The 72,089-nt window shown below is 46.7% G+C and overlaps 1 protein-coding gene across 2 annotated transcripts; it reads right to left on the bottom strand.

Annotated features, from left to right (window-relative positions):
* Positions 1 to 23,759: 23,759 nt before the first annotated feature.
* On the bottom strand, positions 23,760 to 66,159 carry LOC144121695 (uncharacterized). Of its 2 annotated transcripts, XM_077655044.1 has the most exons (8): positions 65,988 to 66,159; positions 60,012 to 60,061; positions 50,247 to 50,342; positions 44,336 to 47,383; positions 35,788 to 35,858; positions 33,023 to 33,124; positions 29,893 to 30,025; positions 26,124 to 27,598 (listed from the first exon to the last, which is right to left on the bottom strand). In XM_077655044.1, the coding sequence occupies exons 1-4, from the start codon at positions 66,052 to 66,054 to the stop codon at positions 46,982 to 46,984; spliced, it is 615 nt and encodes a 204-aa protein (XP_077511170.1). In that variant the 5' UTR covers positions 66,055 to 66,159; the 3' UTR covers positions 26,124 to 27,598; positions 29,893 to 30,025; positions 33,023 to 33,124; positions 35,788 to 35,858; positions 44,336 to 46,981. The 2 variants fall into 2 exon arrangements, with proteins under 2 accessions (XP_077511169.1, XP_077511170.1); XM_077655043.1 differs by lacking the exons at positions 50,247 to 50,342; positions 60,012 to 60,061; positions 65,988 to 66,159 and having other exon boundaries at positions 23,760 to 27,598; positions 44,336 to 44,593.
* Between the last annotated feature and the right edge of the window lie 5,930 nt (positions 66,160 to 72,089).

The raw sequence follows: 72,089 nt of genomic DNA, 5'->3' as shown, positions 1-72,089 counted from the left end.
AACCTCTGGTAGAAGGAATGGCAGCTTAATGCTGTGCAGAAAAAAAAAGCTTTTTTTTTCCTCAGAGGCAGAAATAAATATGCCTGTCGCGAAGTCTCACCCTCGCCAAGGAAGTGCTATGTGGTGCTGTCAAATCCTTTTTCTCTGACACTGTAGAACCTCGTGTTAAAAGACAATGCACCCCCTGTTTTCATTGTGGAAAGAATATTGCTGCCATTGTGGAGCATGAAAGTGTGCGGCGTCAGCGAATTTAAAATTTTTTGGCCATTCACGGTGTATTAAGGGGTTTAAAAATACAAGGACCAATTGTCAGATTTTTCTTGCTATTAGGACAGTGTTTTAAAGGAACTAAAACAACCATCATTTAAGAGCTACCCCTGAAGAAATATTTCAGTTGGCGAAAGGCGTGTCTAGCAGTAGCGTGCCAAAATGTTTAGGCACCGCAAAACGAGCTTGGATACCATGAAGCTTAGTGGATATGGCTCAGTGGGCATATATTTCCTGAGAAGAGTCAGTTTTTCTGACATTAGTAGAATGCCAATTTCATTTCCTCCCAGACAAATCTGGTTTTGTGATACTAGCCCTAAAACGTCCGGGATCCAAAGCTGAAGCCAAACAAAAAACCATTCTTCTGGGGCCAAGAGCAACAACAGGCCTTCGAAGATTTCGGAACTCGTCTCCAAAGTACGCCCATCCTTGGACACTTCGACGAGTCAGCCGACACTGAACTGCATACAGACACCAGCAACTTCGGCCTCGGTGCCGTCCTTGTACAGTGGAAAGGATGCTCTCGAACGCGTAATCGCATACGCAAGCCGCACGTTATCACGGTCCGAGGCGAACTATTTCATCAATAAAAAAGTGCGTGGCAATTTCCTGGGCAGTGACCAAATTTCGCCCCGTCCTTTTAGAGTCGTAAGTGATCACCGTTAGCTTTGTTGGCTGGCAAAACTTCAAAGATCCCTCGGGATGGCTTGCGCGCTGGAGCCTTCGTCTTCAAGTATTCGATGTCACCGGTAGGAAGCACAGTGATGCAGACTGTCTGTCTCAAGCTCCTATCGAGGACAACCGAGCTAATCACGAAGACGATTCTGTTTTTCTTGGCGCCATCTTCACGTCGATGCTCATTCAACACCAAAGAGCCGACCGTGAACTATGGTTCCTCATTAAGTATTTAGAAGGACGCGCTCAGTCCTCTCTCCAAATCTTCACGCGTGGGCTGTCGTCGTTCTGTTTACGCGATGGCATTCCGTACAAGAAAAACTACAGCCCGACGGAAGCAGTCTATCTACTCGTCATACCTACGGCCTTTCGCGACGAAGTCCTGCAGGCGTGCCATGATGACCCATTTTGTGGTCACCACGATTTTGCAGAACTTTGGCACGAATACGCCAAAACTGCTACTTGCCCAAGGTTGCTGCATATGTGAAGCGTCACTTCAGAACTTGCCGTGAGTGCCAATGTCGCAAGGCGCCGCCGACTAAACAAAACGGACTACTGCAGCCTAATGATCCGCCACAAGTCTTCTTCCGCTAAGTCTTCCTGGACTTACTCGGATAATTTCCAGAGTCCTTTGTGGGTAACCGCTACAATGTGGTGGCCACCGACTACCTCAGCCAGTATTGTGAGACTAAAGCGGTTCCCCGTGGTACCCCTGAAGAAATTGCGAACTTTTTCATTCAAAACATTGTGCTTCGTCACGGTGCACCCAGACGCGTTCTAACTCACAGGCTAACGGCGTTCCCCTCGGCCCTTACGTCGCAGGTTATACGCGTTAGCGGCCCAAACCAACCGCTTACTACTCTCAAACGAACGGGCTCACCGAACGGCTCAATAAAACGATCGCCGACATGATTTCCACTTATGTCGGAGCGGACCATCGAAACTTGGACGCCATACTTCCTTGCGTCCCATTTGCATATAATACTGCGATACACGAAACCACGCTCTTCAATCCATTTCGCTTATTGCACGGTCGCGAAGCCACAGCCATGCTGGACGCAATGCTCCTTCCAACTAATGCTACATCTTCTGTTATGGGGGCTGTTCAAATCGTTAGTCACGCCGAGGCCGCCCGCCAACTCGCTCGACGGTGCACCCGGCACCAGCGAGCCCACAACGCTCGCCGCTATAGTCTACGTCAGGGAGATGTGCGTTAGCGTCCTGGCTTCGCCGTCCTGCGTTTGGAGACCAATACGCACGCGGGGATGGTCCGAAAAGCTACGCCGATATTTTGGCCCCGACGAGGTGCTACACCAACTCTGTGAGGTGAACTACAGAAGTTCTGTCCCAAGAAACAGTTCGCTCCTTTAGACCACCGACCTCTCAGGTCGTCCACTCCGCCCGGATGATGCCGTACCACTCCCGCTGGCGCCTCAGGCGTGTCTACACGAGACGCCAGACACATGCGACCTCCCTTCTCTTCCTGCATCCCATTGCTGCAGCAAAAAGTCGGTGCCCTTAAAAGAGGGGGAGTAATGCCACAGTACGAACCCCTCCACGGGAGCCGTACCGCGGCCGAACTCTATTACCTGGCACTCGACAAGCCTTGGGCATTCTAGGGGCTAGAGGTTTTTTCGTCTTTCTTTCTCGAGCTTCCTGATGTCCTGCACGTCCCAGAACGTCTAAGTAAACCAGTTCTGTGTACTTCAACCATATGTCGCTGACAGTGCAGGCAAATATTCACTATCGAAAAATGACGTGTACGCTTATGCCTCAGGAACAAAAGAACGAGACAGCTGTCTTGGGTCTAGGCCAAAACATAGCTGCCAATCGCGGCTTCGCATGGCACTAGTCTATTTTCTGATGTCGCGGTACCAGGACAACTAAAGTGGCACACCCACACAGAAATGAAGGCGCGGGAAACAGTGCCAGCGGTGCTGTCAAAAATGGGAACAGCCTCCAGCCAGCGTGTGAAATGATCGACCATGGTGATTATGCAACGATAACCTTAGGACACAGGTACAGGACCCACGGTGCCGATTTGAACACGATGGAAACGACGGCCGTCTGGAAGGAAGGCCTGGGGAGGCGTCTTGGTATGACGGGAGGGCGACACGTGCACGTCCGTGCGTGCACATCATCATTAATACCGGGCCAGACATAGCTCTGGGTGAGAAGGCGCTGAGTAGCCCGAATGAATGAGTGACAGATCAGTAGCGACGGGAAAATGGTGCGACGTAATGAAGAAGGAACAAAAGGCTCATGCTGGTACGCATCGGGCGCAAGCTGCATTCGGAGAGAACGGGGGTTCTCCTGAAAAGCATTGAGCTGGTTGTAATCCAGCTGCGCGGACGAGAATGCGGGCCAGTAGACGGTTGAAGGTGGAGAGCCAACCGCGGCTATACGAGAAAAAGATTCAGTGGCGCTTTTAGCTGCACTCTTCACGTGGCCGATGTCGGTAGTAAATTCCGAAATGTGAGCGAGATGGCGCAGTTCGCCGGACACGTACTTCGATGAGCTGGTCTGGAAAACGGACGCCAGTCTTGTGATCGGTAAGCACGTCGGACTGGCATCCTTCCAGAAAATGTTGAAAGTGGTGGATCGCACTGCAGATGGCTGGTAGCTCGCGTCCGAAGAAATTGTAGCCGGTTTCAGCAAGACGTATCTTCCTAGAGTAAAAAGACGAATGCCGCCACTCGGAATTAATTCACTACTGTTGGAGGCATCCACCATCAGCTTAGAAGGGGCGTTGCTGCGCGGATGGGTAAGAAGTACGGCCTTCGCGACAACTTGCTTGGCAGCAGTAAAGGCGCTTGTGTTTCTCATGACCAGGAAATGGCAGAGGACGTGCCAGCGGTTGACGGAGGGAGGTCGGTGAGCGGGCGGAGCAGCTCAGCGCAGTGAGGTACAAAGTGTCGGGAAAAATTAACCAGCCCCAGGAATTAGCGTAACTGGCGCATTGTAGTAGGATCGAGATAATCCTGGAAGATCTTGACTCTTGACATGGGACCAGAAAAGGCTGATAACAGGCGATATGTGATGGCCCAAAAACTTGAGCTCAGATGCGTCGAAGACACACTTGGTGGCGATCACGTCCGGGTAGGCACTTGTAGGCTTATGCCTCAGGTGCGAAGAAACGAAACAGCTGAGTCAGATCTATACCAGAACAGAACTGCCAGCGGTGTCCTCACGTGCAAGAGCCAGGCAGCGTCGTTAGTGTCTTCCTCATGCGGACACGTGTTGGCCGTACTATAGGCGCACCCAATGGAAGGCATTACAGGTCGTTTGAAGTTTGCTCGCAAAATAAGAACCCAAGAATGCACTTTGTGCGTAGACAGCATCGCTTCATTATGCTGTCTTCTGAAGCCTTACACATTCAATCAATCGACGCGGCGGCCTCGAGCAGGCGGGCACACTGGGCAAGAACTCGTCACGTCCCACGCGCCTTACGACACATTCACTCGTGCACAACTACAAAGTTTAAACGCTCTCCTCTGATCGGCAGTCAGTACGGCGGCGGCAGTTCTCCAACAATCCTCAACGCAAAACCTGCTGCATCTAGGCATCCACAATTCGATCCAATAACTGACCGAAACACAGTGTGCCAGCAAGCATGTCCAGCAAACGCAAAGGCAAAGCCCTCTTCGACCGCCTCGGGTGCCCGGCACCAAACTTCTCCCCTCTGTCCAATCCAATGCCCCAGGTGCCCACGCTCTGTGCAAAGATGCAGGTGGCACCAATTCTACGAAGCCCGCATCCTGATTATCACAGAGGCAGAAGATGGGTCAGAGTGCAGGCGTTGATGCACTCCATTGGAAGACAAGCCACACCGTATACTTAAGACACCAGCAACTGCGACGGAGTGACTACGTGCATGGTGGTCGTGAACCAGGACAGACACGCGCAAATGCTGCGTGGATTGCCTGGAGTTAGAGCCAGTCGATGGTAGAGGGTGCCATCATCGTCGCCGTGCTACAAATAGCATCCTGCCCACATAATGCCGCTAGCACAGAGCACGTCTTCAGCGAATCCGGCGGCGCCTGCTGGGCGTGTTAACCAGGACGGCTCACTTGCTACGGGCAATGGATCCTGAAGAATTTGACTGGTGCCAGCGCACTCCCCATGGTACGCATGGTCTGGGCTCCAGGCCACACGCCCGTTGCTGGAAATGAAACGCTCAGTCTCACATCTCTAACTTAAGGCCGGACACCAGTCGATGGTTGGTCACTCCTCATCGACGCACTACCGACAGTCGTTTACGGACTCGCACATCATCGAATGGTACAGACTCCAAAGAACACTTCCACCATCCCACCCAACTTTGCCCAGAGCGGACGCCAGGGCGTCGCGGAAGCTCCAAAACGAACTGCTTCCCGAACCTCCTCAACGAGCACACCTTCTTCTCTTCACTATAACTCTTGCACTGGCCTTCATGAAACAGTTCTCAACACACTATATCCCACTCCATGTGGGAGTGCCCAACATCCCCTGGCATACCCGCATACCTCATCTCAGTACCTCGTCATTGTGAGCTTCCCTCTAGAGGTGTAGTTGTAGTGATCAGCAACCGCGAATGGAGCGGGTCCGCACAATGACACAAGATACTGGGGTCCTGAACTAAGGATATCGCCAATGAGGACCTCGCTCCTAGACACTTTTCTTAGAGCTGAAAGTACTTCACCACCATCACAATCTACATGCCACATTTCGTCACTTCCTTCTCTGATTCCTTTTGACAGAGCCGCAGAGGTCTATCCTTCTTATAAAGGTGTTCTATGAGTGGTTTAGCACCACGTAACAAAATTCACCGGGCATGACATTTACTTGATCAAAATGTGGGCTTTTCTCTCTGATTGGCAGCGAAACGAGAAGTCACTCTCATCGCAAAATATTCGGAGAGCAGAAAGCAGCTGCTAGCATCTCAGAGAGAGAGAGAGAGAAGTGGTAGAGGATAGGCAGAGAGGCTAACCAGTGAAATGTTCCGGTTGGCTACCCTGCACTGGGGGAGAGGGATGAGGGGGTGTAAAAGAATAAGTAGAGAAATGCGGTCCATAAAAAGCACGACATGCAATGACACAAGCAATGTAAGTCACACGCCGCCGCATATGTAGCCTGCACACCTTTAGGGCTGCCAACTGCTGCGACGTGAGTAGAACAGATCGTAGGCCCTCCATCACAAGGCAGCGCAGACGTTTCAGTGTCAAGAAAGGCTGCTTGCCGTTACGGCTGATAATGTTGATGACAACGTAAGCATCGGACTTCTCGGAAGGATGAGGCCGGTGGATGCGTTGTGCCAGCTGTTGGACAGCTGCAAGCACTGTATTCAACAAATCCGGCATCTGCAGTGCATTATGTGCAGCTGGAATGTGCATACTGGAAAGCAGCAGACGCATGGCATTCACAATTGGCTTCAGCATTGCAATCACTTGCTAGAATGCGACCTGGTCGGTTTCTGACTTACTACCCGACCAGCAGTAGGCTCAACACCCTGTGTGCACGATGACTGTTCTATCATTGAGGGTGTGCAGTGCTTCGGGAGCTAATGGCCAAGTCACTTGCCGGCCCCGGTCTTGGACCGGAGTTGTGACTTGTTCCTAATTAGCAATGGATTCGGTACTCTGAGTACGCAATACCTGCTTGGACACTGCGGGTGTGTGTAGCTCAGACAGGGATGGGCAAGGCCGTCTGCGACAACCGTCTGTGCCTCGACAGTCATATTGCTACCAATACTTACAGTAGAATGCGGAGGGCGAGGACAAGTTGCGGAAATTCTTGTACGATCCTTTCTAATGCTCGCTACACTTTTAGAAGGTGCGTGACAAGGGCGACGACGTCGTCGCACCTTAGCGGCAGCTTCTCTATGCGTGGAATTGTCTCTTGTCATTTGTTAATTTGAGTATCGCCTTTTCTTTTTTCACGCGAGGACAATCTTTTGAGGCAGCGTCATGAGGTCCGCGGCAATTGGCACACGTAAGGACTGTTGCCCGGCAAGAATCGCCGCTGTGTGGCTGAGTACATCGTGGGCACGATGGGGAAATTTCACACACTACTCACGTGTCCTATCTTCATGCATTTCCGGCACTGGAGAGGCTTCGGGAGGAAAGGCCTAACTGCATGCTCAAAGCGCCCATACTTCACGTACGTTGGAATGCAGTCCCCTTGGAAGGTCAACTTGATGCACTTTGTCCTCCGAAGACGCTGCGCTTGCAGTATGGCTACACCGTCGGCAGCTGGTTGAATCAAAATTGGAAGATCAGAGTCACGGATGGCTACGTCGACATCGTAAATGACGCCTGCTGTAGTGCCACTGCCTAGAAGGACATGGGAACGAACACTGAGGCAGCCGAGCGTTCTGATCTTGTTCAAACCCTCAAGCGCGTTCCGGTCCATGACATTAATGGCGACGACATTCCTAAAATGATTCACCCTAACATCTTTAATTGCTCCCGGGACGCGAGGCTCCAGGAACGCGGACGTGGCTTGCCTATTGATGTGGTTGATATTGTCGGTGGGAGTCTCTGGCACAAATAGGACTGTATGTGCCGATGATCCTCGCTCCGTAGTGATCGTGGACGTACTCGACGACGGCGAGTCCTCACCTCTGCGAGTCTCCGCTTGGCCTTCTTGCTTACGACTCTGATGAAGCCGTCGTCAGCCGAAGAGTCATCACAGGTGGACGAGTACACCACGGTGGCGCTGCTTGCGTCATTCTGGAGGCCAAGAAGTTTCATCTGGGCGGCAACGGTGAAGTTCAACAGCTTCCACTTCCATCACCGTCAACATAAAAGAAACAGTCGTTTCATTATAATGTCGAAAATCAGGAAAAAACTGAAGAGGCGAAGGTACGGCGTTCCGGTCTAGAGCCACTTCACCGACTTCTCCCACAGCAGACGCCAGCTTCTGTGAGCTCCAAAAAGCAAGGCGCACAAGCAGCAAAAGAACTAATTGCAGTTCACCACTGAAAACAGCGCCAGTGCAGCAATTAATGAAGTGCTTAAAAGCAGAAAATTTTTTCCCGGTATTTTATCTTTAGTTCATAAAAATAGGGCGTGTCTTAGGAGCTTTTTTTACAACGAAAACATAGCTGCGCTAACACATCGTGCCTGAAGTCGCGCCTCCATTAGAGGGCGAAACGGTGTTGTTAACACCATCTTAAAATAATGTTAGGAACCCTGTTATTTATTAAGCGCAGCACCAAAAAATCACTGTTTAGGTGTTTCACATGCTTCACGGCCAAATATTCAGTGCGGAATGACTTCATTGCTGTAAAAGCAGTTATGGGATTCTGTTACAATGTGAAAATTTTTAAAGAAGACTTCGCAACCGCGTATCGTCAACAAAGAGCAAGGATAAAAAGCAGTATATCCGGTAAGTTTGTTTTTTAGTGTTATTTAACATTACATGGGCCGGTGATGCTTCACTGACTCCAGATGGTTGACTTCACGGGCTTATGTTTCCGCTCTCTATCAGCGTCCTAAGTGATATAGCGTTGCCGGTCAGTGGTTTACCCGCCTGCATCACCGCCACGCCGCCCGCATGGGCGGGCCTCTTTGCAGCCAGCCAGGCGCTCTGAGGCCGCCTTTATTTACATTTTGTTGAAGACGCATCGTCTGGGCTTACCGCATACTTCCTGTGCGGCTCAGTACTCATGGCGGGTATCGTGCATGACTACAATTGCGCTGAAAATATTTTATTCAGCCCAAAAGGAAAGGCGGGGGGACTCTTCATTTAGGGCGTCCATTGGAATGAACTGGAGGCTTCACCTGCACCTGAAATTCCGGACTGGACAGCAACTCTTCCAACCGCTCTGTCGTTGGATTATCAATTAAACGGCTCTAATTAGAAGCTTCGGGCTTATCTCAGGAAAGAAAAGAAGGTGACAGTGCACAGCTTCGGAGGACGAGCAAGTAGAAGAATAAAATCAAGTGCGAATCGAGACGCTGCACATGCTGAAGCATCATGATTCTAGCTCCTTAATGCTCATTATGGAAGACATGTTTCAGCAGATGAACTTGGTTTGGGACGAACTCATGCAAGTTCACGGCGCTGTTCTCAAGTGTAAATCGACGGGTGGAGACCGTTAACGCGCAAGGTACTGTCTCAAGTAAGGGTTATGAATTGGCACCCGTCTTGTTACAGCATTTTTCATTCTTATTATTTCCTGTCTAGCGTTTCTAATGAAATGAAATTTTTTTTATCGTAATTTAGACGGAATACGATGAATAGTGTTTGGCCGTACTCAGTAAAAAAATTGACACAAAAATTAGTACGCTTTTTTTGTTTTTCTTCAATTTTTAATATCAGTTCAAGGCAACTTGACATCGTTGCGAATGAAAGCACTATGCGATCGTTGCAGACAGAGGCTCGGCTGTGGTGATAATAACGCGAGTTCCTTTTTCAGGTCACTGCTGCGCCCTTTACATATTCTTATATTAACCTAGTCCGTACAGATCTGATCTTATTTTAAGGGCAAAAATAAACATTTTTGTAGCACTGCACTAAATGTGTGCCATATATAATTGGAAAAGCTGTATTGCGAGGGACAACTTAGAGACGTGTCCAACCAAAACATTTCGTATTAGGACAATGTTGCTTTTCAAATTTATTCAGCACACTGTAGCATACATCCGCATGAAACAAAACTAATGTATCCTATGGGGAGAAAGTCCAAATCGGAGCGCACTATTTATGCCTAACTAATGATTTGCTCTCGCGGCCCAGAATGGCATGTACCTTTTGCTTTCAGTGTGTTGCACCACACTTAGAAATTATAGGCCCTTATCTCTGCAATTGTAAATAATGCCTCGCAATAAAAACAGCGAGTTATTGCAGCGCGCGCTAATTCTATGCATTTATGATACTGAAAGGCGGCACATGGTTTAATGCAAATTTGCAAGGTCAAATCATAGGATAACTACAATTCAAATTTAGGTATACTGCTCACGTAGATCATGAAGCGAATCCTAACCCTTAAATCAGACTGCGCACTATCACACCCAGGTCTAAAATGCATCTAAATGTATGCATCGCAAAGTTTTTCATATACAAGAATTTTAAATTAATTTAACAGAGCATGCAATTGCCTAAATGCGATAAGAGTACCCATATTTTGGTTTCCATTATCAGTGCGTGCAATTTCTGGTCGATTTTTCAAATGCAGCCCCCCCCCCCCCCCCAATAGAAAATTTAATGCTGGCCACCTTTGCCATCTCAGTTGGTTGTATGAAGTTAATCTCTCTTTTTCACGCAGTGGCCACAGTTTCTGGTGCAATCCCTACGGCCAAAAACGGTAAGGAGTTTTCTTTTGGATTTCGGACCATACCGAAGGAGTTCTTGGATAGTTTCCTGCATTGTTAAATTCTCGGCACACCTGTCCTGTATAAATACGGGTCCATGGGCACACATGAAAGACCAAGATCTTGCCTTTACGTTTTGGAGTCGTAAGGTAGACTCGTCGCGGAACAAGAGTTTGCCGATAATAAATGTAAAAGTGTTTAATCTCTTTATTGGACTCTGCCTTTGCCAATGGGACCGCAGCCGTTGGCTGTTGGCTATAGGCGGGGAAAGAAACAGAGGGTTTTGGTTGTACGTTATTATTCTGGCTGTAACAGGTGGCGAACTAAATAATCTTCTGAAACCATTTCTTTTTAGGAAGCTAGGATTTGGTTCAGGGGTACGTCCGCCTGAGCGAGATGTTTGTAATGCATTTACGGAAGGCAGCGTTAAGAAAACATTCCGGCGCGAATAAATTCCATTGCACAAAAGGTGCTCAGATGTCAGCGGATACCATACAGGTAGTTTTCGCAGCATTGCAAGCATTTTCGATCGAAGTAAGAACTTTGAAAAAGGAGTCATTGTCAACCATGGACTTCTCCCTTCCCCTCTGCCTCTATTCTTAGGTCTCGAAAATAGTCTGTCATATTTGTTAGCGAACATACTGGGCTGATTCGGAACCGGCGCAGCGATGGGTTGCAGAAACTGTTGAAAAATAGGCGGCCACCATTTCCAAGGCAAAGTTCCAGAGAGCCTTGTTGGCGGTCTGAAAGATGATGAACCTCTGAATCCTGGCTGCGCATATCCTGGCCACATTATTTCTTTTTTTTGTTCTTCGGATCCTCCCATTCCTGGATGTCCGATTCCTATTCGTGAGGGAATGTTTTCTGTCCTTATATGAGAGGCCGCGTTCTTTGCGGGTGTTTTTTTAAACGTGAACGAAGCTAGTTTTCTGACATCAAGCTTTGATAACTCGGGAGTGATGACTGGACGTGCGAGAGGTGCGTTCCTTACAGATTCTGGTTTTGCAGTAGCTGAGGAAGCATTACTTCTCACACCGGCACCCGGGGAAGATTCTGGAAGTGGTTTTTCAGTAATCGTTGGCTTTGTCAAAGGAGTGTGTGCGCTTTCTTGTTTATTAGTTGGGAATGCTTCTGGAACAGCGGGAGGTGCTGTTTTAGGTTCCGGCCTTTCTGCAATCTCTGGCAGCGGCACAGGAATTGGTTCGCTTTGTGGTTTTCTAGGTGGGACTGCTGGAAATGCGATTTTTGCTTCTGGAACAGCGGTAGGTGTTATTTGAGCCGCTGGCTTTTCAGGAATATTTTGCAGTGTCACAGCAGTAGGCGCACTTTCTGGCTTACTAGGTGGAAGTGCTGATAATCCGATTTTCGTTTCTGTAGCAGCGAGATGTGTTATTTCGGCCACTGGCTTTTCAGTAATATTTGGTTTTGTGACATTAGTGGATGCACTACGTGGCTTACTAGATGGGAGTACTGGTAATTCGGTTTCCGCTCCTGGACCAGCGGGAGGTGTTAATTCGCCCAGTGGCTTTACAGTAATATTTGGTATATTGACATTAGTGGATGCACCACGTGGTTTGTTATGTGGGAACGTTGTTAATTGGGTTTTTGCATCTGGAACAGCGGGACCTGCTACTCGGGTAGCTTCACTTGTTTTCATAGGAGCTCTGGCCTGAGGAACCGATCCTAACGCTGGTGTCTTCTTCACGACAAGCACGCTTTCGCTTTGTTTTTTCCTCTTCCTATTCGAGATGCCTTCGAGAGGCTTTCTGATTGTTTTATTGGTAATGTTTTCTGTTTCAGGAATGACGCTGGCGTTGAATTTGCGCTCAGTTTTACTCACAACAGCTGGCTCAGTACCAGGCTTCTTACTCTCAGCGGCTTCTCGTAATTTTTCCCGTTCTGACGTAATGACAGAGGGTTTCACGGTCACTCGAGCAGGATTTGTGTCTTTTGAATCGCGTCCCGTGGAAACACCAGTTTCCCTGACTCCGAAGGCGTTCCCCGAAGCTCCATGTGTGCCATTACCTGTTTTTGCTTCAAATGTCGTTCCTACTTCTATTTCTGAGTATCCGCGCACAGGGTGCCTATATACTTTCGTCGAAGCTCGCCTTGGTGTTTCGCTATGTGGCGAACGGAAGAAAATTTTATCGACTTTCGGCTTCCTGTAGATTCCTGGTGTTCGTCCACTTGTAGCTCCATGGAAAGAGCCGAACGTGCCTTCCCTTTCAGGCTTCTCTAATACCCCTGTCACACGGACACAGTAAAGGTACTTTGAACTAATGCTCCATTACTCTAAGGACGAACGCGCGCTGCCACACGGACGCGCCAAAGGACACCTAGCTCAAAGGAGCTTCGAAACAAGGCAGCTCGAGTTCGTCCTTTGAGGCTTCAAGGGACTACTCTCTCTCCCAGCGAGTTAACAGCATAAATAAATTGAGAAAAGAAACGTTCAATTTTAATTTTATAAATTCACTTCATAAGATTTGTGGTGTTTTAAAATATAAGATCATTTGTTTTGCGGCAGTCTCACCACGCCATACTCTCGTTCCAGATATACGAGCGTCACGGTAGCCACGGCTCAGTGTGGCCAGCACTGTGATGTTATGCTCTGTACTTGGAAAATCATGTCATTATTGCAGTTAAAATTGCGTTGCTTTAACATAATACGGTTATAAAACTAATTTACTAAAAAAAATGTGACATTTCTGTATTTACATGTGCAGTGAGGTTTGCAATTTTAAAAACGCTTTTCGCCGATGAGGGCGCTAAAAACTTCTTGCGAAGGTCGTTCCGCGACCGTGTAGCACGGACGAACTCCCTTGAAGTAGTGCTCCTTTGGGAGCGTAAAGGAGCATTAGTTCAAAGTGCCTTTAGGGTGCCCGTGTGACCGGGGTATAACTCTTCTTTCTCTTCTTTGTGTTCGTCAAGCCGTAGCGTGTCTTTCACGCGATCTGTGGCGTTCTGAAGCCGTTCTTTCAAAGAGGAGGCTACCGTCGCGGCCGCGGTTGTTACTTTTTCCGCCAGCTCCTCTCGCCTTCGGGGGCGCTCCTCTCTCTTTTCCGCCAAGTACTCTCGTAGACGCTCCCGCCTACGTTCGAGCCTTTCCCTCGAACCAAGAATTCGTCCTCGAAGGTCCCTATGCTTATTTCTCCTTTTGTGGCTTGGTCTTGAACCACGATTTTTTATTTTCGTTTTGTTTCTGTGACTCGAGGAGGAGCTTTCTTCCCACGATGAGTCTTCGAAACTTTCGAGTAGTCTCTCTTTTTCGTTTTTGATTTTGGAACGTAGGCTTTCAGATACCTGCCTCTTGAATTTACGGAACGTTCCTGCGGAAGGGAAAGAGAAACAGAATGGAACAACAATTTCTGTCACGTGTGCCTCTGAAATTCAATAAGTACTGCTAATGATGGTGCAATACACTGTGGAAAAATGGTTCTAAGCGCTTGCCTAAATCATGTTCTAGACATGGGCCCAGCAGCATGAACAACTCTACCTATTATCATTGCGATCACAAAGCCACCAGCGGAGCTTTGTTAAACGGCATGGTACTTAATGCGACTTGATGCTATCCGTCTCTTTGGGCACCATTAGAAATCGGCAACGTTCAAAACATGAATTCCACGAATGCTCGCTTTTACAATATTTGAACATGTAGTGTCGCTTGGCGCCGTTATTAGCATTTTTATGCGGATACACAAAAAGAGAAAAAATAGCTTTTCAAGTATTAAATAAAAAATGCACTCTCAGAAAAGGATAATGGTATTCTGCATGAGTGGTACGCTTTCTTCCTGGCTCTTGTGAGCATAGGTGTGAGCATAGCATCAAATAGAAAATGCTGTCTCTCTTTGAAAAAGATAATGATAGTCTGTGCGAGAGGTGTGCCTTTCTTCGTAACTGTTGTGAGCATAGGGGGTGCAAAGTTGGCTAATAGAGTGTAAGCACTTACACAAAGTTTCACTTGTTTTTAAAGGTTTCTTGCGTAGTTATAAACCATTCTTTTGCACGTGAACGCTAGACAGCAAGAACCGAACACCTACTCACCACCAGTAAATGTGGTTTGATGCTTAATACTTTCGTGCAGCTATGCCACCAGCCAGAACTGAAAAATCGCGGCCAAGTTCTAGGGTTACTCAGCATTCTAATTCTAAGAGCTCCCCAACCACGTCTCTAAGAAGGCCAGGCAACACACTCAACGGTTACTAACAGTTGCCGTAAACACATCTCCGCAAATTACATCGTCCTTTCTAAAGGCATTCAGACAAGATGACTGTCAGAAAAATGAGCGTTCCTTTCCTAGAGCTTGCTTTTTCATCCGCCTCGCGCATTCATAAAGCATCTTGAGAATATGTCTGCCCACAGGTCAGATGCCGGCCCACAAATTACGTTAAACAGTTTTAGAAGTTCCGAGCTTCCGTTCTATCTTATTAGTGGAAACTGTGCCATCTAACGCACGCACAGTCTAGTATCGGCAGAATAATGCTTTAGTATGCTAGCAGACGGCCAGAAGGGGTAGGAAGTCTCAAAGCTCTCCCCATTAAGAACAACTTGCGCTTATCATTAGCCATTGTGTAGTCAATGCGCTTAGTCCAAATGAAGTCATAAGTGATCAAGAGTCGGAGATACTTATAATGTATCTCGAAAAACGCTCGAGAAAAGTTTCGATGGGATGAATGTTGAGGTTTCTTTTCTAAAGCGGCGTCTGCAGTAGTGAGCAGTACAGCTTTGTGGTTCGATATTCTATCTACTCTCTGGCTATTTGTTTTGGCAGTAATCGATCCGCTAACAAAAAAGAGGTCGAGCATTGATTGAGAATTGCCCTTAATTATAGTATTTTCGTCTACAATCTCGATTAACTCGAAGTCAAAAGCAATGCCCAACATAGCTTTACCTCGGGGTAGTGCTTTTTAACTGAAAATTTTGACCAGTATACTTCAGACAAATTAAAATATCCTGACAGTATAATACGGTTATCGGGTCTAACATTCGTGCACACATATTGTTTCAGTTCCTATAATAGGCAACGGTAGATTTGGGTGATTTGGGGTGAGGCCTGTACCTTGCTCTAATAATACATCTGACGTTTCCATAGCACGTTGCGCAAAAAATTCACTTTACATTGGTTACATCTGGCATTGGTAAAATTCACAGGGATGATTTAAACCAGATGCTGACATCTGCACTTCTATCATCACGATCCTTTCGGTACGAACTGTAGCTAAGGGTAACGAACTCACTGTCAAGCACTGTATTGTTGAGCCAAGTTTCTGTCAAAACCGCTATTTCAGGGTCGTGCAAAAGCGGAAGAGTCTTCAACTCACTTGACTTGTTTATGACACTTCTGCAATTAACATTAGGTATTTTCAGGGTCTGAAGTCTCTTAGTCCGGAGTCAGTTTGATTTCTTCCTAAGCCTAATTAAAGCGAGGAGCTTTTGCGTCCTCCCAGCCATACAGTAAGCTATTAACGCTTAGGTTATCATAGATTAGCTATAAAGCTTGGCGCCCTTTTTCCCCTCTTTTTTACAGTATTTCCACTGCTGTTTCAGTATTTTCCTAACTCGTTTAGAAAACTCCTCACCTCTTGATTTGGAGCTCATTTTGGTGTTTTTGAGTTAATGGCATCGTCGTGGTGTTTCAAAACGACTGGTTGCGCCTATTCTATTTCTTTTTTGCCCGTCCTGTTGCATCTTTGGACACCATTCACTGTTAAACCTTGTTATCGAAAAAAACACCTTCAATTATTTCCTTTCCCAGTTCCTGGCTAGTCTCCTCGCTAAGCTCGTTTATTCCGCAAATGATCAGGTTATTTCTCCTGCCTCTGTTTTCTAAATCGTCTATGTACGCCAAGAGTAGTTAGAAAACAATTTAGTAGCGTTTACCAGAATAATTACAATAAGCGCAAACCACAGAATACACTCAGAACGAGTAAATTTTGTAGGTCGCTTAATTACCATTACCCGATGACATTGCGATTGCACAGGGTCTTTGCAATTTCACTGCTTCTAATCATCCGCCATTTCGTGCGGTTTGCTACATGCTTGTCTGATGACGCTCCCATGCGCTCGGATGGAAGATAACGAAGACCACGCTTTCAAAATACAGCGTGACAGACTGGCACTTTAAACAACAACTCTCGTGAACGTGGCTGCGTGACAAAGACGAAGACATTGCAAGCACAGCACGAGATTGGCAGTTCGTACCAGCAGGATGTTAGGATTTCTCCCAACTGATTGTTCAAGTTAGGAAAATGTATAAACCGACAAACTTAAAACCGGAGTGGCAGTCTTTCTTGGTGATGCGTTCAGCCTATACCTGGCGTCTACTGCTCCCTTGCTGTTTCTGCGATGTGTTACGTGGCGTATCCTAAAAGCTTTGTAAATAGTTTAGTTAATGTAAGTAGAATATGTTTTCAATCTTATAATTGTCATAATTAAAGAAAGCTTGTGGCGACGGCGTAGTGGTCTGAAGTAGCAGCCAGCGGAACTGATTTTTTATTGCCGCTGCGAGTTCGGATCCCGCTCCCCAGCTTTTATTTTATTTTTTATTACTTTAGTGTCTTCCTCCGGTGCAGTGCCGGATTTCCGCTGCAGTGAGGGGCTTATGCGGTCGCTTAAAATAAAACATTACTGAGGCCACTTTAAAATCAAACGGCTCGCTGAAATCCAGCATTTGGGCTCAATAATAGTATCACTAACTCCCCGAGTATGGAGTGAACGATTCCTGTGGTTGGCATTTTAGTGCTCTATTGCTTCCAATTCGCCGAAAAGTGGTTGTCTGTCTGTCCGAAGCCTGCTTCTATTACGCGGGTCACCTTGGTCACTTGACGCTGTGACGTCATCAAAAGCTGCCCATCGGATTGTGAGCAAACTGCCCACCGTGGCAGTTCATTTTAATGGTTAGTGAACAACATATGTCTGACAAGCCCCACCGATTGCAGCACTTGCCATCGCGGGGCAGTGTCGCGTAGTCCAACCGCTGCACCTCTGCGCCTGCAGCGGAATCAGGACTCCCAGGTATCTGTGAATGTAAAGGATGACCAATAATACCGCAGTACAAGTCTAAAATGATGCAATAACGCGCTGAATTACATCATATGACATATCAACCGAAGTAAGCATGTTCAGGTCAAGCGACAGCAGAGAAAGTCAAAATAAACCATGCGAAACGCTGAGTGTCGATTACTTACCATGTCAGCTAGAAATTTGGTTCATAAAACCAGGCGCGCGATTACGCGGTCACAGGTCTTACCAGGGACGGAAATAAACCAAGAGATGTTGATGTTATTTGGTGAGCAGTACCACTTTTTTCTTTTTTAGCACATCGTACAATGCAAGGTGGAGTGGGCGATGATTCAGACCAAGGTGGTTAAGATGCTGCTTTATGTTCATGGTAAGACTACAGTGGTTTCCTTTGCCAACCACATTGCGGCACCGCTTTCCTATACCACAGTTCTAGAGAAAATAGAATAGAGAAAGAAGATATGACTGTAGTGAACTGCTCCCAGCGTCAATAAAAAAATTCCACACCAACACCGCCAACAGGCTTTGATTTTACAGTGGAATGTTGCAAAAGCAGTTTTTTGCGCTGCAGCCAGTTCTGCGAAATCTCACTGAGCGTAAATCGGAATTCATCCCGGCAAAGAGAGCATAGAATATGGGAATTCAACAGCCTTACTAGGTATAATTCTTGCGTGTTTTACTCTACACTCAGATCATCCAACAGACTTGGGGCTAATAATCAAAATGTTGGCTATGGTACCGTGGTTCCCGTTGGAATGGCAACCACCCGCACTGCCCGGCCAGTGGCCCCTTGTTATCGCATATACAGGGTGGTTCACCGAATACTTGACACAATTTTAAAAAATATATTTTTTCGAGCTAGGAAAGCTCTTTTTTCAGCGGTGTAGTACATCACGACGACGGAGAAGGTGATCTGCATTCGCGTTTTGTGTTCACCTCGTGTACCTCCACAGCGCAGAAACTACGTCTTCCCCGGCATCTTCTTCCTAAGAAGTAGCGATTTAAAATGGGAATTTATAACGGTCGGCGCAGGCAAAAGCGTTAGCCCGGAGTACGGTTTGGGCCACCATCCTCGTCGTCGAACAGTGATTTCTGCCCTGTCTCACCCTCACCTCACCTCACCTCATCATGTCTTTCCTCCCTCGTCCTCACCTCATCATTTCTTCCCTACCTCGCCCTCACCTCACCACGTCTTTCCTCCCTCACCCTCGTCCTCACGTATTTTCATCCGCCTACCCTTCCTCACCCTCACCTCACCGAGTGAAACCCTCATGAGGTGAGGGTGAGGACATCCTCAGGAGGGTTTGCCCTCGTAAGGATGCCCATCTCAGCCCTGTAATGAAGTCAGTATATTTGGTGGATTACGAAGAAACAAAATTCTCAGTTCTCTCAGAAGAGCCTGTTAGCAAAGACGCTTTTTGAGAATGCAATCAGGTAGAAACGGAAGAAATGTTTAGGGGAAAATAATCCTCCAAGGTAGGGCAGAACTTGTAATAAGGTAGTAATTACTCACTGGAATCAACCCAAGCGCCACCATACGGCCACAAAGGAAAGCCATTCAGCTTTCTTACAGAAGCCCATAGGTGTCGCGAAAGTCCGTGAACTGACGCAATGAAGGATACGCGCTGCTGCGCGCAAGCATTGATCATCGCGACATTGCCTGTTCCGTATACCAGTCTGTTATCGTGACTATCGAATTAGGCTTAATGGCCTGGGTGAAAAGGGAATCGTTCAAGCAGAGACTACACTATACAAGCACCTCTCCGAGCAGGAAATTCCACAACTCGACGCAATCCATACAGCTTATCTCCAGGCCTATAGATGAGAGAAATGAGAGAAGTTTGGTCCACAGTCCGATGTCGTGCATACGTTTACTAGTAGCAACACGTTGAACTTTTGCACTGTTCCTGTGCTTTCAAAATATCTTTTGTGGCGATGTGCTCTGCTTCTAACATTTACTTTCGCCTGTATCTAGGATTTCTCTTCAGCGTATTTTTTTTTTATTTTATGGGACGAAGCTGTATATCTGTGTATTCATGCCATATCTCTTTTATTACTTTTATTCAACAGTTTTGTTTTTTACTGCGGAATTAATAACTAAACACGTCCTTATTCCTTTTTTTCCTGCTCAAATTTATTTATCTGATCCCCCTGTCAGTTCTTTCTCAATGTTTCTTTTTGTTTCTTTGACATTTTTCTTCCTTATTTCCTTCCTGTTCTTTCTGAATTATCTTGTTGTCCTTTTATTTTTTGGATGGTGCAATCTTACTATCCCTTGCCATTTCTTATTCCTCTTTCTGCAAGCATGTAAACATACAGCTTATTTTTACATCAATACTTTTGTTTCTTGTCACATTTATATTTTATGAATGTTCATTGCTGTGCAATCATTCATGTCTCTTTTGCGTTTTGTTTTCTAGTTCGCCTTACTTTTTCTCTTTTTGTTTGAAACGTCATCGGTGTCATCACCGGTGAATAACGGTTTTAGCGTTTGTCTGTTATGATTTTTGTATTAGAACATGGTTATTATTATAGATAAGAGCGCAGTGTTAGTATTTACATAGTCTCCTGTAAGTATTCAACTATCAACTAGCCAAGAAACATGTGATCCCCAGGTGGTAACAGATATACACGGCAGACAGCTCAACACGATCGCGCAGGAGTTCTATTACGCGATACTACCGCATGCAGTAATTGGTAAGCGTTCACAGTGTCACATTACTGGTTCAATGATCCCAGTCAGGTGATGGCTTTCTTGGAGAAAATGTTAACACTATTACGATAAAAATCCTTTTCGCAGTTTTGCATTGAGGCATGCAACCCCGTATAAAGAATGTTTGTGGTAAAGAATGAATAATTTTATTTGCATGGACTTTTTCTAGAATCTCCTGCAGAAGCGGAGCTACAGTGAAGCAGATATGTTGAAGCGCCAAAAGCTTATGCCAACGTATACGGCGCAGGAATGCTTGGACCTTCACCGCTAAAGTAAATTTTGCAGCAACTTCAGCAGCAATTGCGTGCACCACTGTTTTTTGTGCTGCAAAGTTATGCTTGTTTTTTTTTCGTGCGAAACTACACAGTATATCCTAGAATTATCTCATCTGTCCGTAGCATAGGCTGAAGGAGGAAAATAAAAGAAGTAGTAATGCAATTTTTTAAACTCTTACCGCAGAGGCAGACAGATGTGGGCCACACGCTTTCACCTTTACGTCGTTAGGTGGATGGGTCCATGAGTGCATCGCAAATAAATGCGACTCAAATTCGGCTGCCAGATTATATACCTTCAAAATATGTCGTATAAAATCTCGTCAAGTCAAATGTCGACAAACCATGCATTCGGCGAAACATTACTGCCCAGGACACCACATGAGTGCGAGCAGCCAAAGCAAAGATAAATTTATTCGGATTTACATAAATGCTGCTTTTACGCGACTGCCACATTACAAATCAGTGTACATGAATGGTTATAGCCTCCCCAAGCAGCTAAATAACGACAACTTGTGAAATTTTTTTTCGTTTCTTATTCAGCATCTGCGAAAACAGTTACATTTAGAAACAGCAGCGGTGGCTGAGTGCTTCGACTTTCGGCTGCTAATAGCGAATTCGAGAGCTCTATGCCGACGGTGGCGACCTTGATTTGAATGAAGGTGAAATTGAAAACCACCCAAGTGCTATGCGCTGTGAGCGCATATTACAAACATCACAAGGCCGAAAACAATCTGGAGCCCTCCAATACAGCATCAGAAGAACCGAAACTGAGCTAGTTGGTGCATCTTTAAGCCGTGGAAGACGGACAGCGCTTGTCCGTCTTCTTCTGTCTCCTCTGTGTCTGTCGTCGCTGCGCTGTTTTTACCACGGCCCAATACAGCATCCATCATAGCCTGCCTGTCCCATTGGGACCTTAGACCCCACAATTAAAACTTTAATTTAGTGTTATTTTTAAAATTACAGTGTCTTTCTAGGTATCGGATTGTCTTTTAGGAGGTAATTTTATGAACACACGTTGACTGCACAAAAACCTTTTGATTCATGTTTCGTTCACATCTGCATGCTCTTTTTTTTCCTTGTATGTGTTCCTGTTCAAACGCCTCCTCCCCAGTGTTAAGATTTGGGCCTAAATAAACTGCGGCGACCCAGACATGCTGTTCTGCATGTGTTTTGCATGCTCACGCGATTTTCAGCGCTGAGCTGCCAGCTCCGTATGCCTGCGAATAACAGCGATGGGCCACCAACCATTAGGAATATTTCGTCACAGTCGCCTCTAGTAACATTCCACGCGTGTAAATATTTTCACATTGGGTGAGGGTCAATAACAAGGGAATGGACAGTGCGGCATTCAACAACATAACATCAGAGTACGGAACGTCACAGTGCATAACATAACAATGGAGACCGTCAGGATGCACAACAACAGACTACAGGCTACAGGACAACGCAGCGAGGTGTGGAAAGAAAAATGATATCTGTATTCTTACGAGGCCGGAAGCGGGCAGATTGGGGGAGATATTAAACGCGCGCTAATGCCATCGTAGTCGAAATCAGGACGAAGAAATGGGCTTGGGCAGGGCACGTAAGGTGAAGTCAAGATAACGACAGAATACAGAACGCCAGACTACAGGCCAAATTTACGGCAAAAGAACAGGATATCAGAAATTTTTTGTTGCATTTTTTTGCTGGAAATGTTCTTCGAAACGAAGCAGACAAGTCACATGTGCTTGTTCAAGCTTTCTAACACGACAATAATATGCTGAGATAAGCATACGCAATGTACTAACCACTATCCAGCAACTGTAGCAAGGTGCTGGAATTGGTAAAGGAACGTCTACTTAGGGCTGTTAGTGGCCGCCGATCCAGATCATGAGAGAGAAATAACTGGAAGAATAAGAATGGGGTGGAACGCTTATGGCAAATTCTCTCAGATTATAAATGACAGTTTACCAATATCCCTCCAGACAAAATTGTACAACAGCCGCATATTACCGGTACTCACTTACGGGGCAAAACGTGGAGGCTAACGAAAGGGATTCAGCTTAGTTAAGGACAACACAGCGAGCCATGGAAAGAAAAATGATAGGTGTAACGTTAAGAGACCAGAAGCGAGCAGAGTGGGTGAGAAAACAAATGCGTGTTAACGACATCCTAGTCAAAATCAAGAGGTGGAAATGGGTTTGGGCAGGGCATGTAATGTGAAGTAAATATACCCGCTGGTCCGTAAGGGTAATGGAGTGAATTGTAAGATAAGGCAAGCGTAGCAGGGGAAAGCAGAAAGTTAGGTGAGCGGATGAGGCCAAGAAGTTTGTGGGGATACGGTGGCCGCCGCTGGCAAAGGACCAAGGGAAGCAATTGTTTTTTGTAAGACAATCTTTCATTCTCCTTAAAAGGTGGAGTTGAAGGATACAACGATGAAAGAGCGAAATAACCTCATGCGCTTCATTTGGTCGGTTACCAAACATAAACTGCGGCAGAGCACTTTATCCGAGCTCGTTTAGCCAAACTAACTTCATTGATTTCGATTGAACAATTCTTTTTGCGGTGTTTGAGAACATTTGCTTGACACATTTTCTTCCTTGTGAATCTGTAGACGAGAGGAGGAGTGTGTGGACATCCCATTCAGGAGGAGGTACTACAGCCACAGAGATGGGGGTAAGGTGTGCTGGCTCACATGCATTGTCAGCCGGCGCAGCGCGCGGTAACAATGCTTTCGAGAGCCGCTAAGTGCCTCGCCTCAGCTCTCGCCCCTGAGGTACGGTAGACGTGCAGAGGCAATGTTGGTGATAAAGGAGTAGATATTTGATCACTTTTGTTTTACCAGAAGAGAAATAGTAAGGAAAAATATGCTCACAGAAACAAAAATTTTAGTAGTGATGTAACAATTTCAAGCATGATGTGGAAATAACTAGGAGAATAAGAATGCGGTGGGGCGCATTTGGCAGGTTCATTCAGATCATGAATGGCAGCTTACGAATATCCCTGAAGAGAAAAGTACAAGGCACCTGTATTTTGCCGGTGCTGACATTTAAAGTTTCAGTTTTCCAAAGCCAGTCTTTATGTTGAAAGAAACGCGTGTCAGAAATTTAAGAAAGTATCATGAACTTGGAATCGAACGAAAGCACTACTGCAACATGCAGACAGGAAATTCGCCTGACTGGTGCAGAAGAGGTTTGTGTGTAGTCCTACTGTATATGACAGTTGTATCTTACCAGTGCTCACTTATCGGGCAGTGCTCACCTATGGGACAGCAAGGGAAGACAAGCGTAGAGTTGGGCAGCAGAAAGGTGGGCGAATGACATTTTAAGCAGTTAGGGGGGGGGGGGGGGGGGTAAGCCGGCACAGCTTACACAGGACATAGTTAATTGGAGAGTTATCCGTCAGGCCTTTGTCCTGCAGTGGGCGAAGTGAGCATGATGACGGTGTTGATAAAATTTTCCTATCGTTGTTTAGACGGCATACGATGGTTAATGCGTGGCCGCTCTGCAAAAATTGACACAAAAATGAGCACACAAGTTTTTTTATCTTTATTCAAATTTAACAGAGTTCAATGTAACTTAATATCGCTAGCAAAAAAAAAACCTTATGCGATCATCGCAGACAGGGGCTTGGCTGTGGAGCTAATAAAATAAGAGTTCCGGCCTCAGGCCAGAGCTTTGTCCTTAAGATATTCTCAGAAAAACCTAGTTCCTACAGATCTTACTTCTCGAATAAAACTGAACTTTTTTTATGCTATTGCGCTAAGTGTGTGCCATTGATAATAGGAAATTTCTATTGCGAGAGATATACTATTTTTCAGATGCGTCCAAACAAAGCATTTGGTTATTTGGGCAATGTCGCTTTGACATTATTGTGGTAAATTTCCTTGGCCACAGTACGGCATGGGTCCGCATGTAGCACCAATATGACATACTATACGGGTGAATATCCACATCGGAGAGCACTAGTAATGCCCACCTAAAATTTGCTTTCACACCGACCGGGGCAAGTAGCTTTTCCTTTTAGTATGTTGCATCATGCTTAGGAATTATGGGTCATTTTTGCAATCGCATCGCCTCAAACAAAAAGAGTGGGTAATTCAGTTTGCGGTCGATTTTTCGAAAGCGGCCTCGCTAATATAAAATGTAATACTGGCCACCTTATTCGTCTCTGCTGGTTATATAAAATAATGTTTTTATGAAGTAGTGGTCATAGTTTCCGGTGCAATCACGCCAACAAAGAAGGGTACGCGATTTTGTTTCGGATGGTAGACAATACCGAAGGAGCTCTTGGATAGCTCTCCGCTTTGGTAAATTTGTTTAGCACCTGTCGTGCATAAATACGATGCCATGGCCACACACGAAAGACTGAGGTCTCGCCTTTAGGTTTTGCAGCCCTAAGGTACGCTCCTCGCGGAACAACAGCTTTCCCATGATAAATGTGGAGGTGTTGTCCATTTACCGGATGCTGCCTTTGCCAATGTGACCATAGCCCTTGGCCCTTGCTCACAGGCGGATGGACAAAGGGAGGCTTTTGGTTCCGCGAAATTAGTCTGGCAGTAAGCATTGCTGAACTAAATAATCTCCTGAAATCATTTCTCTTCAGAAGGCTTGGATTCATTGCGGGGGTACGGCCACTTGATTGAGATGTTTGTAATGCATTTTTGAATGGCAGCGTTAGGAAATAATTCGGCTGCCAATGAATTCCTTTGCACAAGAGATACTCTGATGTTAGAGGATACCATACAGGAACTTTCTGCAGCACCTCAAACTTTTTCAATCGAAGTAGGAATGTTGAAAATGGAATCATTGCCAACCAAGTACTTCTCCCCTCACCTCTACCGAGGTTCCTAGATGTCGAAAATATTCTATTATATTTGTTGGTGATTTTTCTAGGTTGATTAGAAGCCCGGGCACCGATGGCTTGCGGGAATTCTTGAGAAATGGACGGCCACCCTTGCCAAGGCAGAGTCCCAGAAAGCCTTGTTGCAGGTCTGAAAGACGAGGAACCTCTGAATCCAGGCTGCACGTATCCTCGCCACATTCGTTGTTCTTCGGATCGCCCCAATCCTGGATGTCCGATTCGGATTCGTGAAGGAATGTTTTCTCTCCTGATATTAGAGGGCGCGTTCTTTGTGGGAGTTTTTTCAAACGAGAACGAAGCTGGTTTTCTGACATCAGGCTTTGAGAACGTTGGAGTGGTGCCTGGACGTGCGAGAGGGGCGTTCCTTACAGACTCCGGTTTTGCAGTAGGTGTTGGAGTAGCATTACTTCTCAAACCGGCGCCCAAAGAAGATTCTGGGAGCGGCTTTTCAGTAATCATTGGCATTGTTAAAGGAGTGCGCGCGCTTTGTTTTTTATTAGATGCGAATGCTTCTGGAACAGCGGGAGATGCTGTTTCCGCCTCCGGCTTTCCCAGAATCCTTGGCGGTGTCATAGGAGTGGGTACACTTGGTGGTATACTCGGTGCGAGTGCTGGTAATTCGGCTTTGTCTTCTGTAACAGCGGGAGGTGGTATTTCTGGTGCCGGCTTTTCAGCAATCTTTGGAGGTGTCATAGGAGTGAGTGAACTTGGTGGTATACTGGGTGCGAGTGCTGGTAATACGGTTTTGTCTTCTGGAACAGCGGGAGGTGCTATTTCGGGCACCGTGTTTTCAGCAATCTTTGGCGGTGTCATAGGAGTGGGTGCACTTGGTGGCATGCTGGGTGCGAGTGCTGGCAATACGGTTTTGTCTTCTGGAACAGCGGGAGGTGCTATTTCGGGCACCGGCTTTTCAGCAATCTTTGGCGGTGTGATAGCAGTGGGCGCACTTGGTGGTCTACTAGGTGCGAGCGCTGGTAATTCGGTTTTGGCTTCTGGAACGGAGGGAGGTGCTTTTTCGGGCACCGGCTCTTCTGGAATATTTGGTAGTGACACAGCAGTGGGTGCACTTGCGCGTCTACTGGGTGCGAGTGCTGGTAATTCAGTTTTGTCTTCTGGAACAGCGGGAGGTGCTATTTCGGGCACCGGTTTTTCAGAAATCTTTGGCCGTGTCATAGGAGTGGGTGCACCTTGTGGTTTACTAGGTGGGAGGGCTGGTAATTCGGTTTTCGCTTCTCGAACAACGGGAGGCGTTATTTCGACAACTGGCTTTTCAGGAATAATTGGTGTCAAAGGAGTGAGTACACTTTGCGGTCTATTAGGTGGGTGTGCTGGTAATCCGGTTTCCGCTTGTGGAACAGCGGGAGGTGCTATTTTGGGCACGGGCTTTTCAGTAATCTTTGGTATGGTGAGATTAGTGGATCCTCCGCGTGGTTTATTAGGTGGAAGCGTTGTTAATTCGGATTTTGCATCTGGAACAGCGGGACGTGGTGTTCGGATAGTTTCATTTGTTTTCTTAGGAGCTCTGGCCCGAGTAACTGGCCCTAACGCTGGTGTCTTCGGAACAACAAGCACGTTTTCGCTTTCTTCTTTTCGCTTCATCTCCGAGATGCCTTCCAGAGGCTTTCTGATTGTTTTCTTGGGAATGTTTTCTGTTTCAGGAATTGAGCTGGCGTTGAATTTATGGTCGGTTTTACTAATAACAGCTGGCTTAGCACCAGGCCTATTAATCTCAGCCGCTTCTCGTAATTTTCCACGTTCTGAAGTAACGACAGGGGGTTTCACGACAAGGGGGTTTCCCCTGGAAACACCAGCTTCCCTGACTCCGAAGGCGTTCCCCGCGGCTCCATGTGTGCCATTACCAGTTTTTGCTTCAAATGTCCTTCTTCCTACTTCCCTTTCTCGGTATCCGCGAACAGGGTGCCTATCCACTTTTGTCGAAGCTCGCCTTGGTGTTTCGCCATTAGGCGAAAGGAAGGAAGATCCTGATATTTTATCGACTTTCGGCTTGCTGTAGATTCCTGGTGTTGGTCCTCTAGTACCTCCGTTGAAAGAGCCTAACGTGCCTACCTTTCCCGACTTCTCTAGCTCTCTTTTGTCTTCTTTGTGTTCGTCAAGCCGTAGCGTGTCTTTCACGCGATCTGTGGCGTTCTGAAGCCGTTCTTTCAAAAAGGTGGCAACCGTGGCGGCCGCTGTTGTTACTTTTTCCGCCAGCTCCTCTCGCCTTCGGTGGCGTTCCTCTCTTTTTTCCGCCAAGTACTCCCGTAGACGCTCCCGCCTACGTTCGAGCCTTTCCCTGGAATCAATAATTCGTCTTCGAAGATCCCCATGCTTATTTCTTTTTTTGTGGCTTGCTCTTGAACTGTGCTTTTCTCTTTTCTTTTTGTTTCGGCTACTGGAGGAGGAGCTTTCTTCCGACGACGAGTCTTCGAAACTTCCCAATAATCTCTCTTTTTCGTGTTCGATTTTGGAACGTAGGCTTTCAAATATCTGCCTCTTGAATTTGCGGAGCGTTCCTGCGGAAGGGAAAGAGAAACAGAATGGAACAACAATTTCTGTCACGTGTGCCTCTGAAATTCAGTAAGTACTGCTAATGATGGTGCAATACACTGTGGAAAAAAGGTTCTAAGCGCTTGCCTAAATCATGTTCTAGACATAGGCCCAGCAGCATGAACAACACTACCTATTCTCATTGCGATCACAAAGCCACCAGCGGAGCTTTGTTAAACGGCATGGTACTTAATGCGACTTGATGCTATCATCTCTTTGCGCGCCATAAGAAATCTACAACATACAAAGCATGAATTCGAGAAATGCCCCCTCTTACAATATCAGAAGATGTAGTGTCGAATGGCGCCGTTATTACCATTGTTATGAGGAATCACAAAAAAAGAGAAAAAAATACGTTTTCAAGCAATAATCAAATAAAAAATGCTGTCTCTCTTTGAAAAAGATAATGATAGTCTGTGCGAGAGGTGTGCCTTTCTTCGTAACTGTTGTGAGCATAGGGGGTGCAAAGTTGGCTAATAGAATGTAAGCACATAGATGAAGTTTCACTTGTTTTGAAAGGTTTCTTGCATAGTTCTTGCATCACTCTTTCGCACATGAACGGTAGACAGCAACAACCACACACCTTCTCATCACCAGTAAATGTGGTTTGAAACTTAATACTTTCGTGCAGCTATGCCATCAGCCAGAACTGAAAAATCGCTGCCAAGTTCTAACGTTACTCCGAATTCTTACTATAAGAGGTCCCCAACCACGACTGTAAGGAGGCCAGTCAACACGCTCAACTGTTAGTACCACTCGCCGTAAATATATCGCAGGAAATTGCATTGTCCTTTCTAAAGGCCTTCAGACAAGATGACAGCAAGAAAAATGTGCGTTCCTGTAATAGAGCTTGCTTTTTCGTTCGCCTTGCGCAATCATAAAGTAGCTTGAGAACGTGTCTGCCCACGGGACAGATAGCGGCTCACGAATTACGCTAAACAGTTTTAAAAGTTTCACAAATCTTCGCCTGTTTGAGGAATAATGCACGGTGTGCAATGAAGTCAGTATAATTTTGTGGATTACGAAGAAAGAAGATTCTCAGTTCTCTCAGAAGAGACTGTTAGCAAAGACGCTTTTTGAGAATGCAAGCAGGTAGAAGCGGGTGAAACGTTCAGGAGAATCCTCCTAGGTGGAGTAGAGCTTGTAATAAGGTAGTAATTACTCACTGGCATCCACCCAAGCGCAGCCATACGGCCACAGAGGAAAGCCATACAGGTTTCTTACAGAAACCCATAGGCGTCGCGAGAGTCCGTGAACTGACGCATTGAAGGATACGCGTTTCTGCGCGCAAGCATTGATCATCGCGACATTGCCTGTTCCGTATACCAGTCTGTTATCGTGGCTATCGAATTAGGTTTAATAGCGTAGGCGCAAAGGGAATCGTTCAGGCAGAGACTGCACTATACGAGTACCTCTCAGCACAAAATTCCGCAACTCTACGCAATCCATACAGCCTATCCCTAGGCCTCAACATGAGAAAAGTTTGGTTCACGGTCAAATGTCGCGCATACGTTTACTAGTAGCAACACTGAACTTTTGCACTGTTTCTGTGCTTTCAAAGTATCTTTTGTGATGAAGTGGCTCACAAGCCGCTTTTATAATTCTAAAAATTTTAATACGACACAATAATTTCTGTTTTAAAGCCCATTTTAAACTTCGAAGATATATTGAGTGCTGCAACCAAATTTACCCGCACCAGATAACACACACTGTCAATAACATTTCACGCGGTGGCTCAGTGGTTAGGATGCTCTGCTACTTAGCCGGAGTACCCTGGTTCGAACCCGGCTGCGGCGGCCGCATTTCAATGGAGGCGAAACCCAAAAGGCACCCGTGTGCGTGCCGTGCCTTGTCAGTGCACGTTAAAGATCCCCAGGCGGTCAAAATTTTTGCGGGCCCTCGAACTACTGCATCTATTTTTTTTTACTTTCTTCTCTCACTCCCTCCTTTATCCCTTCCCGTGCGGCACGGTACAGGTGTTCGCCAAGATGTGAGACAGATATTGTGCCATTCTCTTTCTTCAACAACCATTTATTTTTTTTTTTGCATTTGACTGAGCCTGTACCAAACCTAGTGACGTCAACTAACTCGTGTACTTTTAGTTTCTCCAAATAAGAACTTGGAATTTCGAGCGGAAGAGTGAAAAGACAACCGGTTGAAAAATGCTGCTTATGCCCTTCAAAGTTGTTCCTAAGTTACCCTATGTATTTTTCTTCTTCAGTTACTGATGAACCTCCTCTCTTGCATGTAGTAGGCTTACTTGAGTGCGAGTGTCTTCTGAAGCGGCGAAGTACTTGTTGCATTTCATTGAAGTCCTGCTGGTTGTTGAACTCCTGGGCATTGGAACGTATTGCATAACATCTGCCACTAAAGCAAATACCTCGTCCGGGGTCCTAAGTAGAGAAATAAAACATGAATGCAAAACTTTTCTACAATACATTCATGTCTCCACAGAACATTTAGCAACGAAAAAATGTAAAGGCAAAGGAAGACGCAATCTGGCTGTTTCTGGTCTCATTTCGCCAGTACTTTCCAATGAAGAGTGCTTTTGATGCGATATGAGTGTACCTATTAATGATTCTTCTAAGTAGCCGTAATTCCTCGTGTCCGCATCGTGCTACTGTCACGGCAAAGTACACCGGTGTAGCTTCCATGGTGTAGAAAGATCACAGCGCGAGAAAGGTTCCCATGAGTTGTAATATAACTGGCGCGCAGAACTGTGCTGTTGCATAGCCGCGATGGAGCATCAAAATGGCATTAGGGCTAGCAAAAAAGAAGTTTTTTTGCACTGTGCTAAAGTACAAGTGTACTTGCTGATGCGCTGATGAGCAACGTGACATGCGGGTCATAGTTCATTGCTTAAATTTTCGAAGTTACAGTTTTCGAAATATCATCGAGAAAATAAGAAAAGATTTTCATGATTTAATCTGTAAAGAAATAGGTAAAAATAACATTGTCTTTACACTTTTTATTTATCTTCAAAAAGCGTTTGATACTATTAACCATAATTTACTATTAGCTAAACTCCATCATTTTGGTTTCAGAGGTCCTTACATGTCATTTTTTAAGAGCTATTTTACTGATCGAGAGCAATGTGTTCGAATAGGCGAATCATATATTACAATGTTACACGTTTCTATTGGTGTTCCTCAGGGGTCAGTTTTAGGACCCTTATTATTAAATATTTACGTCAATGACATGACCGATCTTCCTTTAAGCTCTCAGATTTTTTTTATATGCAGATGACTCTGCTCTGGTCATACCAAGTGAAACCTATGAAGAAGCATGCGGCAGGGTGCAACGGGATGTTCATTTTTTGATAGAATGGTTCAACGCTAATAAGATTTATACTAATATCTCAAAAACCTGCCTTCTTTGTTTTCATAGTCCAAACAAAAAACTTCGAACATGCTCTAATATATATATTCATGATAAGAAATGTGCATGCTGTTCATGCCAACCTTTGGAACTTATATTGAGCTTCAAGTATATTGGCATGACATTTGACGAAACTCTGTCATAGAACTTTCATATTCAAGAGCTAGCCAAACGTTTGCGCCTGGTGTATGCTTATATGTATGCCCTACGATCTATTTGCGATGTGTCGGTTAGAAAAATATTTATAAGGGGTTAGGAGAATCCATATTGTGATATGGAATAACAATTTATGGAACCGAATCATTATATAAACTTAACATATTAAGCCGCGTACTGTACAGAATTGCATCTATTCTCGCCTACAGAACCAGCTCTCATGATAAAGCAGTAATAGCTAGTATGGAACATTTTGAGATGCTACCTGTACACAAGCAATTTATTTTTGACATATTGCGCAAACATTTCTTCCACAGCGTCTTTAAAATCGATAACTTTAAAGTACGGTCTTTCCGTCAGTCGGAAAAATACGTCATACCACGAATTTACACTAATTATGGAAAAAAACCCGCAGTCATTATGTTCCTTATTACTTCAATAAGATGCAAAACACCCCGTGCATTGATGGATTAAAACAACTTAACAAGTTTCTTCGATCATGGTTGAATAGTAATATTGAGTGACAAATTTTTAATCTGTTTTTTCCATGTTCTCAGCGTTGCCATTTCGTGCATGAAAGTGATAACGGTGGAATGCTTTTTTGTACTCCACGTTTTTTGTACATGTGTTCGCCTCGCATCGCGGAAGCAATTTCTGGGTCTGTCTGGTTCGAGCTCTTTTGTGTTTTTGAGTTTCTATTTTATTGCATCGCGGAAGCAATTTTTGAGTCTGTCTTGCTCGAGCTCTTTTTTTGTTTTGTTCACTGCTGAGTCATGTACTTCACACCCCGGCTGCCCAGCCACGCACACAAGCGATAACGCTTACGCGGGCTGGAGCATGTACTTGCGAATTGAAGTGAATAAAAGTTATTATTATTATTATTATTATTATTATTATTATTATTATTATTATTATTATTATTATTATTATTATTATTATTATTATTATTATTATTATTATTATTATTATTACTTAGAACTTTTCTTCAAGCCATGTCAACCTCATAAGAATATACGAATGTTCGTATTCGGGCATTATGCAACAAGCACAGACTTGGTCCAATTTTAAATTTGTCACCTTCTTTTCACAAGACCCAATTCATCGCTTCTACCCTTGAATTCTTGTACGAAAGGTTCGTTCTACCGAGGGAGACTAAAATAGGAGTTCAGCTGTGAACTTCTAGGAATGCTTACCTACAAACTTTTGTTGGCTCAAATCGACAGGGCACGACTCCGTATCTCTTTGTCGTCAGCTATACGCTACGCAATAATGCCTTTTGTTGGGAGGTTGAAATGACCACAGTCCAGGCAGATTTGCGGATGGATCATTGCACAAAAGAATGATTGTTTTGCAGATAGTGAAACGAACGAAGAATAGTTCCGCGACTGCGCTATAGTAAAAACCAGTGCTCGCCACCTTAATGTGCTAGGTCTAAACGGGAAACCGGCAAACCTATTTTCAAATTTCAAAAGAGTAAACACGGGCGAAGACAAGAAAATAGAAAAAGTACGCTCGGCTGGCAAATCAAAATAAAAGACGAACAATTGGTACGAAGATTATGCAACAAATATCAACTACTACACGAGACCTCACTGATAAAGCGCTGCGGACTTGCAGAGAAGAGTGATTAGAATTTTTTAGTAGTCTTACTTGACCTAAAATATCTGCCCAGAAGGATGATTATCAGGGCGGTTGTATACCGCACACTGCACTACAAAACAAGCATGCCACAAACAGACACTAAATGTAGCGTAATTTACGCTAATGTACTCATATTCAGGCTCCTGCCTTCGGAAGGTTCAGTCAATTCTTAGGAAACAAGCATAAAAGCTGTTGCTTCACTGCCAAAAACGTACCCAGCAGGGGCTGCCATCTTGTTCTCGTTGCATTATTTTGTAGGCCACACGACTTCTGGAGTAAAGTACGCATGGATAGTAGCAGGGTGTCCTTCTGGTGGACTGAAAAGATTTGCGTGATTCCATTTGGCTTTGTTATATTGCTAGCAAAGTAGTCCCCGCGGTTTAAAAAAAGAATAGAATTCACGGGGAGCCGCTACGAGAGATATGAACAAATACCGCTGGAAAATACGGGCGAAAAAATACGGGTACAAATACAGGTGCTACGAGCTTAACATGAAATATTCATGCATTCAGAGCTGCATGCTGTGTTCTTTCCAGCATTGAAATAACATGGCCACATCCCTAAACTAAAGCGCTTTACATCACTGCACGTTTTTTGCTTGGTAGCGTTAGCGTGCTTAAGTTCCAGCAAAAAATACGAGATGTAATTGCAAGTTGTACCCAAGTGAGCGGGTATTGGGTCTTTTGCACGCATAACACAGCGACAGTCCGGGTGGAATGAGGGAATGCAGTTTCCTGCATACTGTGCTAAAAAAGCAAGACTGCGACTCCCGGAGCACTCCACTACGGCACCTTTTCCTTCCTTCCTTTCTTTCACTACATCCTTTATCCCTTCCCTTACGGCGCGCTTCAGGCATCCGCTGATAAGTAAGACAGATGCTGCGCAATTTCCTTTCCCCTAAAAATCAATTTTCATTTCAATTAAATACAGAAGGCTCAGTCTAACGCATGAAAATGGCTAATTTCTCTGCCGCGCGGAACAAATTTCACTCTGCGTAGTCGTCGAGCATAAAACTCGCTGTAGAAAAGGCGATTATCCGAATTCTTAGCATGAAAAGAACACAAATCTTTCTAAATAGTCACTACAGGAGGTACCCTTATTAGGCTCCGTATTATCAAATAGGGGCCTCCTAGAATACAAAATTTTGGTCTAAAACTAAGAGTTTGTGCGCAGCCGGCGAGTGTAGCGCACGAACTGCTCGGCTAAAAAAACTAAGACTGCTCCCGTGCACAGACTCACACAACCGCTGGAATGCTTTACCGAAGTATTTAAAGCAACAATACAGGCAGTGTAAACATTAAGATTGTACGTTGTCTGTGGATTTTAGGCGAGGAGGCCATGATCTGAGTTTCTGCGTTGCTGATGTTTGGACCTATGCGTTTGTTTCAAAAACCTTTCAGTACATTTCTGAACAGGCCAAACGGCATTTGTGCTCATAGCAAGCATTTTATACGTATAATAAGAGCAGTAATCATGCGGCGGCTGGTCAAAACTAAGGCTGCATTTATTCAGAAATATGAACAGTGAAATATTTTTGTATGCAGAAAGGCAGACAAGTTGTTTCGGGTACATAGACATTTATAGCCCCTTATACAGCGTGTTCAAAATTAGACTTTACTGATTTTTTTTAGAAATCCAAGACGCCGTATGCTAATGCCGCTTTTTAATTTTGATAATGCGGCCGGGCGGTCAAAAAGTGGGGTAATAATTGTGCCCGTGAATTCAGGAATTAATAAAAACCTGAATAATGAACTTTTTATTGGCTGAAGCTAGCGTGCATGTGTATACTGAGAACTTAGAGGCAGTTGCCTTTGAGCGCTGTTCAATTTTTTTTACAATTTTAGTAACCCGCCGTGTCGTGAGATGCGCACGTCTAAAATTTTGTCCCAGTTCATCTGTCTCCGCATGCGACACAGCGGCTCTCAGCGTGAAGCACCTCTCACGTGTAACGCAGTTGTTGCGTATGGCACTCTGCCTTGCAAGAGTGTGCAGCTAGCGACGACGCGAGTTTTCGTTCTGGACTAGCGTTTTCCTTCTTGGTGATCGAAACGGATGAATGTCTGTTGACTCGGCGATAAGGAAGAGTTATTTGGTTTGGTTTATGAGGGTTTAACGTCCCAAAGCGACTCAGGATATGAGGGACGCCTTAGTGAAGGGCTCCGGAAATTCCGACCACCTGGGGTTCTTTAACGTGCACTGACATCGCACAGCACACGGGCCTCTAGAATTTCGCCTACATCGAAATTCGACCGCCGCGGCCGGGACCGAACCCGCGTCTTTCGGGCCAGCAGCCGAGCGCCATAACCACTCAGCCACCGCGGCGGCTAGGAAGAGTTATTTCTTTACGGGATCGCATCTACAGCCGGAAGAAAGACGGGTCGCCGCTCGCTGCACACCCTTCCAAGGCGGAGTGCCATACACAACAGCTGCGTCACACGAGGCAGGTGCTTCACGCTGAGAGCCGCTGTGTCGCGTGCGTAATAAGACTGACTGGTACGAAATTTTACACGTGCGCATATCAGAACACCGGCGCGTTACTAAAATTGTACAGATTAGCATAGCCCTCAAAAGCAACTGCCTCCACGCTCTCTATTTAAACATGCACGCTAACTTTCACCAATAAAATTTAATTAGTGAATTTTAGTTATTTACTGAATTTATGGGGAAATATTTACCCCAATTTGTGCCCTCCTGCTCGCATTATCCACATGCAAAAGCGGCATCAGCGTAAGGCATTTCACATTCTTTTTTAAAATCAATAAAGTCTATTTTTCAACACGCTTTAAAGGCCTCGTTGTGGGCTATTAAAATGGTTGATAGCGCCTGTGTCTCACACCCCTTTGTCTCATCCTGTCTTTGCGCAGTTTCACTTTTGGCGCTTTTCTGTCATCTACACTTCCCGCTTTATTGTACAAATACATTGTGCAAGATTTTCTCGGGATAATTCACTGTCTTGGGCTATTCAAGGAAGAGATCTTACCACAGCCGGTGGCCATATTCGTTGACAAGCTTCCTGGCGCAGTTGAAATTGTCTTGATGCATGAGAACTAGCTAAATTATAAAAGGAGAGAGAAAAAACTTAAATAGTAAGCAGACATAGCAATATTATGGGTTTTTACTTTTGCAACTGACTGTCACATTTGCTAAGAAAAAAAAGGTCCTAATTTTTCAACTTATATAGAGCAAAGTTATGGCACCCACTTGGACATTTCTATATGCCAGATCTATTTTCATTGACAAACCTCGCGAACATCGCTGAAACCGCCTTGCAAGACAAAGATTTTTCGAGGGGATTCTGGCCGTGTCTCTGGTGCTTGCCGTAACATACCGAGCAAGCGCCTACCGAAAATTTGAACATAATCATGAAATATTAAGGAATGGACAGTTGTTTGATACAGGAGTCAACATCCAGAACGGCACATGGTGAAGTAGGCCGCTACATGATTCGACGACCGATCATTAACTTCTATTTGTCGGCCACTGATGGGGGGGGGGGGGGGATGCATGGTACAGCGTAGAAACAGCAGATGAGATAGGGGAAAGACTTTGGGGTTTATTGAAAGGTATGAAAAACTCGGCAATTAAAACACGGCTAATCTTTTTCACTGACTCTCTAGAACACTACCGACTCCGAACAAAACTTCGGGGACATTTAAGGTCCGCCTTTAAGGGTACGACGCGACAGCGGTTCCCCTTGTCCACGCAGACGCGGGCACTGTTTACTCTTTCACAGTCACAATTATTATGCGTAAGACCACGCGATGTACATATAAAGCCCCATTTTAACCAAACCGTACGAACGTGTCTGCGCGACAGAGCGGTAGCGTGTCTGACTCGCAACCCGAGGGCCCGAGAGTCACGTGTTTCCGATGCTCCGCTGGTGTGGCTGCCGCCATCTATGGGAGCCTGTTGCAACTGACTTGTCCTATGTTTTCGGCTACATCGCCGCCACGGGGCCTTTACGCCTTCGAGTAAAAACATGAAGTCCAAGCACTCGTCGGTAAAGGCGCCGCGGTCCTCGGGCCGGATGAACATTATATACCCGCTGGGCGCTGATGGAGCGTTCTGTATACTCGCTACCGTCCAGGCAAGTGGTAATGCCGCAGCCCTAGAATAATTCCTCTTTCTCACCTTACGATACTGCCACCCGCACTCTGGACACGATTCTCAGGACACCTTCCCGCGACAGATGCCGTCGATTCCTTTGGAAACTGCTTGACCTTGAGCTTGGACCCGTCGTCTGAATGATCTCATTTCCGCGTTCACGCTTCTCCCCCACCCCCACGATCAGCTTCGCAAGGATTCCGAACAGTGAGCACTAGATGTGTCATCATAGTGTTTTTGAATGTCTCCGGGCTGCGGGACATAATCCCATGGACGCTTGCTCGGTTTTTAGGAAAATTCAAATTCTCAAGAAAGGGGAGGGGGGGGGGGCGCTAATTTGAGGATGGCCGGATGCTCGGTAATTTACGGTAAGTTATGTCACTTGCAGCTGGGAATGAAAAACTAACAAAAATCACTTAAGAGTACGCTTTGGAGATTTTATCTCCTCCCCCCCCCCCCCCTCCCCGGTCCTAAAAAAGCGGTAAGGTATTGACGTAGAAAAAGTGTGCACACTTGCGAAAGCATACGTTTAGCCTGCCTGGATCAAGGTTTTGCTGTGCTGGGTTGTCGGCACGACTGGCGACGATATTAGACTCAGGTTAAGCTCGGATCGAGTTGAAGCTTATCTAATCTGTTCGCCCCACAGATGGAAGTTGATGAAGAGGACGATGTGCAATGCACAACGCGCGAGACTCTGTTGCAGTTTACATCAGGTGCGACCAGCTGATGCAACAGCAGAGTGACATCGTGCAGAGCACAGGTAGATTATCTGTGCGCGCCGCCGCGGGTTTGAATCTGCCACTTTTATCCACTTTTTAGGGGACGTTTAGTTTGGAAAGGGGATTACATTCATCCCTATTTGCTGGTATGGTCTCTTTGGCGGCATAATTGCCTGCAAGAATGCGATTTCTTTGCTGGTGGCATTTTCCCGTTTGGAAAGTTTCAACGCACTTTTTCGTTACGTGCTTCGTCTTCTCACAGACGAGTCCAGCGTTACTTGTCCTTACTTCTGAGGTTCATGGGCGGGAATGGGAGATTACGCGAAGTTCGGTCTTCTTGAGGAGCTTGTAAAAGGAAATTATAGCATGTCTTGTCAAAGGTTTGTAGAGACTGAGAGGCAGAGAAATGGGAAGACAGGAAGGGTAACTAGGTGATTATTGATTTTCAATCCTAGAGGTCGGGGCGCCTTAGTTGCTTTCTCCTTGAACGAAAATAAAGGGGGCCTAGGGTGTGTGCTTTTCTTAGAGGACGAGAATCTAAACGCCGTAGCGCTTCATCCGGAAACGACAGGAATGCACGTGATTCTGTTAGGGTGGGTATTTAATACTTCATCATTAACATTTCCATCATCGCAAATTAGTTTCGAGAAAAGGAAAGGCGCAGTAACCGTTTAGCTTCTCAGTGGACGCCTCAGCTGCGCCGTGAGGGATGGAAGGGAGGTGCGAATGAAAGAAGAAATATAGGAAGAGGTGCTCCAGAAGTGGAGGGCTCTGTGTAATTTCAACCACGGGGGATCTTTAACGTGCACTTACATCCCACATCACATGCGTGCGTTTTGCGTTTTGCCTGCATTGACACGCGGTCGCCGCAGCCAGGATCGAACCTAGGAACTCCATCTCTGCATCCGAATTCTCTAACCACTGAGCCATCACGGCGGGTAGGGAACAGATAATGGAGGTATCGAAGGTCTGTTTTTAGGAAGGAAAAAAACCAATGACTCTCACTTCTCGGCTGACAACTCAACTGCGCAGTGGAGATGAAAAAATTGAAGAGCACGGTTGCGCAATAATTAGTGAGGTTATTATGTGGAAAACCCAATATCTGTGGCGGTTTATAGGCTGAGCGTAGAGGGTGAAAACTTAGTGTCCACCACAGAAAAGGAATATTTGTGGCTACTGGAGTTCTGGTTTCAACTAAGTGAACATGAAAACAAATTAATTGCTAAATCGAAACTTCAATACCCAGCGATGTGAGAGAATTGAGCTCTTCAACACAAATAGGTCACAAAGTCGTAATCGAAATGCGAACACATAATAGCATTGATTGTCGGCCGCTCTGTATTTCACGAGGACGTTATTCTTTCAGAGAAAGGAAGGAAACCTTCTCATGAATGTTCTAGGTGCAAAGAGATCTTTCGTTCAAAATACTATAAAAGGTTACAGAGAATGGTCACTAGATTCGAATCAGTGCAAAGCAAAGGCTTGTGCCACGTAGAAGGCGACAATGAGCGGACAGTGCCGCGGGACAGAGCGCTACCACTAAGTCAGAGGACATCATCATCATCCTGCTTCTCGGGTATACAATGGGAAGTAGATGCTTTTACTGGGATCTGAACCTCCGCATCAGTCCTTTCGCACCGAAAGGTGCCGCAGAGAGGTGTCCATCCGTTTCTATTGCGCGAATGCGCTGATAGCTCCCAGAAAGGCTTCATCGTCGTCTTTTTTCGGTGATGCGTGAACTGGTTATAGTAGTATATGCGCTCTGAATTGTACACCACGCTGGCGTCGGGATCTTGTAGACGCAAGGACCAGTGAGCGAGGCAGCATTATCGGTTCTTTAGATCTGCATAACAGCACAACGTGAGATGGTCGCCGACAGCCTTGAATGATGATCAACACACGTGAGAAATTTCTACCTAGCACAGATTATTGTTACCACTCCTTTTCCTTCGTCGAGTAGCTGCCCTCTGCCTTCTGTAGAGAACTGCCTCCCAGCCTGTTCTGTTATGAACAGTCGTGTTACGACAAGCTGTGCACTCTGTTTGGACATGTATAAGTAGTGCAGTGCTAAATGAAGAAAAAAGTAAATAAGCTAAACAAACCTGAAATAACTCACGACACGCAATGCGACGTTGACCCGTGTGGCCTATAATGGCACGATAACGCGATCAATGGGGTCAACAGAAGTTTCCAGAGCTCTGCATCTCTCATCCATTTTCATTTAGAACGGTTTTTAAAAACGAATAACGACATAAGGGAGCGAGATATTGAATGTGCTTTTTGAAAATTGTTTCAATGCAACGGTTTGTGGTTTATTACATTGTATTTGTTCTCTTACAAAGCGCTGTTATGTGCAGCGTTGTTTAGAAGGCGGGAGCCATTTTTTGTTGATATTTCTAAACAAAAACAGCTTCAAACATATCATGTACTCTTTTAAGCTGTTTCTAATTGCTTGTGATGTTTGCTTTTTACGCGCCAAAGCTGTGCTCTGTACGAGGAGGCACGCTAGGGTAGAAAGTGCGGCAATAATGGAGACAATTTCTTCATAAAGCCCTGAATATTCAGTCGGTAGTTCTGGGACTTCTCCTCATCGAAATGCGGCCATTGTGTGGCCTGGCCTCTACACCTCAAGTCGTTATCGGCGATGAACATCCGAAGCCACCGAGCCATCATGGCGGATATGCATACATGTATTTCAATACTGTATCTACTAGGAGTCTTGCATGAGTTTACTGTGCTAGCCAATAATTACCATCCGTTCCATTGAGAAGGCTGGCACATTTTTGCTATGAAACTGTACTTGAAATAGCTGAGATAAAACTACAGCGACTTGCCTGTTATCCAAGCGATGGCGGCTAACAAATATGGCAAAAATGTCGAAGACCCCAAGGCAATGTTCATACCGTGCATGTCGCTATTGTCTCACTAAGAAAGGAGGGATGCATAAGGGGGCGACAACAGTCCTCCACAGCCGACATTGAGAGGAGACATTTCTTTGGACATGCGTGGGGCAGGTGAGCATTGTTTCACTGCAGCTGAGCTCCTCAAATAAGAATAGCAGTGTATGTACATGTAGCAAAGGCATGTCTCCTGTATGTTGCTCGGAGGTACCGTTGTACCAAGGGCCTTATTTTTATAACTTGTCGTAGGTTTGACCAACATATATTTTTTCGTCATTGCGTCATTCTTCCCTTGGGTGGTCGCTCAGCGAGGGATGTTGGAGCTTACAGGAGATAACCTTTGATGTCATCTATTTTATTCGTCTATAGGGTATCTTCTACGGCTCTGGTACCGGATGCGTTTTTTTTAGCTTTTGCCAGAGGACACATTGTTCACATTAGCTATAAAAACGCGCGAAATCTTGCCCCATTATCTAGACTAATTTTACATCGCCACTTATAACGCACGATAAATGATTGTGGCGCAATGCCTTGAAATTATGCACATTTTTCGCTTGATTTAAGGCTAGATTACACCCCCCCAGTGCGTAGTGCGTTATGCGTACCATTGCTCTAAAGCGGGGTTCTTATGCGGAGCACGCAAACTCAAGTCAACCATAATTCAGAGTACATTAAACTATTGTAGGAAGACGAGAACCAATGCTACATGACACCATTGTCGTAGTTTTCTCGACAATTTATAAAACGGAAAAGTTGACTTCAGACATTGCGAGAAAACATTTCACCACTTGTGCGATAGACTGCGGGTACAATAGGAAAATTTAATTCCAATTCAGGACCCCATACACTTAATAAAACAGGCTATGCGCACTAAAAAAAAATGGCATGTGGTTTAGCATTCATGAGCGCGAAATATTGTGCGAAAGCAGTTTCGTAGCGATAGCTACATTACGGTAGCATTTCGAGCCTTCAGCGTGGCGGTGGCACGTGACGGTGGCGGCGCTGCCACGGCCATGCGGGAACGTGGTTCGTCTCGTGGTGCGGAGCAGCTGTTGCTGCCGGTGGCAAGTTCCACACGGCTAGCTGTAGCTATCGCGTCACTCTAGGTTTAACCAGAGCTAAACGACCGCCAATTTTTTTTTTTTGCAGGTGGACACCACCGCCACGTACCTTAAAGCGCGATTGAGATGCCTAGTGACCCAGGAAGTCAGTTATGCACGTTTTAAACTTTTTCATCGTCAATGCTAATTCGCCAAATGTTTGCCGGCAGCCTCTGCTCCAGTGCCGAATTCCTACACCAATGTCTTAACACCAAAGCGTATTGCTGTTTTGCCATGCTTCTGCCACAGCGTTGTCCACGCCAACACATGCACCGCACATCTTTGTGTTACTACAGCCACATAGCTTAAAGGGCGATTATTAGCTGGATACTAGCATTAGTTGATGAAGAAGGCGATTTGCAATGCACAACGCGATAATGTGTTGCAGTTAAATATGACACGTGTTCGGCCGCGGCGATAGCCTAGTGCTCTCGCTCTGTGACCAGCGAAGCTGATCTGTTCGCGCCGCCGCGAGTTCGAATGTTAACAACGGATTTATGTTTTATTTATTTATATTTCATGGCACAAATCCACAAACAACTCAAGTTCTTGCTCGGTGTTCACCCATCCGAATAGGGCTTTCGTACTAATGTCGTCGACTGTTACTGGAAATTCTTGCATGCACGAAGCAGTACGATAACGCTGCACAGTGAGGCAGAGTCGCCAGCGGAGACGAAGTGACAAAGTAACATACAGGAAAAAAGAGGGCACTCCCACAGGTCGTAGCAGCCGACTTAGTGCACAGCGCATTAGCGAATCCGGAACACATACCGGCCTCAGAAATGGCCGTTTCGCTTAAATCTCAGAGGCTGCACTTTCGCTTTCGGTTTTGTTTTCAACCGCATTGCGTTATTTTGTGCTGGCGCGCGCACTATTGCATTCTTAATTTATTCCTGGCAGCGACCACAGCTCGGAGCTACTGCTCTACCGCTCTGAATCACGTAGAAGAATGTCATGCAGAAGAATAACGACAAAATGGCACCAGATGCTGATCAGTGAGGTAGGCTTTAAGTGTACATTCAAAGTGGCGAACTTGTACAAAAAAAGGCCGCCACCGTTGAAGTAACGAGCGTTAGACGTTTGGTTTACTAGACGAAGAAAGCGAAGAAGAACGTGCCCGTTGTCCAGTTAAACCCCCTCAAGATACGTCCGAAACGGAACTTGATTCGTTTGGGGGGTCAAGGTGAGCCTAGAATTCGGCATTGCGGTGTGATATGGTAACGCTTCAATTAGTAATTACATGTATACAATGTTTATCTATTATTTAAGTGTGGTTTTATTTCTATACCACAACCCATAGGGCTTTATTTGCTTACCAAATTCGGTACACAACTGGCCACAGATGGCGCTGTGATCTCGGGGTGGTAGCAGACCCTATGAAATCTCGAAACGTGATGAGTAAGAGCTAACGCAATTAAAACAGTCGAACATTTCTGAACAGTCAAGAGCAGCACAAACAAGCGTGCGCAAAAAGTCTAAAGCGATAATATAGAAACCTTGTTCACATGAATTTTGTCAAAGAAGACGACATACCCAAGCCATATTTTACTGTTCATGAAAACAGACAATTATATGTATATACAAGGTATCCCACTAACATGCGCCAAAACTTTAAATAAAACTGTTCTTCTCTGTAGAAAATAAGAAAATTATATGATTTATCTTGACTATCTCCGGCGATTTTTTCGTTCCGCGAGCTTGCTTAATTAGTCGACATTAATTATTTAAGTCTTCTAATATGGCTAGCAATGCTTCAATGTGAATAATAAAGTTTTAAAGCCCCGCGAAAATTGTCAGTTCCAGGTGGTTGCTACAAAGATGATTTAGAGCAGCGCGTTTTATTATTTATACTTCGCGGGCTTTCGTTTTTCTTAAATAAATTGAGCTGCGCTAATGCTAATTGATTGCAACCGCCTGGAACGGACTGTTTTCGCGGTGTTCTATAGCTTTATTATTAACATCCAAGCATTTCTAGCCATATTAGAAAAGTTAAAGAATGTCGACAAATTAACTAAGCTCGCGGAACGAAAAAATGCCAGGGGATAGTCCAGATAAAACCTAACAACATCTTCTCAGGCTGCAAAGCAGAAACAGATAACCGATATCAAACTTGGCTCAAGCTACAAACAATAAAACGGGTATGCCGGTACAATAGCGACCATAAAATGGTGATATGTACAATAGTGATGTGTTTACATCTTTAAAAAATGTTCCCTGTAAAGTACCAAACACAACTGAAAATGTATGCCAGACAGTTTACCATATCCAGCTGAGGAAACATTGCAGTGGTGTGAGATGCTTTATACAGTGGACCGAAGAAACTATCTCGTCAAACATTTTCAGGGCTCTCTTGGATGAAACAGTCGAATTGCAATACAATTTACCAGGAGCAAATGCGGCTTTCAGTAGCATAAAGTGCTTGTGCTACTGTGCTCTTTCCAGAGATGTCCCATATAAAGAATTAGGCCCTAAACTTGTCAAGTTGCAAACCAGAAACAGAGCACTGAAATCGAACTTTGTCCAGCTTGCGATTAAAGAAACGAGTATGCCAGCACAAACGTATGCGACAGCGAGACATATAGCCAGATATTTGCGTGCACACCGTACCGCACAAAACAATACTTAACTGTGGACTCACAAAGAAACAATGGTCGCCGCACCATACCAGTACTCCTGGTCACAAAACACGCGCTTACAACACTTACGGGGTGAAAATCAGCATGCGGAGCCCGCAGCAAAAAGCGACCGGCGACACTGTTGACTTGTCACTCGCTCAATCAGTCACTGCTGTTGCTCCCTCGCTAGCCGAGACGCTGCTGTTGACGTAATCGCGGCCGTAGCCGCAGCGTTAGCCACTCCGAGCCAAGACCATGCGCTTTTTTTTATTTATTTGTGCGTGCAGCGTCATCTGGCGGAACCGGCACAACGCCGAACTGGGCCGCGAAAGGACCCCATTGTCCACTCATTACCTTTATGTTAGTATGGAAGTGACGCTTTTCCTCAAGATGTGACACGTCAAGATGTGACGTCAAGATGTGACACCAATCCTCCTATTAACGCTAGCTGTCTTAGCTTCGTTCTTTGCTTTTTGGCGTACGTTATCTTGTCTGCATCCACCCGCATGCACCCGCTTGCGCGACCTTCGTCGTCGTCAGATGCAGCACGCTCAAACACGGTTACGTGATCAAGCCAAGTAGACAGCCCTTGTACCCCGCCTCGTGTCAACTTCGTCGTCGTCAGTTCAAGGAGTCGCGTCAAGAGCAGTGCGATGGACGATAATGAACAGCTTCGTTGCGAAGCCCGTGCTCGTAACGCCGGGCGGAAGCGCTAAGCCAAGTGCGAAAACCTTATGGTGCATAAGGGCCGTCTACAATCGTTCCGTAGTGCCTAAGACGGGAACGCAAGGCGTAACTACTGCCTCTGGATGAACTGCGAAAATGCGAAAGCCGTGATAACTCCGACGTTCGAGCTGGGCACATGGCGCCTAAAACGCGGGAACGCCAACCCTGTAGTGCGGGATCAGAAAGTGGCTGAGAGACTCGAGATGAGGAAGCTCCATGCGGTACCAGCTTTAGTACGAGCCCGGGAAGCTCAAGTCGCAATCCTAGGCGACAGTTTTGAGCGGTAGTTCTAGCCAACGCAACAGTCGCTCACCAACCCATGCCTGAATTGACCTTGGTGTAACCTTGAAAAGCACTTCATAGCAACAGATTCGCCTAGACAGATTGACAGATTCGCCTTAGCTGAGGCCTTGGCGGCCTCCGAATTCTGCCCGGCTCATTTTAAAAAAATTTTCCCGGCCTTCAATTGTTAAGTTGTTTGGTACAGTAGTGCTTCCACAATGTAAGTGGGTCTTATGATGTGTTCTCGGTAGTACGTAAGCACTGCAAGTTGCGAAGAACCAATGCATGCTATGCTTCTTGTGCAGTGAATAGGAGAGAATATGCCTGGTTTTAGTGCTTCAGCCACACGAAAGCCCTCTTTTATTACCTTCCTGCGCAGGGAAATGACAGCTTTCTTGCATGGCTCCCACCATTTCGACCACAGTCTCGTTTTCTTCCAGAGTCACTCGCAGGCTGCCCCTGAAACCACGCGGACTTCAAACATGTGAGTAGTCGAACGGCTTATTAGCATAAAATGCCTAGCTGCCAAGATCCTGTCAACAATAAAAAAAGATTGATTCTGAATTCAGAGATTTGGCTTTCGTTTCAATTTCCCACGATATACCAGCGTTTTTTTTTTAGCTGACGAGTTTATTACGTTCACGCACATCTTGGTTTACTGGTATTGCCTTGCAAGCAACTGAAATTTATTGAGCCCATTCAGCGGAGTAAATGAAATTTATTCGAGGGAGGAACCGTTACCTCTTGTTATCTCTAATATTTTTCAAACCCATGTGCCCGTTTTTTTTCATGCTAATAACCGAAAGTGCCGTGCCTTTACACCCCGAGAGTGCAATCTTCAGCTAAATCACCTGTCACGAATCGCCCACGTGCATTAACGTTATATACTAATGTATCCTTCAATGGATGATTTTCATGAAGTTCTGAAGATTTCCATGTCTTTCCCTTAATCAGCTATGTGCAATCGTAAGTTCGTTAATTCTAGGACTTCCAATCACTATATTTTTTACATTTTTTCTCTGGTTTCCAAATATGTATACATTGACGACTCTTTCCCAGAAATAACTTTGGTAGTAATGAAGTGTTTAACTCAAGTCAGACTTTTTGTGGAGCAGTAGCTGCATGTTACAGAAAGCAGAAGCGCCCAAACGAACAAACCTGAAAGAGTGAAAAGGCAAAAAGGTCTACAAAAAGTTCATCAAGAAGTTCTACTTGAATGCCTTTCTTGTACAGTGATTGGGCCCTTGGTATATGTGTCCTCTCCTACGGCACAAGCGTCTGCCCTAGTCGCCATCACATGGCCTTCCTCCTACCTCAGACATTTTACGTTCTGCAACAAAAAGGACTTGGTACCCGGTGAAACCATTGCTTTGTTTGGCGCCGTGCGGCCTAGCTAAGGCCACTTAAAATGAATGTGCATTATTTTAGTCGGAAGTTTTAAGATAAGCGCGACTCCTTTATGACAGTTTGCATTTTGTATCTCTCGTGGAAGACTTCGAGTGTATCGCCGAGATGTTCCAGGCATAGAAGAAACCTGCTGCTCAGGCTTATAATTCCGGTGGTGCAACTCAACACGCCTGAGGGGAATTACAAGAAGGAAAACAGTAATCACTTTTCCTTGTCACTGTTGCGTTTCTTTGTGTTGGCGCTTCTTCATTCGGTGTTTCTTTGTTCTTAAGAGCCAGTAAAAAAATTATTCGGTTTCTTGTGCACGCTGTAAAACTGGTATTAGAAGTCTGCAGCGGCCGGGAAACGTGTTTGACTGAGATCTTCGTCATATGTCTGTCCATCTCCTCCTGGAAAGCTACCATGTCCGTAACCTGTTCCGGCTGTAGGCATGCGCTTTGCATTCATATTGATATCCGACTGTTCGTTTTCGTCTTCGTCTTCTTCCTTGCTTCCACTCTTCAGTATCGCCTCTACATCTATGGGTCTCAGTGGTTCCAACTCTTGCTCTTCTTCATTGCCTGCCAAGCTTTCCTTCAATTTCCTCACTCCACGAATGGCTGTCGTCGTTATGGCTCTTGCCATCAAAGCAGCCCTGACGAGGGCACGCCGTACGCGAACGTTTGCAGGACTGGAAAGTGGTACTTGCGAGCTGCTTTTTCCAAGACCATGCACCTCTCCTTCCTGCAAGCACAGCGGATCAAGAATGCGTTAGATTTAGAGCTTTGCAGTGGTGTCTATAATTTTCTTATCCTTAGTGTGTGATTCAGAATGCTGGAAGTTGTAACTGAACCACGCGTTCATTGGCGCGTTAAATAAATGCGTCAAAAATGGTTTTAAGGCTTAGTAGAAAATTAAAAAACGATGCCATTGTTGATGAATAATGTACATGAGAAATTAAGCACCCACCGCATTAACAGTATCTTTCCCGTTGGGTAACTATTCTCTCTATGTGTTCAAGAAACGTTTTTGAAAAAAGTTGTTTTGAGCACATACGCAAAAAAAGTTTTTTATTCCTTTCGCAAGGAAAATGCGACTACAGCTTTCACAGAACCACTTACTGCGTAGAATATCAAAAATATTTAAAACAAATCTTTTGCGTAAAGTAAGTCGACGGTTACTGCAAGAGAGATATATTGAGAAAACAGCCCTTGTGACTCCAATTTCATTTAAAAAAAAACGCTTCTTTGTCGATTTCGGACCTCTAAAAGTCTATCTTTTTAGATGCCACAGCGCAGGTAAAATACCTTGCTATGGAAATTAATTGAGCCAAGAATTTGCGACAAACCACGTCCTAAGAATTTGCGTCTTACGTAAAGGCAGGCAGTGCCGCAGGGATAAAATAGCGCATGCCGACAAGAGACTTGAAATGTCACGGGTGCACTTGAGGCTCGAATGCTTACTGTTGCAGAAGCTGTCTATCAGCCGTCTCCCTGCTTTCCTTGGCATTACGCTTACGACAAATGGATCAAAAACCGTCTTCTAGTCATAGGTGTATCGAGTCTCAATAAATCTTGTACTGCACGTTATATGTCTACCACGGAAGAACTGATAGTGCAATGCGGTGCGCTTGGTGCCGCAAGCAGAAAATCAGGAGGCAGTATTTTGAAGTGCAGAAAATGCAATCGAAGCATTCTTCCCGTTGAGACGGTTACTGTTCAGGCCAAACGCCTTCTGGAAGTTACCGTATTTTATCCAAGTAGTTGGCTTTATCTTAGGGGTATGCGAATAATAATTTTTCAGAGCCGAATCAAATACGAGTCAGTTAGCTCTCCACCGAATTGAATACGAATCAAGCAGTTATAGAAAAGAAACGAAGACGAATTGAACCTTTTAAGGAAATGGCACTATGTGAAAGAATTTTCGTAAAAACGAAAAATTCTGCGAGGCAGCTCAGCATTACTGATAGTGCTGTGGTGCAGCACTAAAACTTCTGGAGCGTAGCTGTCGCCGTCAGAACCAAGAAAACTCATCTCCACCCGGGGTGCGCAATGTGAAGTCAGTAGATGAATTCTATGACAGTGATGACATAAGTAAAAAAGTCACATTTCGCTATTGATGACGGCACCGAATAAACAGCGTCACATCTCAGTTGAGAAGAGTGGCTGGAGCTGCGTGTGAACCATGGACTCCGATATGGGCATCCAGGCCACGTTGGTTAAGCCTTCCCGAGCTCCACATGGCTCAGTTTTGGAGGCCATGTACGATGATCACTGTTGAAGGAGAGCTTAGGAGTGGGCCTCACGATCCTAGCTGCGTGGCAAAAACTGGCCGGAAGTCACGTGTTTTCGCGAGAAGTACTGGATATGTTTGGCCGACGGCGCAGCCGACAGTAACGTTAGAGGCGCAGCGGCGTCGTCTACCGCACCGGCGCCTCTGACAGCCGCCAATGCCCTGGCGCGTCGCGATATTGTTTGCTCTGCATGCAAAACGCGCTGAGACGGTGGTCAACTAATGAGGGAGAGCCCTCACGTCCGACATCAAGAACTGGGACGAAACGGCCCCTCCTAAATACATTTTTTCCTCCGCAAGAATGGACCTCACCGCGGAGTTGAACCCGCTCATGCTGTGTGGCGTCAGTGTGGGTCCTGCTTTTATGCAGGAATTGAACAAAATTATCGCGTGTTTTATGTCGCATTCATGACAGTTATTCGAAAACGTGAGAACTGATTCAATTCGCTGCGAGTCATTTTGAAAATGCACTATTTGATTCTGTGAGCGAAACGAATACGGGGGTGTTCGATTCGCTATTCATATATTTGGAATATTTGCGCACCGCTAATTTAACATCATCATTTCGTTTTTGTTTTTTTATTTACTAAATCTTTTCTATCTTTTGCCTGGTTAGAGTACCGCAACCTTATCGTGCAGCTCCGATTCGCTGCTGCAGCGCCGTGTGCATGAAACAATTCTAAAGGGTCTGCAGAATCTTTAGACCAAATTGCCTCATAGAAATGAAAGCAGTTACTGGCAGTAAACAAGACAGATGGTAACTGGACACTACGTGGCAACGCACTCAGTCACTAGTGCTAGACAAAAGACAATTTAGTATGGGCCGTCAGTATCTCCACAACTTCTCTATTTGCTTATTTATACTTTAAACAATCTGTTAGCGAGGTAGACTTGGCACGGATATGGATACATGTTTATTTTGCTTCCTGGTAACGCTTATTTGATTATTAATAATTACTTGTTTCATTGTCCCAACGGCAGCGTGGCTGAAGAGCGCTCTGGCTAATAATGTCTTCAGTCGGTTTATGGCGCGATCAAAAACTCTGATTACAAGCATATCACGCTAACTACATCCGTGCACTAGGCCAAGGAGAAATATTCTGCCCTTTGACCTTCCTTATGTAAGGCTGATGTTCATAATAGAAGAACACCACTACGATTGCTTTTGCTTTTTGAGGCAATGGGTTGTAGCAAACTAAGGATTGACCTGAAGCGGTAACTTCAGAGGACTTCATTCTTGAAAATCACCACATGTTCATTGATTCTTCAGGAGAGCATAAGTGAACAGGTTCTTCCAATTGCAATTACTTCCTACCTGGAAAAAATTGGATCTGGATGACGGGTTGACTCCATTACTAGCAGGGGGATCATACGTCGATGTATGGTAGTACACTTCGACTGGTTCCTGCGCCTGGAAAAATAAATTTTTAAAAACATTACATGCAGCATTCATATTCCTGCAACACAAGTCTAGTAATAGTAATTACAATTAGTGAAGCCGAAAAGTACCTCCGTGTCGACAGAGCGATGAACTAAACGACATTGATGAACATGGAAAGTTTCCCATTTCTGCTCGCTTGCTCGACGGCACAACTGATATGTATTAGTACTTATAAATTTTTCATCCCGATACATCGGAGCCGCCCCGGTGGTTCAGCAGTTATGGTCCAGTGCTACTGACCCGAAACACGCAGGTTCGATCCAGGCCGTGGCGGTGACATTTAGGTAGAGGCGAATTGCCAGAAGCTTCTGTACTTTGTGATGCCAGTGATGTTACAAATCTCCAGGTGGTCTAATCTGTCTGGATCCCTCCACTACGGCGTCCGTACTAGCCTGAGTCGATTTAGGACGCTCAGGCCCCAAAAATAAACCTAACCATTCTGATATACCAGCCAGATTTCAGCGTCGATCAGCTGACTATCCCGGGAACGCAAACTAACAATATTCATTTCTATTTTTTTTTCAAAATATTCTTCCTTAAACAGTTCTATAGCTCCTCCACCGAAAGACACCGCTTTGCTTAAGTACGGCGCGAATATCGTTCGCACTTTTCCTCAGTAGTACACTCGCGAGTAAAAAAGATAGCATGAATAACGTGTCACCAGAATGGCAGATAACAACAACCGTCGCTGCGGTCTCGAACACATAACATTAGCGCCAGGTGTGTTTGCAAAGCACGCACGGCTCCAGCCGCACCGTGCTTTGCGGTACAAGCCACCCTCGGCTCGACATCTTCAGGGGTGTGTGCTTGGAGGAGGGTCCGCAAATCCCGCTGCGCCCCTTCGGGGGCAAACCCAGTTTCGAACAACTAACCCTGCAAAGGTGGCTCGTGTTTCACTCCCAAGTCAAGAGTTCGACTCAAGGCTCGTACGCTCTAACCAGCGTCAAGTTCAACACTAAGGTCCTTCGTCAGAAGCGATTCAGAGTATCACTGCGGTCATGGGCTAGTCCGGCTTTTCAGCTGTCCGACTTTGTAAGAAAAAAAAACACAAATGGGCTTCTACCGCAGGAGGCGGATTTAACGTTGTTGACTGCCGAACATATCGCTGATCCGTCAGAGCAACTGTGGTCAAGACCCTTTTCCCAAGCATCTCACACAGAAGAGCCGAGGACCAGGCCGGGGTAAACCTTGTACCCATTAAAAACCGGTGGGTACCCGGCGGCACTGCGGATCGAACCCAGCCACTCCCGAATGCGAGGCGGATGCTCTATCACAAGACCCCGCTTCGATCTCTCTCTCTCTCTCACACACACACACAAACACACACACACACGCACACACACACACACACACACACACACACACACACACACACACACACACACACACACACACACACACACACACACACACACACACACACACACACACACACACACACACACACACACACACACACGCGCGCGCGCGCGCGCGCGCGCGCACGCACGCACGCACGCACGCACGCACGCACGCACACGCACACACACGCACGCACGCACGCACACACTACATTTACGTGATGCGATGTAACGTAAAAAGACTACGTGCTTTGCGATAACACGAACAAGGCTGATAGCACAGTACGTAACGCACGAGCATAGAAAGGAGCATGAAAACGACGGAATGTGGCACGAACAACAAGGCATTCCGTAGCACTTTACTGACTGATGATCATGTTATGAGTAAAGTGCTTTTGCTTATTGGAAGGACACCACAGCCACTTGCACTCTGTGGTGTCATCTTTTAGTCGCTCACTCACCACAACATCACTCCATATCCGGCGCCGTACGCACATGCGGTTTTCAGCGGCTGTCCGGAATAATAAGCGCGGCCAAATTCTCCCCGAAACGAGTTTTAAGCCCTAGAATAACACATACGCTTGACGGGACCGGATGGGTGTCGAATTATCCAGTTATCTGAACCAATGGGGATAGAATTCACAAATTTTTACGTACATACGTTAAAGTTTAGCTAAAGTGAAGAAAAATTTGCTTCATATTTATGCCCACAAAAAGTTTGAAACCTGCGGTTGCCGTTTCAGCCGCCAATATATACGTTCCTTCTGAAACGTCAACAGGCCGCTAGGCCGATGACAAGGTCTGTATCCAGAGAGTTAATCCTGGTTCTGTTTGTGCTCTTAACGCTTCACAACCCTAGATAATAAGAATGAGAATTGCGCTCGTACGAATGCTTCCGTGCTTTCCGGATGGGAACGAGGATCCCGCGCCTGAGGCCTTTAATAAGGCTTCAGAGTAACGTTGAGCAGAACGTCTAACACCTGCGATGGAGGCTGACGTCTCTTAACGCAATTCGCGAGCTCTGAGGCCATCAAAAAGTTTATATTCTGTTAAAAATGAAAAAAAAGTTTTCCTGCCTCATTCATTTGTTTCAAGCACGGTTTCGTTTAATGTTCCAGTATTATGGCAGGTTAAGCTTTCATGTATTACAAAACGCATTTCAGTCTCCACCGCCGCGTTCAGGTTCAAGCGCGTTCAAGCGCACTGTTTATGCATATTTCAGTGGGATATGCCAGACATCCATAAAATATCTCGTAGAAGGTAGGCCTACAGGTCGCCTCAGTTCAAATGAAGCATCTGCATGCTGCTATAAAAATTCTCGTATTAAGTTCAGGTTTGGTTGGTTGGCAGGTGGGTTTCAACGTCCGAAAGTGACTCAGGCTATGGCGGACGGACGCCGCAGTGGAGGGCTCCGGATATCTTCGACCTTCTGGAGTTCTTTAACGTGCACAGACATCGCAAAGTACGCGAGCCCCCAGCATTTGGCCTCCATCGAAATTCGACAGCCGCGGCGGGGATCCAGTACGCATCATTCGGGTCAGCAGCCGAGTACCATAACCACTGAGCCAATTCGGTTGCCGAGTCCAGGTTTAATCAGATATAACATTAGCTGTCCCGTGATTTCAAGCTCGGCTTGCAAGCTGGAATAAATACATGCCATGTTCTGTAGTTGAGCCAATTTCGGTGTTTGTTCGTACGTATTTCTGTATCGCTGCTCAGATAACTAAAACTAGCAGCTTTCCGAGCGTTTTAAATATCGCGTTTAGCAAAGATGGGGTAGACTGTATTTATGAAATGTCAATGTTAGCCTCGCCGACCCAAGTGGTCTTTAAATGTGGGTTTTCTGTGCGTTGTCTGTGCCTGGCAAGTATCGGGCGCAGGGGACAAAGACGTGACGAAGAAAACCATGCTCTAGCGCTGCTGATAAATAAATTGTTATTGAAAAACCGCGCACGCACAAAGAATCAAAATGTGCATTCGCTCAGTCAGGACAGCTTTATAGTTCCGAGCCTAGTCATTTGTGCGAACAAAACTAGAGTATAGCAAGTTTCCGTTCATTTTTTGCGGTTGACTGAATAATGCGCAAACGAATTGGCCCACGGATGTTCACTAAACAAACCGGCTGACACAACAATATTGCTTGTCCTTTGCGTATTTCACTGCGAAGAGTAGGCGATACAATTTCTGAGAGAACCGCGGAGGGTGTTCGGCATAAATGTACGGGTGGGATTAACCTTACAGTGGCCTGCCGGGAACTGCTCCGCCTGAATCACTGATTTACGTGATTATGTCTCTACCGGTGTTCGATAAGGCCACTGTGCTCTAAAAACATCAATAGTGATAGTGACACTAATCGCCGCTCATTTCGAGAGCACTCAGGGTACGCGGTGCATTGGACGTCGTCCAAAAGAATGTTCAGTCTCCTCATGCTTTCTAGAGGTGTTTCCCCCTCGGAACAAAGACGCGGACAGAGACAGGGTTAATTGGAGAGACGTGGGAGAGGCCTTTGCCCTGCAGTGGGAGTAACCAGGCTAATGATGATGATATTGGCGTGTAGGCAGAGTCCGTGCGAAGTTGTTGATACACGAGAGTGGCTCTGTCGCCCGACAAGCCTCGCGTTACTCAAGGGAGGTGCAGAAGTGGCCGAAGGGCAGAAAAGTGAGGCACCACTATCTGCCTAGCGAAGTGCTCGTCTGTTGTGTTCAGCTGATGAGCCGGTGTACGGGAAGGGGGACGATTCATCTCAGACGGGGAGGCCGCATTTAGAAGAAGGCGGAATGCAAAAAACTGTAAGGCTAAAGAAGAAGATGCGTCTGATGATTTGAAAAGACGAAGACGAGGTGACAGTGTTCTCGAGAGTTTTTGCCAGCGCTACGCTTGTGTGTCTTTTGCCGATCTGATCCCAGACTGCTGCCGTTGCCGTTGCCGTCGCCCCAGTACCTCGTAACAAACCCCCCGTTACATTTGGTGGAGGTGCTGGGTAAAAACATCGGCCCTGGAGCTCCGTAGTCGTGCTCTCCCGGCGCGCACGATGCCTGAGGACGTCCAACACCAGGCCGTACAAGTGGGCCAGGCTGTCATCTGTGCCGGCTCTCTTCGTCAACGGGACCCGACCATTTTCAGCGGGACTGACGAGAACGATGTGGAAGATTGGCTCACATCGTACGAGCGGGTGAGCGTATACAACAAATGGGACGATGTGACGAAGCTAAACAACGTCATCTTTTATCTCGCCGGTGTGGCTAACCTCTGGTATCGCAACCATGAGGCAGATATTCAAACCTGGTCCATTTTTAAGACTAAATTTGCAGACGTATTTGGTCGACCGGCTGTCAGGCAACTCCGAGCCGAACAGCGATTGCGTGAACGATCTCAGCAGGCTAGTGAAAGCTTCACTAGCTACATTGAAGATGTCGTCGACTTGTGCAAGCGGGTCAACGCTCGTATGTCAGAAGCCGACAAGATCCAACACATCTTGAAAGGCATCGATGACGACGCTTTTCAGATGCTTCTAGCGCGCGACTTGCGTACCGTTGCCGAAGTCGTCACGCTGTGTCAAAGCTTTGAGCAGTTGCGCAAGCAGCGGATTCTGACACGCCAGCGGCCACAGCAGGTTGAGTCGCTCGCTGGGCTCACGCCTGCTCCTGACCCCTCGCTGCTACAGCAGATTAAAGACTTCGTGCGGGAAGAAGTGGCACGTCAACTTTCCTTTCTGCCGAGCGCTCACGACCGACCTTCATATCTGACTCCAGCGCTCCGACATACAATTCAAGAGCAAGTTGCTGAGGCTCTTCCACCGGCTCATCCGTCACCACCTGTCACGGTTCCGCTGACATACGCTGACGTTGTCGCCAGACCACAACCTGTGGCGGCTCCGCTCACATATGCCGAAGCCGTCGCGAGACCGCCTCCTGTCGCGGCTCCAGTGACATATGCCGATGTCGTAGCAAGACCGCAGCCGCCAATCTATAGTGCGCCTCCGGCGCATTTGCGAGGGCCAGTGGCTTACCGACGACCTACTCCAAGGGTCAGCGATTCCTGGCGCACAACGGACAATCGGCCGATTTGCTTCTTTTGTGGTCTCCCAGGTCATGTAGCTCGGCATTGCCGCCGTCGTCTCCCGGACGCGGAAATTCCTCCCCAAGCTCCTGGGTACTGGCCCCCACCGAGTCAGTACTCTGTACCAGCTGCGCCGCCGCAAAGTCGTACTTCCTCGCCGGACCGTTCTACCCTCTCCAGCCGCCGGCCCTCTTCTCCACGACGCCGGTCTATTTCGCCTATGCGACGTCGCCCCACCGCTAACCAGGAGGAAAACTAGGCGCCGCAGTTCCTGAGGCGAGAACTGCGTCCACAACGAACTTCGAAAGGCCTCATCCGTCAGCCGCTAACCTCATTGAAATTTCCGTCGACGGCGTTTCTGTCATGGCGCTTGTCGACACTGGTGCTGCCGTTTCCGTCATGGACGCAAAGCTGTGTAGTTCTTTAAGAAAAGTAAGGACGCCAATTGCTGGACTCTCACTGCGCACCGCCAGCGATCAGAACATCCAGCCGTCAGCAGCGTGTACCGCTCGCGTTGTAATCCAGGGGACCATTTATGCCGTCGAATTCGTCGTACTGCCCTGCTGTTCTCATGCTGTTATCCTGGGCTAGGATTTCCTATCGCGCCATGCTGCTATCATCGATTGTGCTCGAGCTGAAGTCGAGTTCTCTCACCTGCCCGAAGCTGTCTTGGACACTGCCCCTCCTGGTGCCTGTGTTAAGGCCCTAGTTGCCGAAGACATTGACCTGCCTCCCTGCTCTTCAGTCCTCGTACCCCTCTCTTGCGGCCCTCTTCGCGACGACACTGTCCTCTTCACTCCGTCTCCTATCTTTCTGCACCGCAAGTGTCTGCCTCTGCCATACGCTGTACTGACTATATCCGCTGGCCTCTCCGTACTGTTCGTGTCTAACCCATTCTCGTTCCCCAACGCCTTGCGCCTAGGTGAATGTCTCGGCACGGTACAACCATTCGCGTCTCTGCTCATCCGCGAAGAGACGGACGACGCGCCGCACCTCTCCATAGCCGCACTCAGCCCACCTACTGCTGCGCCCGATCCCTCCTCAACCGAAGCATTCCTTCGCTCCATCGACGACAACCTTCCAGCGCCGAAAAGGGCACAGCTTCTCACTTTACTTAATCAGTTTCGCTCATCATTTGACTCACATCAAAGTTCCTTGGGCCAAACTTCCACTGTCACCCATGCCATCGACACAGGTGACCACGCACCGCTGCGACAACGTCCCTATCGTGTGTCTGTCGCCGAGCGCCAAGTTATTGAAGACCAAGTCGACAAGATGCTCCAGAGCGGCGTCATTCGGCCCTCATGCAGCCCATGGGCGTCGCCTGTGGTGCTCGTCAAAAAGAAGGATGGCTCCATACGCTTCTGTGTAGATTACCGCCGCCTTAATAAGATTACGCGCAAAGATGTCTATCCCCTCCCGCGCATAGACGACGCTCTGGACTCTTTGCAAGGGGCCGAACTCTTTTCATCTCTTGATTTGCGTTCCGGGTACTGGCAAGTTCCTATGAAAGAAGCCGATCGCCCCAAAACCGCCTTTGTGACACCGGATGGCTTGTATGAATTTACGGTGATGCCCTTCGGGCTTTGTAACGGCCCCGCGACTTTTGAGAGGATGATGGACACCATTTTGCGCGGACTTAAGTGGAAGACATGCCTTTGCTACCTCGACGACATTGTGGTCTTTTCCCCGGACTTTGACACCCACCTCTCCCGTTTGAAGCACGTCTTGACCTGCCTCTCTGACGCCGGCCTGCAGCTGAACTTAAAAAAATGCCGTTTTGCCGCTCGTCAATTAACCATCTTAGGTCATGTTGTCTCTAAGCAGGGCGTCAGTCCCGACCCAGCGAAACTTCGTGCTGTGGTTGACTTTCCCAAACCTACCTCCATCAAAGACCTGCGCAGCTTCCTGGGTTTGTGCTCATATTTCCGCCGGTTTATTCGCAACTTTGCGTCCATTGCTGCGCCTTTGACTCAACTGCTGTCTGGAAGTGCAGATTTATCACTGTGGTCTCCAGCGTGCGACGACGCATACACCACCTTGCGCCGTCTGCTCACGGCGCCGCCCATTCTGCGCCATTTCGACTCGGCCGCTCCTACCGAAGTTCACACGGACGCCAGCGGTGTTGGCCTCGGCGCTGTCCTCGCCCAACGAAAACCTGGCTTTGACGAATACGTCGTTGCTTATGCTAGCCGCACACTCACACCAGCAGAACGCAACTACTCCGTAACTGAAAAAGAGTGTTTGGCGATTGTATGGGCCCTCGCGAAGTTTCGACCGTACATTTATGGGCGCCCTTTTGACGTTGTGACCGACCACCATGCGCTCTGTTGGCTTTGCAACCTGAAAGACCCCTCCGGCCGCCTCGCTAGGTGGGCCCTTCGCTTGCAAGAATATGATATCCGCGTCGTGTATCGCACCGGCCGCAAGCATCAAGACGCCGATGCACTGTCACGCTGCCCCCTTCCAGCCGAGATCGCCAGTCTTTCCACCTCCGACGCTTCTCTGCCCTTGCTTCGCCTCGGCGACATGCCTTCAGCGCAACGCATGGATCCCTGGATCGCTTCCCTTCTCGACTTTCTCGCCAACCCGACGGCTGCTTCACCGTCACGTGCGCTCCGCCGCCAAGCTGCCCATTTTGCGATCCGTGACACCCTACTTTATCGCCGTAACTACAACTCCGAAGGTCGCAAGTGGCTGCTCGTTATTCCACGTCACTTACGCTCGGAGATATGCGCATACTTCCATGCTGCCCCCCACAGCGGTCACGCGGGCGTTTTCAAGACCTACACCCGCATACGGCTGCGCTACTACTGGCGCGGAATGTACACCTTTATCATGAAGTACGTGCGCGCATGCATTCCCTGCCAACGTCGCAAGACACCTCCCCATCGTTCTGCTGCTGAGCTGCAGCCGTTACCATGCCCTCCACGCCCGTTCGACCGCGTTGGCATTGATTTATACGGTCCGCTTCCATACACTGCAGCCGGCAACCGTTGGGCTATAGTAGCGGTGGATCACCTTACACGATATGCCGAAACTGCTGCCCTTCCGGCTGCCACAGCGACGGACGTCGCCTCCTTCATTTTGCACCGATTCATCCTTCGCCACGGTGCACCTCGTGAACTGCTCAGTGACCGAGGCCGCGTGTTCTTATCTGAGGTGGTGAAGGCGCTTCTCAAAGAGTGCAACACGATTCACCGAACTACCACCGCCTATCATCCGCAGACCAATGGCCTCACTGAGCGATTTAACCGCACACTCGGAGACATGCTCTCCAAGTACGTCGCTTCTGACCACACGAACTGGGATCTCGTCCTTCCGTACGTTACTTATGCGTACAATACCGCTACGCAGTCTACCACCGGATTCTCTCCTTTCTTCCTACTTTACGGCCGCCAACCCTCTGCTACTACCGACACTATCCTCCCTTACCGCCCTGATGAATCCGAATATCGGCCTGTTTCCGACGCCGCGCAACACGCCGAAGCCTGCCGCCAAATTGCCCGGTCACTCACCACTGACACCCAGCATCGCCAGCGCTCCCGCCTCGACCAAGACCAAACCCCACCGAACTACACTTCTGGTGCACTTGTGTGGCTCTGGATCCCTTCAGGAACTCCCGGTCTCTCCTCAAAATTTCTTGCGAAGTACCATGGTCCCTACCGTGTGCTGGAGCGCACCTCTCCGGTTAATTATATCGTGGAACCCCTCACGCCGTCTCCTGATCTCCGCCGCCGAGGACGGGAGACCGTTCATGTCCAGCGCCTCAAGCCCTACTACGACCCCGCCATCTTGCCATCATCCTAAGTCGCCAGGATGGCTCCTCTTGTCCCCGGGGTGATTGTAAGGCTAAAGAAGAAGATGCGTCTGATAATTTGAAAAGACGAAGACGAGGTGACAGTGTTCTCGAGAGTTTTTGCCAGCGCTACGCTTGTGTGTCTTTTGCCGATCTGATCCCAGACTGCTGCCGTTGCCGTTGCCGTCGCCCCAGTACCTCGTAACAAACCCCCCGTTACAAAAACATTTGTGCATTGAAATTTTGACCCGTACTTGCAAGTAAAGTCCCTTAACCGCAATATTTGTGAGCGATTCGAGCAGTCGTTGCGGCTCTGAAATCGTCAAGTGATACCGATAGCAATATCTGACCACTAATATGCAATCTATGGTCATTACTTAATTAAATATTGTTTAAACTGTTGTGCTTTTTTTGGTGAGCTGTGAGCATTGTCTGACCTACCGTGTGAGACAACCTTTCAGCTCCAAACGTTTTGGCGGCCACAGAGAGCACTGAAAGAAAAATAGAAACGATTTAATGAACAAGGCAATGAACAAAATTGTTTAGCATCCTTTGTGCACTACGTTGCCATTTCTGCAGTTGCGGAATTTCTCGAAGGAATTTCCTATTTGTTGGAATTCTTTCTCTTTGAAGTAAAAAACTCCCAGATGAAGCGGAGCATGTTACAGTTTTAACTGCCGCCACACGAGGCATAATCTTAATAACTCGCAAAATTGCCTCTTAATCATTTTCTTCCGGATCATTGCTTCATTTTTCTTCATTTTCTTTAGTCCTTCTTGGTCCTACTAAATTTTGCAGAGTCAGAGTCATTACTCATCATTCTATTGCTTCTGGGTCCTTCTTAGTCATCATTAGTACTTATTACTTTAACTAAGTCATTTCTTTAACCACGTTTTTTTGGTAGCCGGGGGAGGGTACTTCCTATTGCTCGCACCTTCCTGACTTTCCCTCCTATACCTTAGAAGTGGAGTGGGAGATTTCCTTCCATACACTTTGCCACCTGCCAATCATGGCTGCTGGCTGTTACCACTCCCACAATTCTTCCTGTGGAAGCCGCCCTCCGAATGCCCATTCCTCTGCTCTCGCCATACCCTCTTCCTGCCATGGTAACTACTCTCCAGAGGGTCCCCACAGTAGCCACTTTCCGGTTAAGTACTGGGCTCTCGCCATACACTCCTTCCACGGTGACCGCATTGGAGGTAGTTCCCTTAGCAAACCCTTTCCGATTGTATTTTCTTAAGCTTTCACCACACCCTCCTCCTTCCATACCTCCTTCCCCTCCTTCCACGATAACTACCCTCCGGATGGCTCTAGTGGTAACCTCCCTCCTGCCACACATTCCTACACTCTCGTCACGCCGCCCTTCCCATTCCTTTAACGGTAACCACCCTCCAGGCGGTCCCATTGGTCGCTATCTTCCGTTTACACATTCACTCCCTCTCTCCATTCCCCCCTACTTTTCACGGTAACTATTCTCCGGAAGGCTTCGGTGGTAACCACCCTTCGGTTAAGCATTCCTCCGCTCTCCTCACAACCTCCTCTTCGACGGTAGCCACCCAGCCGTTTTTTCTGTGACAGACACCCTGTTATCGACTAAAATTTGAGTTTGGCCTAGTTGCTTCATGCTTGAAACATTAGAGAGTAGCGCGAAACAACAGTGCAGAGCACAGCAGAAACATGAAACACAGGACGGGCGCTGTCCACTGGACAGCGCCCGTCCTGAGTTTCTATGTTCTTTCTGTGTTCTGTGCTGTTCTTTAGCACTGCTCTCTAATGTTTCACCCTGTTACGCCGACCACTGTGGACAGCGCCCGTCCTGAGTTTCTATGTTCTTGCTGTGTTCTATGCTGTTCTTTTGCACTGCTCTCTAATGTTTCACCCTGTTACGCCGACCACTGTGGACAGCGCCCGTCCTGAGTTTCTATGTTCTTGCGGTGTTCTGTGCTGTTATTTTGCGCTGCTCTCTAATGTTTCACCCTGCTATGCCGACCACTGTGGACAGCGCCCGTCCTGAGTTTCTATGTTTTTGCTGTGTTCTGTGCTGTTCTTTTGCGCTGCTCTCTAATGTTTCACCCTGCTATGCCGACCACTGTGGACCGCACCCGTCCTGAGTTTCTATGTTCTTGCTGTGTTCTGTGCAGTTCTTTTGCACTGCTCTCTAATGTTTCACCCTGTTACGCCGACCACTGTGGACAGCGCCCGTCCTGAGTTTCTATGTTCTTGCTGTGTTCTGTGCTGTTCTTTAGCACTGCTCTCTAATGTTTCACCCTGTTACGCCGACCACTGTGGACAGCGCCCGTCCTGAGTTTCTATGTTCTTGCTGTGTTCTATGCTGTTCTTTTGCACTGCTCTCTAATGTTTCACCCTGTTACGCCGACCACTGTGGACAGCGCCCGTCCTGAGTTTCTATGTTCTTGCGGTGTTCTGTGCTGTTATTTTGCGCTGCTCTCTAATGTTTCACCCTGCTATGCCGACCACTGTGGACAGCGCCCGTCCTGAGTTTCTATGTTTTTGCTGTGTTCTGTGCTGTTCTTTTGCACTGCTCTCTAATGTTTCACCCTGTTACGCCGACCACTGTGGACAGCGCGCGTCCTGAGTTTCTATGTTTTTGCTGTGTTCTGTGCTGTTCTTTTGCGCTGCTCTCTAATGTTTCACCCTGTTACGCCGACCACTGTGGACAGCGCCCGTCCTGAGTTTCTATGTTCTTGCTGTGTTCTGTGCTGTTCATTTGCACTGCTCTCTAATGATTCATCCTGCTACGCCGACCACTGTGGACAGCGCCCGTCCTGAGTTTCTATGTTCTTGCTGTGTTCTGTGCTGTTCTTTTGCGCTGCTCTCTAATGTTTCACCCTGCTATGCCGACCACTGTGGACAGCACCCGTCCTGAGTTTCTATGTTCTTGCTGTGTTCTGTGCAGTTCTTTTGCACTGCTCTCTAATGTTTCACCCTGTTACGCCGACCACTGTGGACAGCGCCCGTCCTGAGTTTCTATGTTCTTGCTGTGTTCTGTGCTGTTCTTTTGCACTGCTCTCTAATGTTTAACCCTGTTACGCCGACCACTGTGGACAGCGCCCGTCCTGAGTTTCTATGTTCTTGCTGTGTTCTGTGCTGTTCTTTAGCACTGCTCTCTAATGTTTCACCCTATTACGCCGACCACTGTGGACAACGCCTGTCCTGAGTTTCTATGTTCTTGCTGTGTTCTGTGCTGTTCTTTTGCACTGCTCTCTAATGTTTCACCCTGCTATGCCGACCACTGTGGACAGCGCCCGTCCAGAGTTTCTATGTTTTTGCTGTGTTCTGTGCTGTTCTTTTGCACTGCTCTCTAATGTTTCACCCTGTTACGCCGACCACTGTGGACAGCGCGCGTCCTGAGTTTCTATGTTTTTGCTGTGTTCTGTGCTGTTCTTTTGCGCTGCTCTCTAATGTTTCACCCTGTTACGCCGACCACTGTGGACAGCGCCCGTCCTGAGTTTCTATGTTCTTGCTGTGTTCTGTGCTGTTCTTTTGCACTGCTCTCTAATGTTTCACCCTGTTACGCCGACCACTGTGGACAACGCCCGTCCTGAGTTTCTATGTTCTTGCTGTGTTCTGTGCTGTTCATTTGCACTGCTCTCTAATGATTCATCCTGCTACGCCGACCACTGTGGACACAGCGCCCGTCCTGAGTTTCTATGTTCTTGCTGTGTTCTGTGCTGTTCTTTTGCGCTGCTCTCTAATGTTTCACCCTGTTACGTCGACCACCACCCCGAAACGACAAGATGCGAGAACACAACGAGATACCTTGCCCTCTTGGCAGTGTCGCGCGTATTACTCCCACTGAAAACGGATTTAGAAAACAGCACTGTACGCCTCCCCTTGTTCGCTTACTGTGGAATTTGCAACACCCGCTGCGAAAGAACAAGTCTAGTCAGAGGAGCAATTCATTCTGTGCAGTCTTCTAATGCTTATCACTGTTGACTTTTGATAAATTCTAGATAAGTACAGCGCAAAAAAGCAGTGCGTAAACTAGGGCCCGTCTAGGTACTTTTATTTAAGGTTATTCCTCTCATGTGCAGTTATTTCTCTTGCTTTATCCTGTCGGGTGAATACTGCTTGGGTATCAAGCTCTTGTTCCGCTGTAATGCTATGCTAAATTGTAAAGTTTAGCTTTAGCGTTTTTTATTATGAACCCGAAACAGATTTTTGCCCGCTTGGAAGCGGTCGGAAGCGTTGCACTTTTGGATCTCCTCCCCAGCAGGAATCACAAGAAAAATAGAAATTAAGAATGCAAAAAGGAAAAAAATCCACAGATTATTATTGTCCTGGTTGACCGCGTTTCTTCAGGCTTAGGAATTTAGAGTTCACACAATGCAGCCAGGTTCCCTACATGTTTTGAAAGATTACACACCCTCAGAGGCTATGTAGGAGGTCAACTTATTTGCGGCAGGTAACGGTATGAAGATCTTTGTATGGCGTGAAAGGTGCAGCTTTCTTTTTTAATAGTTGCAGTTAGTGCTTTGCCAGCTGTAATGTACGATGGCGCGTACGTTTCAGGCCAGAATATTATATGCATGCCTGGAGTTTCGATGATATACAGCTGGTAGCGTCTTTCGTCCAGGCTGTTTTTTTTTTCAACCATTAGTTGTCCCTGCAATCTTCGATGTTCCTCGGCTTTCATGTCTGAGCGTGCTGTACGTGCAAACTTCAAACTCCTCCGCTTTCCTACCTAAGCGTGTTGTATCTGCAAGCTTCGAGTTCTTCGGCTTTCTTGTCTAAGCGTGTTGTAACTGCAAACTTCGAGATCATCGGCTTTCATAACTAAGCGTGTTGCTCCCCTCACGCATTTTGTGTTGTACACTTTGAATACTATCGGTATCTGTCTTTCATACTCTTCGTGGAGTGAGGAAGACTATCAGCTTCGGCCGTCAAGCATGCTGCTTCCAAAAGCTCAAGCATGTAATCCAAAAGCTCGAGGGCACAAGCCCCACGTAATGCCCTCAAGTGCTCGCGGTCCGTAATGGTAAAGAATTAGCCACGATTTGACTTGTTTGAGAACGCGGCAACATGTCCTTTTTGTTTAAAATGCGGGTAAACAGATTGGTTTATTCGTTTATTGCGGTTTAACGTCCCAAAGCGACTAAGGCTATGAGGGACGCCGTAGTGCAGGGCTCCGGAAATTTCGACCACCTGGGCTTCTTTTACGAGCACTGACATCGCACAGTACAGGGGCCTCTAGCATCTCGCCTCCATTGAAATTCGACCACCGCGGCTGGGATCGAACCCGCGTCTTTCGGGTCAGCAGCCGAGCGCCGTAACACTCAGCCACCGTGGCGGCCCTAGTGTAAAACAGAAACAGAACGTTTCTCAAAGAAAGCCAAGGAATGGCACTGTTAAGTAGAACTGTTGCCTGCTGTTCGTCAGTGATGAGTTCTACGGAAAACTGTATGGAAGCGGGTGTCTTGAAGTCGAACATGGGCGGAAAAACATAAAAAAAATGTCAAGGAGGTTTATAGCAGTCAAACAAGAGGGTCATATGCTTTGTCTGTTTTTTTTCAGTGGTGGTGCTGCCTTGAACGTTCCAGGTATTCGTTAAAAAAACCGAAAGTAATAACCTTGCTTAGGTGTACACGAACCCAAGAATGTACACGCATTCTTATTGAATTATAAGAGAAATGAGTACTGTAGGCGCTCGCAGCTAAACAAGTTTTGTGGCGAGTACGAGAACTCCATGCCGGGGCAGAAAAGAGTACTTTCTTCCGAATTATTTATTCCAATCGTTAAAAACACGTGTTTTCCAAAAATCGATATCGATTCACTTCAGTCATATATTAGAATGAATATATTGGTTAAATATAATTTAAAAATGCAGAGAATATGTAAAACCTTGTGCACAGATATAAGAATATCGCCACGAGATGAAGCCAGATCTCTGATTTCATTAATGGCATATAATTTAGATATTGCTCGAACAATAAACAGACAAATAATCTGTTCGGTCCCGTTCACAAAAGAAACCGTGTAAAAAGTCGCACAAACATCGAATGACCCTTGCAGGCAGAAGTCGCCACCTTAAATGTTTCACTTAACGTCACAGCTTGCGGAAGGCGATTGAGAAAATGAGATGAGTTTTTGGCAGTGCTGCATTCAAAAAGTATATTGTCGATGGCCACAACTCTGGCAGCGTTGGTCAAGTCCGTCCTATGCAGGCGTAGGAGCGCTTGACAGCACTCAACAGAGCTCGATAACCAGCGACTTATAGCTGAATAGGCGGTTCGCCTCCTGGGGTCTTAATTTGATTCCAGAGTAAAGTCATTCTGGCTGAGAAACCGACAGGGCCCACCCGGCTTTGTAAAACACTATATTTAAAAAGGAACAGTCTCACTACGTCCGATAGCCTGACTTAACAAAGGCAAAGAAAATATAAAAATCTCAACTTACGCAGAGGTAAAATGAAGCTGCCTAGTAGCCACGTTGCCGGCATCCCGTCAAATTTCGTCAGGTGCATTTACAAGATAGCGAACTATGCACTAAAATGTTGTGTACGGTAGCAGGAAAAAAATTAACAATGCTGCCCCTTGGTTTCAAGGACGTCGATGTAGTGCTGTCACAATATATATAGACGCTTCCCGCGGACAATAGCCTTTCCCCCCCGAAGCCGCAAGTGTATTATATCGCAAGCAGTTGCCTGCATACGAAACCTATTTGTCGAAATATGTGCATTGTTTTTGTCTGCATGACTCATTCGGGTTAGAAGAAATGCTACGTTGGATAAAATAAGTTAATAGTGATATTTAACCTAGACCTTTGTCATTTTTATGCTATGAATACTAGAAAACATTCCAGATCGATAAGTACTGGTACGATAGCTACTTTTTGGCTAGAATTATTCTAATGTTTTCGAGCAGAGCTTGAGCAGATATGTTTGCTCCAGAGATATTGAGGTCACAAAGCACTGACATATTTAATGGGAAACTAGTCAAACCAGACTAGTCAACCAAACTAGTCAGACAACCAGACAAAACTCCTCTTAAGTATGTACTATGTGGCCCAGATTTTGACTTTCCTGCAGTGACCGACTTGATATTGTTACGTGGCCCGAAATCTAGGCGGGCACAAGGACGACCGGAGCACAGGGCACAGATCACAGCGGACACCGAACGGATAGCGTGCACACACCGGACACTATCTCCACGACGCCTTTACGGAGTTTATCCTTTGCACGGCCCCCGGTCGAAAAGGCTCCGTCTCGGTATACAACAGGGCAGTGAAGGGAACTGCGAGACATAAGGTTTTAGTCGAGAAATGCGCACAACATCAGTCTAATGCTGAAAGGAAGTGGCACCGGGGAAGGCCGGGTCGATCTCGTAGGTGACTGTGGTGACTTGGTGCAGGACACGGTACGGGCCGAGATAGCGGGACAGAAGTTATTCAGAGAGCCCCACGCGGCGAGATGGCGACCAAAGCAGGACGAGGGAGCCTGGGGAGAAGGAGACCATACGGTGAAGGTAGATGCAGAACTCCTGCTGAGAGGTCTGGGAAGCGAGTAGCGGGGAGCGGGCCAGATGGCGGGCGTGGTCAGCGCGACAAAACAAAACAATGTTATAAGCCTTCTACACCACCGATAATTAGTATTTCTAACAAGTCTGCAGAAATTATTTCTCTTTACCTTGAGTTTGGCGCATGATGGCCTGAGTTGCCTATGTGCCATAAAACACAACACTGTACATTACACTGAATTAAGGTTGCGTAATTGGTTTGGAAGCATCATGAAACATACAGCGCGATCCAAGACACAGTGCATAAAAAAGGAATGAAAGATGATACACGGCACAAAGCAACAAGTTCTATTTCAGTGGCACCATAGGTAACGGTTTATATCAGAAAAAAAGAGAGAACACAAACAAGCATGCTCTTCAAAATGTATGCTAGATTTGTTTTTATTTTCTTCTGCTATATTTTGGCAGCAACTGCATCTTTACACACAATTTCAATGAACTAAAAGCTTGTGCCCTTCACCTCATCTGGTGAAATTAGCCTTCTATCCCTCGGATTAACACGAGACTAGGATGAACCGGATTTAAGTATACCAGTATATTTCACCAAGTGAAGCCTGCAATCAACCCAGGGATACATACCTCCGCCGTCGCAAAACAACGAAGGTAAACGCGGCAAAAGACACTGCGTGCGATGGTGGGCGACCGCAATAAGTAAACGTTCCTTCCCACGCTTAACGCAGTTGCGATGAGTGCCTTCGCCGAATGCTACTTGATTACGCCAATGCAAGGCCGGACTGTTTCGTTCGAACGACAGATCGGGGATAGCGCGGAGACGACGCGGCAAGGAGCAATATCTGGAAGGAGCCGAATGTCTCACACAAACGCTTCCGACGTCTCCCGTACATGCACAACGGCCAGAAACCAAGCGCCACTCGCACTGGAGTCTCTTTAGGCCGGCTACTTCGCGTGGTTTGAAACGCGCGCGCGGAGAAACGTAAACAAGAGCGCCGAGAAAAATAAACGAGAGCGCACCCGTACAATATGGCGCCGAGCTCGTTTCCGGCTTCAAAAAATATCACGTGACGGCCTCTCCTCTAGTTTTTCCTTCCTCCATGCCAGCGCGCAAAAAGTGACGAGAGGAGAGAGGCACGCTCGAAGATGCGTATATTCAAATTCTGACTACAGATCACTCAGCTTCCAAAAAACGCATTAAAAAAATTCTTGCTAGAGGATATTTGTGAAGCCGCCTCTTTTAACATCCTCGGCATACGGCAAGTTTATTTGAAGGCCATTTCAGAGCACCTTTAAGCATTATAGTTTTCAGAACTTCGAGATGGTGCAACGGCGTAGCGTTGGCTCCGAAACTATGACATTGTCAGGACGGGTGACCTTCTTATTCGATTTGGCTACTAATTGGCCGGAAACCTGGATTCCATTTTAGGCACGCAAATATTCTATGCAAACCACATATACATGCTTTGCTAGCTTACCTACGCTTCAAATTACAAACAATAACTGGCACTACGCCAGCTGTATATGCCGATATGCTTCTTTGCTTAGACACACTAAACATGAATCTGCCACTATCTGGAACAGCGATAGGACATGTGGTAATTGAACTCCCAAGCTAAAATTATGAATTCTTTTGCGTAGGATTATACCTGCAACATGATGTCATCAAATATTTGCGTTTTGTGATGAGGTACAAAAACTACACCGCCTGGTTTCAGCCGCTTTCGAAACCGGAATAGATTCTGCCTAACTTGCATGGGAGTTTACTCAGTGGCCATTCGTCCTGCTAACCTGCCTGAGGTTGGTTTCATATTACTTATGAGCAAGTGTGAAGAGATTGGGAGCACTCTTAACTAATCAACAACTGCTATCCTTACGTTCATTCAATCAGCTGAGAGCGCCTTATTACGGTCTTGAGAATCTGGCTCGTGCAGTTACCCCGCCGCGGTGGCTCAGTGGTTAGCGCGTTCGACTAGTGATCCGGAGTTCCCGAGTTCGAACCCGACCGCGGCGGCTGCGTTTTTATGGAGGAAAAACGCTAAGGCGCCCGTGTGCTGTGCGCCGTCAGTGCACGTTAAAGATCCCCAGGTGGTCGAAATTATTCCGGAGCCCTCCACTACGGCACCTCTCTCTTCCTTTTTTCTTTCATTCCCTCCTTTACCCTTCCCAACAATATATGAGACAGATACTGCGCCATTTCCTTTCCCCCAAAAAACCAATTATTATTATTATTAGTTTGCACCGGCCGTTGCGCAAGCGCGCCGTTCCACCCGCACCACAAAATCGATTGAAGCCCATGGCGCAAAGTGCCTGCTCGGAATTGACCGCTGCCCTCGTTCGACTGTGAACGCGTTTGCGAAAGCTAGAACACAACATATTAAGCAAGCCGCTTCATTTTCTGAGTGCGAACCAGCTACTCAGTGATCTCCCTGTATCGTCGTCGGTCGTAGAGCCTGCCACACTGTTTGTTAACACTTCTCGAGTTACAGCTTGACTTCAGTCTAGTCTTGACATGAATTGTTCTGGTTATGTATGAAACAATCAAAACATATCCCTCTGCTACGAAACCTGCAGTTTGCCTCAAGCTTTTAGACAAGATACAAACCTCAATAATGCTGTGCAAGTGAATTTAGGGAATAGCGGCCACAAATCAGGAAAAATCGCATGCAGTACGGCGTCGCAGTCGCGGCTTGCTCCGTATTATCTCGGGGTATGGCTGATATTGCTGCTCGCGGAGGCGGGCACAGCCATTTGTTCCACGGTTTTCGACTACGCTTTTTGCTGTGGCGTTATGAATTGCGGCTTGTTTAGTGCGCAGAGATTACGATGAAACCTATGGGGGTCGCGTTCTTCTGTGAAACACAGTATATGACGAGAAAGGACTAATCGACTGTTGGGCGAGTTGGTGCATGACTCGAAGATACAAGGCGCAAGAGCAGACAGGACCGATGAAGATAGGACAGGACGAAGGCAGCGCCTTGTCGGTTTTCGTACTTTGTTAAAGCGCTTTGTCCGTGTTTGTTCTTCATTCTTCCTGTCTGCTCTTGCGCTTTGTATCTTCGACAATGGACCAGTTTTGGTAAGTGCCATTCTTTACGCGTATTGCTTGTGAAGCCGGGGTCAACGTCGCTGCTTGGAATGCATTAAAAGCGCGATTTGCTTAAAATGTACAAAAGCCTGTTTGCGGCTCGATGGCAGTTGTCCAGCGTTCAGATGCATGTTTGCAAGATTGATGCCGCAAGGTTCAGTCCCGTTCAAGCCGTCGCGTGGTGCACACCACGGAGACGGGCATTTCTCCTCACGTGCCCGTAGCCTTTCTGCCTACTGGCGGGGAGGCGACACGGGCGGGAGGCGGAGGTCAGGGCTTGTAGTGCTTAGTGGATTAAGCTATAGCCATAGTGATTATCTTTATCTCCAGGGCTGAAAGTGACTTACGTGCTGGTCGGAAGCGGCAGTATGGGCAGACATGTTCACCGTCCGGGCGCCGGGCATGCCACAAGCCGCTGTCGTTACCGCCCCGTCGTTACTGATAATACTTGTGCCGCGGCTTTTTGTCGCCGAGTCGCTCTGGCCATAACGTGCAGTGTCCCCGTCCTGTGCGGAGCTACTTTCCTCGATTATGCCGCTTGATGTTTCAGGTGACATCTCCACCCTGGCTTTATTCTTCCTGTAACCCCCTGAGCGTGGGAAGTGTGTTACTGTACTGCATTACTATAATGTGTACTGTAACTGTAAAATGCATCAAGTGCACTGTAATAAAATTGTTCATATCGTGTACCTTCGGCTAAATTTTTGTCCAAGCTTTTTAAAATGTTTTTGACTCAGGTATTTAGGGTGTGTCGTGCCGTTTTCTACGCACATCAATTTTCATACCTGACAAATGAGTGCTTAGTATGGACAGCAGTGCCATCAACTTTACTGTGGGCTTTAGTGGAAGGGTGGCCTGTCTATCTCGAGGGTTTACAAACCAGCAGACTTCTAGTACAAATCCGCGTGTCTACGTTACTTGAGAGTACGACTGAGAACAGAGGGCCCAAACAGAAAAAAACGAACACAGTAAATGGTGTACGCGGTAAGCAGAGGTTTACTGCTAGTTTTGTTGCATTCTGTCCACATCATATATATAGGCAGCGATACAAAATCCACGGCGCAAGAAGGAACACAAGACAAACCACTGCACGTGTCAAACGAAGCACCGGCAAAACTTTATTTCTGAACTATGTAATGAAACTGAATTGCCACTTTAGCATACAGCTCCCCTTCTCTTCTTATGGTATGCTTTCAAAAGTACGCGTGCTACGTATCGGCTTCTCAGTGCAATGTTCATTCCTTCTGTTCGTGACTTGCATCCATCCGCATGCACCACAAGTGCATGTGCGCCGCTATCATATTTTTTTTGTAACAGTTCATGCGGCCCGTCTTATGTTAGTAGGCTCCCCTACAAATCAGCGGAACCTCATACACGAACTGCGTGGTGCACTTCACATAGGCCTTGGAATACCTTTTGCATCCGCTTGTTCGTGCTGCATCACCAAAGGTTCCTGGACATACCAGCTGAATTTCTGTGCACTAAGAAATCCACTTCCACTCCTTGCCTATTTACGACCTTTTTGATACTGTGAGCACTTTCTTCACCTACAGCACCACTGTAGACATAGCCGTACGGGGTACCCGATCTTTTCTTTCGCCAGAGATTTCGCTTTTCACCTTCATAAAAAAGTCCTCAACTTTGAACAGCCGCGATCACCGCGCAAGAGACGCGGCCTGAACTTCACTGGCTGCATGGCAGCACAGTGCTATAAGAGCTGACTTTAAGCATAAGCTGGCTGTTTTTGAATGCGCCAAATCATGGAAAACAACTCTCCGCTGTAGAGAGCACACAATTAGTTAAATAATAGAACCCGCTTCGCATCTTGAATTCAACTTTTACATTTTGTGGGTTTTCCGTTTAATCAAGCCCATGGACCAATATCACAGCGGCAATTACAGTTAAGTACAGTGCCCATCGGCTCCTTGCACCAGCGAGCAAATA

The sequence above is a fragment of the Amblyomma americanum genome, chromosome 2, assembly GCF_052857255.1.
Source record: "Amblyomma americanum isolate KBUSLIRL-KWMA chromosome 2, ASM5285725v1, whole genome shotgun sequence".
Taxonomy (NCBI): Eukaryota; Metazoa; Arthropoda; class Arachnida; order Ixodida; family Ixodidae; genus Amblyomma; species Amblyomma americanum.
The sequence above is the reverse complement of the archived record's forward strand: the minus strand, read 5'-3'. Positions and strand labels throughout refer to the sequence as shown.

Coding starts and splice junctions, on each gene's coding strand:
- LOC144121695 (XM_077655043.1), bottom strand. CDS start 33,055: ATGCAACGAGAACAAGATGGCAGCCCCTGCTGG. Junction 30,026..33,022: donor AAGATGGCAGCCCCTGCTGG/GTACGTTTTTGG, acceptor TTCTCTACTTAG/GACCCCGGACGAGGTATTTG. Junction 27,599..29,892: donor CAGAAGACACTCGCACTCAA/GTAAGCCTACTA, acceptor TCCCTTCCGCAG/GAACGCTCCGCAAATTCAAG.